This window comes from Ailuropoda melanoleuca, chromosome X, assembly GCF_002007445.2.
Source record: "Ailuropoda melanoleuca isolate Jingjing chromosome X, ASM200744v2, whole genome shotgun sequence".
In the NCBI taxonomy this organism is placed as follows: Eukaryota; Metazoa; Chordata; class Mammalia; order Carnivora; family Ursidae; genus Ailuropoda; species Ailuropoda melanoleuca.
Window position 1 is genome coordinate 40,954,343 of NC_048238.1, and position 72,089 is coordinate 41,026,431.

General features: G+C 44.1%; 2 protein-coding genes and 1 pseudogene across 11 annotated transcripts; 2 read left to right on the plus strand and 1 right to left on the minus strand.

The window, feature by feature from the left end:
- Positions 1-1,159: 1,159 nt before the first annotated feature.
- Positions 1,160-44,776, minus strand: LOC100480744 (zinc finger protein 182). 10 transcript variants are annotated; one of them, XM_034649179.1, is made up of 10 exons: positions 44,302-44,776; positions 43,801-43,857; positions 38,548-38,636; positions 35,055-35,214; positions 29,399-29,514; positions 28,635-28,820; positions 27,672-27,730; positions 8,268-8,394; positions 7,881-7,973; positions 1,160-2,878 (listed from the first exon to the last, which is right to left on the minus strand). In XM_034649179.1, the coding sequence occupies exons 7-10, from the start codon at positions 27,684-27,686 to the stop codon at positions 1,245-1,247; spliced, it is 1,869 nt and encodes a 622-aa protein (XP_034505070.1). In that variant the 5' UTR covers positions 27,687-27,730; positions 28,635-28,820; positions 29,399-29,514; positions 35,055-35,214; positions 38,548-38,636; positions 43,801-43,857; positions 44,302-44,776; the 3' UTR covers positions 1,160-1,244. The 10 variants fall into 10 exon arrangements, with proteins under 10 accessions (XP_034505070.1, XP_034505060.1, XP_034505063.1 ...); XM_034649169.1 differs by having other exon boundaries at positions 7,881-7,976; positions 44,302-44,767; XM_034649172.1 differs by lacking the exon at positions 35,055-35,214 and having other exon boundaries at positions 7,881-7,976; positions 44,302-44,767.
- Positions 33,250-36,742, plus strand: LOC100480487 (sperm acrosome-associated protein 5). The gene is made up of 4 exons (XM_002917792.4): positions 33,250-34,353; positions 34,734-34,892; positions 36,375-36,453; positions 36,557-36,742. The coding sequence occupies exons 1-4, from the start codon at positions 34,209-34,211 to the stop codon at positions 36,657-36,659; spliced, it is 486 nt and encodes a 161-aa protein (XP_002917838.1). The 5' UTR covers positions 33,250-34,208; the 3' UTR covers positions 36,660-36,742.
- Positions 44,777-59,099: 14,323 nt separating the features above from the next.
- LOC100474795 lies at positions 59,100-59,509 on the plus strand (annotated as a pseudogene).
- Positions 59,510-72,089: the final 12,580 nt, after the last annotated feature.

A 72,089-nucleotide genomic window follows, 5' to 3' on the forward strand; every position in this document is an offset into this window, starting at 1 on the left:
TTGTCCTGTATCGTCCTGGAGATAGCTGATGCGTATCCGCTCAGTTACGTACCTGCGACTTGTTCTTCTCACATGCAAATGGTAGCGTATCAGCCCCTACCTGCACCTTGCTTTTGGCAGCTCGTCCCACGTCACCACGCACACGTCCGAGCGCTCTCTACAATTATATTCATTCTGTCTACCTAGGAGTTTCGCCGTATGAACAGACCAGGATTTCAGGGTCTGGACAGCTTCCGACCTTTCGTCTTCACAAACAGAGCGCCAGTGAATAGCTGTGTGTTCATCGTTTGTACATGCACGAGTATATACATTCCTAGAAGTGGAACTGCGGGCTCAAAAGCCATTGCCTTTGTGGTTTTCATTACTTTGGAATCACTTTTATTTGAGTAAGAGTTTTTCCTGGACTTGCTGTTTCCGGAGGTTCATGTGCGGTAAGAAACGGGGGCCACATTCTAGGCAGATTAGAGTTTTTCTTACAACTGGGTTTTTTTTTTCCATTTGGTATTTCTTTTCCATTTGACTCCTCCGGAGTCCATAAACCGGGGCAGCTGTAGGATTCTTCACAAGGAGCACTCCTCCCTTCTCTTGCCCCAGCCCCTGTCGAGTGCTCCTCTCATGAGTGCAGACTACTGTCCACAAATATGGCTTGTCTGAGCGATTCCTGGTCAAGGGCTCTGCCGGTCTCTCCTCAGACCCCAGACGGGTCTAGGAGCTACCCTACCTCCCACCTGCCGGTGCCCTCTGTTACCGCGGTGGACGCGGTTGGCCTTGCACACTCGGGGGAGATCCTGAACCGCAACTAGGAGTCCTCGCCAGTGCGGCCCTGCACCTGCAGCCTTGAACGTCCGCTTCGAAATCTGCCATGGCGCTTATCCCCTCCGCCTCCCGCAGCGCTAGGTCGGGCTTCCGCCAGCTCCTCCTTGTGTCAGATACAGAGATTACACTTCCGCGTTTGCTCCTTGTAGTGTTCGGGCGAAGACTGAGATGAAAAGAAAAGAGGCTGACTTTCACTCCCCATATTTAAACCAGAAATCGGGGGCTCCCGGGTGGCACAGCGGTTAAGCGTCTGCCTTCGGCTCAGGGCATGATCCTGGCGTTATGGGATCGAGTCCCACATCAGGCTCCTCTGCTGGAAGCCTGCTTCTTCCTCTCCCACNCAGAAATCGGAAGGTACTTTTAAAATGTTAATTAAACGGACAAAACTTTCCCTCCGTGAACGTTAACAGGCACCCTCGATCTACTCTCTAATGTGCAATGAGCTTTGCCTTCCGGCTGTGGCCCTTCCCGTGGGCCTTCTTTCCCGTGTGTGTTCTCTGATGTACGATCAGGTTTGATTTTTGGGTAAAGGCCTTCCCACATTCTGCACACTTATAGGGTTTCTCTCCGGTATGAGTTCTCTGGTGCACAGTGAATGTGGATTTTTCTCTGAAGGCTTTGCCACACTCTGAGCACGCATAGGGTTTCTCCCCTGTGTGTGTTCGCTGATGTATTATGAGCTGGGACTTTTGGCTGAAAGCTTTCCAACATACGGGACATTCATAGGGTTTCTCTCCTGTGTGAATTCTCTGATGTATAATGAGCTTGGACTTTTCTCTGAAGGCTTTGCCACATTCGTTACATTTATAGGGCTTTTCTTCCGTATGAGTTCTTTGATGTATAATGAGGTATGATTTCTGGGAAAATGCTTTTTCACATTCACTGCATTCATAGGGCTTCTCTCCTGTATGACCCCTCTGGTGGAGCATGAGATAGGATTTCTGAGAGAATGCTTTCTCACATTCGTTACATTCAAAAGGTTTCTCTCCTGAATGAGTTCGCTGATGTACACCAAGGTTTGATTTTTGGGTGAAGGTTTTCCCACACACGTCACATTCGTAGGGTTTCTCTCCTGTATGAGTTCGCTGATGCACGATGAGGGTTGACTTCTCATTGAAAGACTTCCCGCATTCGGTACATTTATGAGGTTTCTCCCCCGTATGAGTCCTTTGATGTATAATGAGAGTTGACTTATCACTGAAAGTTTTCTTACACTCGTTACATTCATGGGGTTTCTTTCCTGTATGAGTACCATGATGTATAATTAGATCAAGCTTCTGTATGAAAGATTCCCCACATTTAGTGCATTCGTAAGTTTTCTCGCCTGTGTGGGTTTTCTGGTGGACAATGAGGTTTGACTTCTGAGTGAAGGCTTTTCCACATTCATTACATTCATAAGGCTTCTCTCCTGTATGAGTCCTGTAATGTATGATGACGGTTGACTTTTCCCTGAAGGCTTTTCCACATTCTGGACACTCAAAGGGTCGCTCTCCTGTATGACTTCTCAAGTGTATAATGAGCTGAGATTTTTGGCTAAAGGCTTTTCCACATTCAGTGCATCCAAAGGGTTTCTCTCCCGTATGAGTTCTCCAATGCACAATGAGGTGTGACTTCTTGCTGAAGGTTTTCCTACAGGCGGTGCATTCGAAGGGTTTCTCTCCATTTTTAATTCTCTCCTGTAGACTAAGCCCTTTCTTTCGCCTGAGGGCCTTCCCACACTCTTTATACCCGTGGGGCTTTCCTCCAGGAGTTGTTTTCTCATACTCCGTATGGAAGAATAATTTTGCACATCCATTATCATGTTTCTTTCCTACAGAACTTCTGGTAAATAAGTCTAAACTATCCACCATATTATTTCCAAATGGCTCATGTTTGTGGGACCTTTGTATCGAAGCAACAAGGTTTGTATTCAGATGAAGTGCATTTCCAAATTCATTATAGTCCTGGACGGTCTTGGTGATAACTGTTTTTTTGTCAGGGAATCCAACTTGCATCAACAGATATCTATCTTGGTCATCCTGGTGCTGTCTCTCTATCTGTTCATCAATTTGACAGGCTGCTTCTAGAAGGAAGTACAACAAACCATTTTTGTAACTTAACATTACATAATGGACCTTCTTTAAAAGGCCCTACCACATGAAAGCTGATACTATTATCTCATTTCATCTGAGTTCCTAGAGAGGATCTTGACTGTCAAATCCTGTTCTTTTACTAAACTCCCACCTGCTAGGCTTTCTGTTACCAAGAACAATCTTACCCTGACATCTCAGTCTGAGAGTCCATCAACTCTGGGGACCTTATCAGCCTTTATATTCATTTATCAATATGAACTCTTAAGTGTACACGACTTATACTATTTCTAACTAAGTAGAAACGCAACAGTGTGGTTAGTGGACTCAAATCTTACAACAGTCCTGAATCCACATTGTTAGTGAATAGGAGAAAGATCTAGAATAATCAACCTTACAAAAACAAAGAAAAACTCAAAGATCTTTCCCCGATCTGGATTCATCCAAGCTTGCATTCACAGTTCAACACCACCTTCTGCTCCTGTCTACACTATTTTCACTAAAAACTATGACTGTATTAATGCCAAACCCTTCCTCATGTTCTGTCACCCACATAGCCTAGTCTCCCATATTTTGCTATATTCAAAATCTAGATAACTTTCAAGAAGCAATTCAGTCTTTTCAAAGCTTATCCTGATAACTTTAATTTTTAATTTCTAAAATAGTTGCCTGTACCATTTAGACAGTTGAAGTTGCAAAGCTTTGCCTTAAATATACCATATTTCATCAACCGCAAGATGCATATCATTTCACACTTTAACACGTTTCTGAATCCAGATGTACCATACAGTCAATGTCATGTCATCAATTAACTGGTGGCAATTTTTCTTAGTGGTATGTATTAAAATCAATTGGATCCTGAAGTCAATAAAATATGATAAATAATTTTTGCATATATACCGAATCTTAATCATTTTTGCAGTTTTTCACCTTTTCCTAAAATTTTGTATGAAAATTAAGTGTACAGGAAGGACAAAAGAGTACAAAAACTACTCACACTACCACTCAGATTTAATTGTGATAACATTTACAATAGTAATACTGAATTTTAAAACTGTGTTCCTATGACATCTTTAATTTCATTAGCAAGAAACTAGTTCTTCGGCATGAATAAGAGAATCACAGAAAAAGTTTTTACAAAATACATCTGATGGGACCCAAGCTCCACCAAGCATCTACTAAATCTGGACGTCATTAGGTGGTTAAGAAGCAGCATAGTCAGGGCCATAAGCTCTCTAGCCCAGGAGCAAATCCTGGCCCAACCATTCACTTGCTCTATGACCTCAGCAACTTACCTAATCTATTTGTATTTTATTTCCCACCTGGAAACAGGAATTATAACAGTGCCCACCTACATATGTTAACAGGGATTAAACTACTTACAACGGGGCATGCACAGCACACAGGAAGTACTCTCAACTGTTTTCTAGAACAACTGATGGTACCACTCTGCTAACAACTATTCTGATTAAGAGCCACTACACTACTATAAAAAGAAATGACTCAATATATTTAACACGCTCTTGACCGTTAAGTGAAAAAAGGTCAATGAGGGGCGCCTGGGTGGCACAGCGGTTAAGCGTCTGCCTTCGGCTCAGGGCGTGATCCCGGTGTTATGGGATCGAGCCCCACGTCAGGCTCCTCTGCTATGAGCCTGCTTCTTCCTCTCCCACTCCCCCTGCTTGTGTTCCCCTCTCTCGCTGGCTGTCTCTATCTCTGTTGAATAAATAATAAAATCTTTAAAAAAAAAAAAAAGAAAAAAGGTCAATGAAACTACATAGTAGGCTACCATTTTTCTAAGGAAAGAAATATTAAATACATATTTATATAGGCTCATGTAAACAAGACAAGAATATACTTTTAAATTTTAATAAAGGGTTACCTACAGACGCAAGGACGAAAATGAAATGAAAGGAAAGAAGCTGAACTTCTTTAAATATACCTTGTTTTCTAGATTCGACTTTGGAACCAAGTAAGTATTTTATATATTCATAAAGCAAACTGGATTTAAAAGGATTCCATAACAATATACCCTCATCTGTATCTCCAAACCAGTGCCGAACAGTTTTGATTCTCAATGGCACCAGCATGATCACCTCAATTGATTCAAACCACTATCGACAGCAGCCTCAGAACAATACTAACAATATCACCATCAGGTGTAAGATTAACAAATTAAAAACCTCTAAGCTAAGCCCAGAATTTGATTTGGAAATACTGATTTTTTTAAATGAAGGGGAAATATCAATTTGAATGCATGATATATTTTCTCTTAAAAATCTTTTTTATGGGGTGCCTAGGTGAGTCAGTTGAGCGTCTGCCTTCGGCTCGGGTTGTGGCTCAAGCCTCTCGCATTGGGCTTCCCCGATCAGCAGGGAGCCTATGTGTCCCTCTGCCCCTCCTCTCTGCTCGTGCGCGCTCTCTCTCACTCTCTCAAATAAAATCTTTTAAAAAATCGTTTTTACATGGTTCCTAGCTCTGTCAGTTTTTAAAAGGCCCTGAAACAATTCCCTAACAGCCAAATTGTGGTCTCAAAACACTATTTACCACAACAAAGGAGGGTTCCTTGGAGAAATGGCTGATTCCAGGCCAGAGATGGGAACTATGCAAAATGAGCCTGGAACATCTTGTAACACCAGAAAGCAAGGAAGCTACCAAAGACTCAGGAGCCACGTTGAAGGGGTTTCTGCCGGCCAGAGATAGGGCAGTTTGATTCATAAGGAGGATAAGGCAATGGCTTAGAACACAAAATATTGATACTTATATAAAAGACATATTAGTCACACCTTTTGAATGATGCTACAAAACCAACTGATTTTTTTAAACCGGTAAACAAATGGGAAAACATACGTAACTTGAAATGGAATTCCTGGAACTAACAAGCAAATAACAGACGAAAGGCAATGCTCTTTAGAGAAGCAGTCCAGCTAATCAACAAAGAAGGAACGATAGAATATCACCATTTTGCAAACAATAATGAACAGATATAAGCAATAATCACTGAGAACTCATAACTACAACAGACAACCATGCATTGCATGCCTCCTGATGCAAGGATGTCACACCAGCTAGGAACTAAACTTGCTAAAAGAAAAAAATAAAACCCTGAATCTGATCAAACTTCAAAATCTAACCACCAATTTACAAGAAAAAATAAATAAGGGACAGAGGAATATGTTAAATACCATAGGATACTTTGCAAAGTCCACAATGTGGGAAGCTAAAAGACAAATGAACCAGTTACTTTTAAACAAGCTGGCTGGGAATCATTTGTAGGTTATGAGAAACAAGAATCCGAGTAGCTATGGGCACACTCAGCACCCAGATCCTGATTGCTCACTACCATTCCCCACTAAAAGGAAGCGAAGATCCTTGGAGAAGCTGCTCATTCTAAGTCTGAAACAGGGGAAGTACAGTGTGAACTTGGAACGTATTTCTGCGCTAGAAAGTGCTCGAAGAATGATGGGGTCATGTTAAGAGACAGAAGAGCCAGCCCGAAGGGACTCCTACTGGACAAACTGTGGACAATTTGAACATCAACATGACTAATGACAGAAGACATTAATGCATTAGAACATACTGAAAAATAAAAATCCGAGTCCATACTGATACTAAGATTCATTTACTAATGGGACGGGGTAAGAGATGAGTGCCAACTTATAAATAGAAAAGGAAGGATAGAAAATTCCCCCTTCCTCCAACCATCTTATACATTGATCCAGGCAAGAATCTTCTGGGTAAAAATTTTTGAAAATGGGGCATTCATCATTTGGCAGTTCCACAAAATGTTAAACATGTGGTCCAACAATCCCACTTCTATGTACATGCTTCAAAAGAAATTAAAACCTTCATCACCATAAAAATTCCACGTGAATGTTCACAGCAGCTTCAATAATACCCCCGACGTGGGAATGACCTAAATGCCCATCAGCAGATAAATGCACGAACAGAAGTGGGGCATCCGGACGGCAGAACATTGTGCCGCCACAAAAAGAAATGAAGTCCTGATACGGGCTACACCATGAACGAACCTGGAAACCATGCCAAGTGAAAGAAACCAGACATGAAAGGCCACGTTTTGTAGGGTTCCATTCACATGAAATCACCAGAATAGGACACACCATAGAGGCAGAAAGTGTTTGCCAGGGGATGGGGGAAGGAGGAAATAGAGACTGACTGATAAGGGGTAAGGGTTTCTTTTTGGGGTGATGATAATGTTCTAGCATTAGATAATGGTGATGGTTTCATAACTTGGTGAATATACTAAAAATCATTGAATTTGTATACTTCAAAAAGAGTATGGTCTGTGAATTCTATGTCAATAGAGCTTTTTTTTTTTAAAGATTTTATTTATATGACAGAGAGAAAGAGACAGCAAGAGAGGGAACACAAGCAGGGGGAGTAAGAGAGGAAGAAGCAGGCTTCCCGCTGAGCAGGGAGCCCGATGTGGGGCTCGATCCCAGGACTCTGGGATCGAGCCCTGGGTGGAAGGCAGCTGCTTAATGACTGAGCCACCCAGGCGTCCTCAATAGAGCTATTTTTAAACAAAGATAATCAAGATGCTTTAGGAGAGCAAATCTGACAGGAATATCCAAACAGAATGGAAACAGGTAATGCAATACAGAACTACAACGGTAGTGTCCAGGCCTGTGACTCAGGTGGGCCTGGCTTCAGATAAGGCAGTGAGAAATGAGAATGGGAGAAGTGGCAGGGCATGGGGGCGGGGACCGGCGCTTACAAGACACTTATCCACCAGGGAAAAGGAGCTGTGCAGAAACTTCTGGGTGAGCACCAACCTAAGGAAAGTGGTCTGGTGGGTGTGGGACAGGGGCGAGGGGCATCAGTCTTATGTCAGAGGTATTCATGTCCCTGTCCAACAACATCAAAGGGTCACAACCTTTCATGAGACATTCCTGAAAGCCCTTACAGAGGTCCTCACCGCTGGCTGACAAGCTGGCACCTCCTGTCCCCGTCACCTGAGGCAATGCCACTTACCTGGAAAGCTCCAACAGGAGATTTTGGTTTCTGCCGGGCGTGGCTCTTCTACCTCCAATTTGAGGACGAGGTCCGGTTTGGTAGCCTGTGGCCCTGCTAATGAGAAATGACAGTGATACCTCGTGGGTCTTCAGAGCCTCTGAGAAAGAGAGAGGTGGGGTCTGGGGCACCATGAGAGACCTATCACTTGATACAGTGGTCCAATGGTCAAGTCAAACCATTTCACCTGGGTTTTGAGTTCACAAACACCCTGGATCCCCGGAACTCAATGTCCAACTTTCCAAGCAGTTCAGAGACCTTACAAGTTTTGCAAGCTGAGAAAGCAAAGGCCCTCTCTCAGATACAATAATCAGAAGCAATGAAATTACCTGAGGAAGCCATTCTTACCCACAGAGACCACGTTGCTGTAGGTCTCCAGCATGACTTCTCTGTAGAGAGTCTTCTGTGGAGGGTTCAGGTACTGCCACTCCTCCGGGGTGAAATCCACAGCCACGTCCTCGAATGTCACGAGTCCCTGTAATCGCACATTCCTGTTACTCTAAAATACTGACCACTGGGTGATGAGGAGGAAATGCAGGGAACCGCTGACTGGGTTCCCAGTTCGTGATGATGACTTAATACAGGATGCCTACTTTGTTGGAAGATCACGAAGCAGGACAGAAAAACTACTCCATCAGGTATATGGAATATTCCATAAGTATATAGAATATACGTAAGATGGCGAGGTATCTGCACAAGGATAGACAGTCCAGTAAGACTAAAAAGAGAATCCAATGCCATATGGATACCTGAGTTATGACAAAGGTGACACTGCAAGGCAGTGGGGAGAGGATGATCTTTTCAAATAAATATGGATGGATTATTGAGTATCTATGGGGGGATCACATTTTGCCACTAACTCACCATACGCAAAAATCAGCTACAGAGAAATTGTAAAGCTAATGTGAAAGATAACTCAGTAAGGTGCCTAGAAAACAGTACAGGAAAATGTTTTCATAGTCTCGGTGTAGGGAAAGAATTCTAAAGCAAGAAGTGAAAAGCACTACTCATGAAGGTAAAGATTTATAAATGTTACAAGATTAAAAGTACAACAGTCAGGGGAGCCTGGGTGGCACAGCGGTTAAGTGTCTGCCTTTGGCTCAGGGCATGATCCCGGCGTTGTGGGATCGAGCCCCACGTCGGGCCCCTCCGCTATGAGCCTGCTTCTCCCACTCCCCCTGCTTGTGTTCCCTCTCTCACTGGCTGTGTCTATCTCTGTCAAATAAATAAATAAAATCTTTAAAAAAAAAAAAAGTACAACAGTCAGGGAACTACAAATCAAAACCACAATGAGATACCACCTCACACCTGTCAGAATGGCTAAAATTAACCACGCAAGAAACAACAGGTGTTGGCAAGGATGTGGAGAAAGGGCGGTGGGAATGCAGGCTGGGACAGCTACTCTGGAAAACAGTATGCAGGTTCCTCAAAAAGTTAAAAATAGAGCTGCCCTATGACCCAGCAATTGCACTACTAGGTATTTACAGCAGCAGTATCAACAATAGCCAAATATGGAAAGAGCCCAAACGTTCATCAACTGATGAATGGATAAAGAAGATGTGGTGTATATCCACAATGGAATCATATTCAGCCATAAAAAAGAACGAAATCCTGCCATTTGCAACGTGGATGGAGCTTGAGAGTATTATGCTAAGTGGAATAAATTTGTCGAAGCAAAATAAATACCATATGATTTCATTCATATGTGGAATTTAAGAAACAAAATGAATGAGTTAATGGGAAAACAAAAGAGAGAGAGAGAGACGCAAGCCAAGAAACAGACTCTTGGCTACAGAGACCCAACTGCTGGTTACCAGAGGGGATGCGTGGAACAGGTGATGGGGATGAAGGCGGGCACTTGTGATGAGCACCGACGGGGGCGGGGGGGGGGTGGGGGGCGCTAAGGAAGTGCTGAGTCACTGTGCTGCACTACTGAAACTAATAATACACTGTAGCTTAACTAACTGGAATTTAAATAAAAACAAAAAATAAAAGTAGAACAGTAAAAAGGCAAGCTTTAAATGGGGAGATAATCTGCAACATTCAGAAGTGATAAAGGGATCTTATCTGGAACATATAAAACCCCTACAAATCAATAAGAAACACACACAACACCAAAAAACAGAGAAGAGAGGTGAATATGTACTTCACTAAAAACAAACCCCAAATGGCCTACGAACACAAGAAAATGTACTCAACCCCGTTAGCACTCAGGTAAGCGAAAATTCAAGCCATGCTGAGACACTCCCATGCCCCCACTAGAAAGGTTCCAATTAAGCAGACTAAAATGTCATCAGATTGTGTTGAAATGAGAAGTCCCACACGTAGCAGGAATGTATACTGGCACAGTTGCTTGGGGAAGCTGTTTAACAGTATTTACTAAAGTTCATGATTTGCATGCATTATGACCCAGCAATTCTACTTCTAGGTACACAGCTTAAAGAAAATCACGCACACATGCTCTAGAAAACAAGTACAGGGATGTTCGCAGAAGCACCTCTTCTAAAACTAAATTGTGGAAGAAACTCAAGTGTCCCTCAACATCACAATGGGTACACTGTGGCACATTCAACGGGATCCCGTGTGGTAATGAAAATGAATGACCTACAGACCGCAGATGGAACACAGATGAATCTCACAGATGTACTGATGAGCAAAGGAATCCAGACACAAGAGCACGGACTGCAGGATTCTGTTTATATATGGTAAGGGCACAGGCAGGGCCAATCCGTGATGTTAAAAGTCAGGAGAGTGATGACCTTTGTGGGTGGTACTGATTGGGAGAGGGCAGGAGGGGGGATTCGGAGGTCCTCATCCTGTTCTAACCGTGACCTGGGGGGTGACTGCATGGTGTGTTCACTTTGTGATAATGCCTCAAGCTGTACACTTACAAACTGCATTTCATATATAATTAAATTTACTTTGTATCTTTATACTTAAAATTTATTTTTTTTTAAAGATTTTATTTATTTATTCGACAGAGATAGAGACAGCCAGCGAGAGAGAGAACGCAAGCAGGGGGAGTGGGAGAGGAAGAAGCAGGCTCATAGCGGAAGAGCCTGATGTGGGGCTCGATCCCATAACGCCGGGATCACGCCCTGAGCTGAAGGCAGATGCTTAACCGCTGTGCCACCCAGGTGCCCCTAAAAATTATTTTTGACAAAAGTGCAAAGACAATTCAATAGAAAATGGGAGTTTCCATTGCGACAAAGGGTGCCAGAACAATTGGATATACACATGCAAAAACGACTCCAGTAAATACCTCCACGTATATAAACCTCAAAACTCAAAACAGATCACAGACCTAAATGTAAAATCTAAGCCTGTAAAATTTCTAGAAGAAAATATAGTAGAGGTGCCTGAGTGGTTCAGTCAGTTAAGCATCCAACTCTTGATCTCAGCTCAGGTCTTGATCTCGGGGTCATGAGTTCAAGCCCTGTGTTGAGCTCCACAGAGCCTACTTAAAAAAAAATACACAAAGAAACACACACACACACACACACACACACACACACACAGGAGAAAATCTTTTTAACCTTAGGTTAGTCAAATATTTCTTAGGTGGGACAGCAAAATTCAAAAGACACTGTTAAGAGAAGAAAAAGCCACAGAATGAAAGAAAATATTTACAAAGCACATTCTGGCAAAAAAAAAAAAAATTGTATCGAGACTATATTAAGAACTCTCAAAACTAAAAAAAGGCAAAAGAAAGATATTAAACCAGAGAAGATAAACAAATGACAAATAGACACACAGAGAGATATTTAACATCATTAGTCATGGAAAAAACCCCTGCAAATTAAAACCACAATGGGAGTTCAAGATGGCCCTATGGGAAGACCATGAAATCACCTCCTTCCACGGGCACAACAAACTCACAGCTCTATATAGAATAACTTTCCTCTAAAAAGGACCTGAGAACCAGATGAACAGCAGCACCTCCACAGCGAAAGACAGAGAGACACAATGAGAAGGGCAGGAGAGGCAATGACAGAACCTCACGTGGGACCCCACAGCAAAAGTAGTGACCCCCACAATCAAAAGACATCACAAAAATATGGAACTCAAAGAGTAAGGGACTGTGTCCCACATCAGCAACCCCCAACCTGGGGGTTGTACCAGAAAGCCCCCAAAATGTTTGGTTTTGAAAATCAATGGGGATTAAGACCAGGAGAATCACAGAATGCAGGGAACACAGAGATCCCATTCTTAAAGGCTCACGTGCAAAACCCACTCACCCTGATATCCAGTGCAAAGGCAACAGATTGAAAAGTGCCTAGACCATATGGCAAAGAGACACACCTACTAATTTTAAAGCAGCTGCCACAGAGATAGGAACTTACAAGGACTTTTATCTGGGGATGGGAGTGCTGGCCAACGGCATTTTTGCAATCTCATCCTAATTTGCTGGTGATGAAGCCAACAGGCACCATTTTTGGTGCCTACTAGCACCAGAGGGCATGCTGGCCCATCCCATGCCATAACGGGGCTGGGCAGACACCCCACGCACCCTGCACAGCGTCCAAGCCAAAATAGGGCTGGGTGAGCACCCAAGCAGCATGCAACCCTCGCAGAGACCAAGCCACGGGGAGGACAGGTGAGCATCCCAAGCCCCATTCTCCTTGCTCAGGGGCCAAGATGCCAGCAGGCCCAGTCAGTGACCCAATCCGTACCTTCCCACATGGTGGCTAAGCTGCAAATGGATAGGGCGAGTGCCCTGAGCCCTGCCCTCCCCGTGCAGAGACCAAGCCACAGTGGAAGGGCAAGCAGCTTGAATTCCACTCTCCCCGTGCAGCAGCCCAGACACAGCAGAGTTGGGCAAGTGCCCTGAGCCCTGACCTCCCCACCCAGCAGCTACAGCTCCATCACAGCTAGCATGCACATGCAGCCCACACAAGGGACACCCACGCAGTGCCTGACTCTGGTGGCCAAGGGAGATTTTTGGGCCACATGGAACATTTCCTACACAAGACTGCTCCTTTAAGACTGAGAGAGGTAGCTGTTCTACCTAATACATATAGACAAACACAGAGAGACAAGCAAAATGTGGAGACAGAAGAATATTTTCCAAACCAAAGAAGAAGGCAAACCCTCAAAAAAGAACCTTAATGAAATAGAGATTAGCAACCTACCCGATAAAGACTTCAAAGTAATGGTCATAAAGATGCTCACTGATCTCAGGAGAAGAAAGGACAAACACAGTAAGAACATCAACAAAAAGAGGGGTACCTGGGTGGCTCAGTCAGTTAAGCGTCTGCCTTCTGCTCAGGTCACCATCTCAGGGTCCCCGGATCGAGCGGTCGGGCTCCCTGCTCAGGGGGGGGAGTCTGATTCTCCCTCTGCCTCGGCCCCTCCCCCTCACTCATGCACACACACTCTCTCTCTGAAATAAATAAAAGTCTTTTTAAAAAAAGAAAAAAACATGTTAAGTACAAAATAGAAGTTATAACTAAACTGAAAAACACACTAGAGGGGTTCGAAAGCAGAACAGATGAAATTAAAGCACAAGTCAGAGAAGGAATGGAAAACACCCAGAAAGAGCAGCAAAGGAAGAAAAAGAACTAAAAAAGTAGAATATGTCACAAGACAACTGGCACTGCATTAAGCAGAATAATGTTTGCATATAGGAGTTCCAGGAGGTAGGAGAGAGAAAGGATCAGAAAAATTATTTGAAGAAATAATGGCTGAAAACTTCCCTAACCCGGGGAAGGATACAGACATCCAGGTTCAAGAAGCCCAAAGAGTTCAAAATAAGATGAACCCAAAGGAAAACACACTGAGACACATTATAATTACAACAGTTAAAGTTGAGGATACAGGGAAAATCTTAAAAGCAGTAAGAGAAAAGCAAAGTATTATGTACAAAGGAAACCCCAGAAGACTATCAGATTCTTCGGCAGAAACACTGCAGACCATAAGGGAGTGGGATGACATACCAAAAGTTCAGAAAGGGAAAAACTGCCAACCAGGAATTCTCTACCCAGCAAGGTTATCATTCAGAATTGAAGGAGAGATTAAGAGTTTTCCAGATAAGCAAAATCTAACAGTTCATCAACACTAAACTGGCCTTACAAGAAATGTTAAAGGGACTTCTCTAAGCTAAGAAGAAAAGGTACTAATTAATACGAAAAAAAAAAAAAAAAAAAACCCCAAACTAACAGGGGCACCTGGGTGGCTCAGCTGGTTAGGCATCCAACTCTTGATTTCGGCTCAGGTCGTGATCTTGGGGTCCTGGGATCAAGCCCCGTGTCTGGCTCCACTCTCAGCAGGGAGTCTTTGTGACGATTCTCTCTCTGCCCCTCCTCTCTCCCTCTCTTCCCCCCCCAAATAAATAAATCCTTAAAAATAATAAAAAAATGAACATACAAAAGTAAAAATCCCACTACAAAAGGGAAATAAAAATTAAAGATAGTGGATCAACCACTTACAAAGCAAGTATGAAGGGTAAAAGACAGAAATGGTAAAATTAATTGACAATAAAATAATTAGGGGAACCTGGCTGTCTCAGTCAGTAGAGTATATGATTCTTCATCTTGGGGTTGTGAATTCAAGCCCCACGATGTGTGTAGAGATTACTTAAAAATAAAAAATTAGTTAAGGGATACATAAAATAAAAAGATATAAAATGTATCATCAAAAATCTAAAATTTGAGGGGGAAGAGTAAAAATACAAAGCTCTGCTTTGAAATGTGTTCGAAATTAATTTACTGTCAACTTCAAAATGACTGTTACATACATGTAATATGTGAACCTAACAGTAATCCACAAAGAAAAAAATTTCAGTAAATACATAAAAAGAGAAAGGAATCTAAACATAACACTAAAGAAAACAAATCACAAGGGAAGAAAGAGAAGAAGAAACAAAGAGGAACCACAAAAATAGCCAGAAAACAATTAACAAAACAGCAATAAATACATACCTATCAATAATTAAATGTAAATGGACTAAATGCTCCAATCAAACGACATAGGGTGGGTGAATGGGGAACAAAAACCTCTTATATGCTGCCAACAAAAGACTCACTTCAAACCTAAAGACACACACAGACTGAAAGTAAAGGGATGAGAAAGGATATTTCATGTAAACAGAAATGAAAAGAGGGCTGGGGTAGCAGTACTTATATCAGACAAATTAGACTTTAAAACAAAGACTATAACAAACGACAAGGGTACTACACAATGATAAAGGGGTCAATCCAACAAGAGAGTATGACATCTGTAAATATCTACGCACTGAATATAGGAGTGCCTAAATACAGGTAGCAAATATTAACAGAAATTAAGAGAGAAATAGACAGCAATACAGTCACAGTAGGGGACTGTAACACCTCACTTAAATCAATGGATAGATCATCCAGACAAAAAATCAGTAAGAAAACACTGGCCTTACACAACACATGAGACTAGATGGATCTAGTAGATATACACAGAACACCCCATCCAAAAACAGGAGAATACACATTCTCAAGTGCACAGGGAACATTCTCCAGGATGGACCACATGTTAGATCATAGAACAAGTCTTAATAAATTTAGCAAGACTGAAATTTATCAAGTATCTTTTCCACCACAATGGTATGAAACTAAAAACCAATTACAAGACCCAACTGGAAAAACAAACATGTAGGGACTAAACAACATGCTATTAAACAACCAGTCAAGAACGCAAAAAGAAATCAAAAGATAACATGAGGGGCGCCTGGGTGGTTCCGTCGGTTAAGCATCCAACCCTTGGTTTCAGCTCAGGTCGTGATCTCAGGGTCTTGAGACTGGGCCCAAGTCAGGCTCTGTGTTCAGTGTGGAATCTGCTTGGGATTCTCTCTCTCCTTCTCCCTGCCCCTCCTCGCACTCACACGTGTGCATGCGTGCTCTCTAAAATAAATAAAAATCTTTTAAAAAAATAACATGACACAAATGAAAATGGAAACACAATGTTCCAAAATCTTTGGGACATAGCAAAAGCAATTCTAAGAAAGAAGTTCATAGCAACATGCGCCTACCTCAGGAAATAAGAAAAACAACAAATGAACAATCTGTCTTAACATTCAAGGAAATAAAGAAAGAAGAACAAAGCCCAAAGTTAGTAGAAAAAGGGAAAGAATGAAGATCAGAATGTAAATAAATGAAATAGAGACTAAAAGCACAAGAGAAAACATCAATAAAAGTAAGAGCTGGTTCTTTGAAAAGATAAACAAAATCAACAAACTTTTAGCCAGACTCAAGAAAAAAGAGAGAGCCCAAATAAATAAAATTGGAAACGAGGAGAAATTACAACTGATACCACAGAAATACAAAGGATTGTAAGAGAATACTATCAACAATTATATACCAACAAATTAGACAACCTAGAAAACATGGATAAACTCCTAGAAACATATTCTTCCAAGACCGAATCATCAAGAGTTAGAAAATCTGAAAACCGATTACCAATAAGGACACTGAATCCGGGCACCTGGGTGGCTCAGACAGTTAAGTGTCTGCCTTTGGCTCAGGTCATGATTCCAGGGTCCTGGGATCGAGCCCCACATCTGGCTCCCTGCTGATCAGGGAGCCTGCTTCTCCCTCTGCCTGCCACTCCCCCTGCTTGTGTGCGCTCTCTCTGTCAAATAAATAAAATCTTTTAAAATTTTTTTTTAAAAATTAAAAAAAATTAAAAGAAACTGAATCAGTCATCAAAAAACTCCCAACAAACAAAAGTCCAGGTCAAGCTGGCGTCCTCAAATTATTCCAACTCTTGAAGAGGAAGGAACACTTCGAAACTCATTATACAAAGCCAGCATTACCCTGATACCAAAACCAAAGACACTACAAAGAAAGTGGCAGGCCAATATCCCTGATGAACCTAGATGCAAAAGTCCTCAACTAATTAGCAAAGTGAATTCAATAAAACATTAAAAGGATCATACCCCATGACCACGTGGGATTAATTCCATGCATACAAGAATGGTTTAACATCCACAAATCAATCAATGTGATACACCAAAAAAAGCATTTGACAAAATTCAACATTCATTTGATAAAAACTCTCAACAAAGCAGGTATACAGAGAAGGTATCTCAACACAATAAAGGCCATATAGGACAAGCCCACACCTAATATCACACTCAACAGTGAAAAGGTGAAAAGAAAGCCTTTCCTCTAAGATCAGGAAAAACATAAGGATGTCCACTCACCACGTTTATTCAACATAGTACTGGAAGTCCTAGCCAAAATAATTATGCAGAAAAAATGAAATAAAAGGCATCTAAAAAGGAAGAAGTAAAACTGTCACTATTGGCAGATGACATAATATTACATAAAAAACCTTAAAGACTCCATCAAAAAACTATTAGAATAAATTCAGTAAAGTTGCAGGACACAAAATTAATACACAGAAATCTGTTGTGTTTCTATACACTAATACCAAACGATCAGAAAGAGATATTAAGAAAACAATCAGATTTACAAGTGCATCAAAAAAACCTAAAATACCTAGGATTAAATTTAACCAAGGACATGAAAGACATGTATTCTGAAAACCCTGAGCCACTGATGAAAGAAATTGAAGATGACACAAATGGAAAGATACCACGCTCACAGATTCAAAGAAATAATATTGTTAAAATGCTGTGGCAAAAGCAATCTGCAGATTTTACGCAACCCTATCAAAGTACCAAGGGCATTTTTCACAGAACTAGAACAAATAATCCTAAAATTTATATGGAACCACAGAACATCTCCAATAGACAAAGCAATCTTGAGAAAGAACAAAGCTAGATATCATGCTCCCTGATTTTAAACTACACTATAAACGTATTGTAATCAAACCAGTATGGTACTAGGAAAAAACAGACACATAGATCAATGGAACAAAATAGAGAACCCAGAAATAAACCCATACCTTATGGTCAATTAATCTAGAAAATGGAGGCAAGAATACAACAATGGAGAAAAGGCAGTCTCTTAAATAAATGGGTGCTACATGCAAAATGGGCAGCTACACGCGAAAGAATGAAACTTTCATACACCATCCACCATATACAAAAATAAGCTCGGTGCCTGGGGAACACAGCAGGGAGATTATCCACTCTTCTTGGAGTGCATGCCTGAGAGGTAGCACTCATGGAGACACCTCCCCGGGAGCAAAGAAGCTGGCCAGCGCCATTTCAATTCCTGCCCCTCAGCACACACAGAGTCGGCTGTGGCACAGCATACACTGACGCTGGCTACCCAACTTGCTTACACCAAGCCCAACGCCCCTGCACTCAGGTGGAACCTCCCTTCTCAATCAGGTTTGCCTCAGTCTTGGCATGGCAGGCCCCTCCCCCGAGACCAGCACAAACCCCGGACCACACCACATCTTCCCGACCAGAGAGTTTATGCAGGGCCTGGGTTCCAGTGGAGGTGCTGATAGGTCTCATTTCACAAGAAGACCACAGTACACCTAGTTCAAACTCACCACATTCAGGCCAGGGACCAAACACTGCCCACAGCAGGCAAGGAGAGCCTCTGCAGATGACTGGCCTGAAGGATAGAGCTGCCAAAACACAATAGCAGAGCACACGCAGCACACATTGGAGACACTCTGTGAAGCACGAGGCCCTGGGCACTACATGGCCTCTTCATAAGGCCATTACTTTCAGAAGCAGGAGACATAAATGACTTCTCTACCGCAAAGAAAAAGGCAGAGACTCAGATAAAATGTGAAGACAAAGGAAATTATCCCAAATGAAAGAACAAGGCCACAGCCAGAGATCTAACCGAAACAGATATAAGTAACATGCTTGATGGAGAATTTAAAGCAACAATCGTAAGAATACACACCTGGCTTGATAAAAGAATAGAAGACATCAGTAAGACGCTTGCCAAAGAGAGGAAAAAGTTAAAAAAGAATCAATCAGCGGTGCCTGGGTGGCTCAGAAGGTTAAGTGTCTGCCTTTGGTTTGACTCTCAGCTCAGGTCTTCATCTGAGGGTCATGAATTCAACCCCCACACTGGGGGGTCTACTTTAAAAAAAACTGACCAGGGATGAAGAGTGCAATAAACAAGATTAGAAACACACCTGATGTAATGAACAGCAGGTTAGAAGGAGCAGAGGAATGAATTAGTGACCTAGAACACAAAGTATTGGAAAGTAAGTAATGAAGATGAAGAAAAGAGAGAGAAGAATTATGCAACATGAGAATAGACTTAGGAAACTGAGTGACTCCATCAAACATAACAACATTCGTATTGTAGGAGTCCCAGAAGAAGCAGAGAAAGGGGGGCAGAAAATTTATTTGACAAATAATAGCTGAAAACTTCCCTAATCTGGGGATGGAAACAGACATCTAGATCCAAAAAGCACAGAGAACTCCCACTGAAATCAACAAAAGTAGGCCAAGACAAAGACATATTGTAATCAAATTTGCAAAATATACTGATAAAGAAAAAATCTAAAAAGCAGTAAAACAAAAGAAGTCCTTATTGGCACCCAGCTGGCTCAGTCAGTAGAGCATGTGACTCTTTATCTCGGGATTGTGGGTTTGAGCCCCACACTGGGTGCAGAGGTGACTTAAAAAATAAAATCTTAAAAAATATCAGTCCTTGGGGCGCCTGGGTGGCATGGCAGTTAAGCGTCTGCCTTCAGCTCAGGGCGTGATCCCGGCGTTATGGGATCGAGCCCCACATCGTTTCTCCGCTAGGAGCCCTGCTTCTTCCTCTCCCACTCCCCCTGCTTGTGTTCCCTCTCTCGCTGGCTGTCTCTATCTCTGTTGCATAAATAAATAAAATTTAAAAAAAAAATCAGTCCTTAATGTAAAAGGTAAGACCCATAAGGCTAGCTGCAGATTTATTAACAGAAACTTGGCAAGCCAGCAGGGAGTAGCACGATATATTCAAAGTGCTGACTGGAAAAATCTGCAGCCAAGAATACTCTATCCAGCAAAGCTATCATTCAGAATAGAAGGAGAGATAACAGGTTTCCCAGACAAACAAAAAATAAAGGAGTACATAACCACTAAACCAGCCCTGCAAGAAATAGTAAAGGGGAGTCTTTAAGTGGAAAGGAAAGACCAAAAGTGACAAAGGAACACAGAAAATCTCCAGAAACAATGACAAAACAAGAAATAAAATGGCAATAAATACATACCTATCAATAATTGCTCTGAACGTAAATGGACTAAATGCTCCAATAAAAAGACAGAGGGTGTCAGGGGCGCCTGGGTGGCACAGCGGTTAAGCGTCTGCCTTTGGCTCAGGGCGTGATCCCAGCGTTATGGGATCGAGCCCCACATCAGGCTCTTCCGCTATGAGCCTGCTTCTTCCTCTCCCACTCCCCCTGCTTGTGTTCTCTCTCTCGCTGGCTGTCTCTATCTCTGTTGAATGAATAAATAAATAAAGTCTTTAAAAAAAAAAGACGGTGTCAGATGGATAAAAAAAAGATCCATCTATACGCTGCCTACAAGAGATTCATTTTATTTTACTTCTTATATTCTTAAGTAATCTCTACACCCAATGTAGGGCTCGAACTCACAACCCTGAGATCAAGAGTCACATGACTACTGTCTGAGCTAACCAGGCACCCCCTACAAGAGAATCATTTTAGACCTAAAGACATACACAGATTGAAAGTGAAGGGATAGAGAAAAAATAATCATGCAAATGGATGTCAAAAGAAAGCCAGAGTAACTCCTTATGTTGGACAAACTAGACTTTAAAACAAAGACTGTAACAAGAGACGAAGAAGTGCACTGTATCATAATAAAGGGGACAGTTCAACAAGAAGATATAACAATTTAAAGTATTTATGCACCCAACCTGGGAGCACCCACATATATAAAACAACTAATAACAAACATAAAAAAACTAATTGATAATAATACAATAATAATAGAGGATATTAATACCCCACTTACATCAAGGGACAGAAAATAAACAAGGAAACAACAGCTTTGAATGACACATTGGACCAGATGGACTTATAGATATATTCAGAACATTCCGTCCTAAAACAGCAGAATACACATTCTTTTCAAGTACACATGGGATATTCTCCAGAACAGATCACAGATTAAGTCACAAAACGGGTCTCAACAAATACAAAAAGACTGAAGTCATACCAGGCACCTTCTCTGACCACAACGTTATGAACTTGAAGTCAACCACAAGAAAAAATCTGGAAAGACCACAAATACACGGAGGTTAAACAACATGCTACCAAACAGTGAATGGGTCAGCCAGAAATCAAAGAAGAAATAAAAAAAAATACACGGAAACAAATGAAAATTAAAACACAATGGTCCAAAACACCTCTGGAATGCAGCAAAAGCAGACCTAAGAGGTAAGTATATACCAATACAGGCCTGCCTCAAGGAGAAAAAAATCTCAAATAGACAACCTAAACTTACACCTAAGGGAACCAGGTAAAAAACAACAAATGAAGCCCAAAGCCAGCAGAAGGAAGGAAATAATAAAGATTAGAGGAGAAATAAATGATACAGAAATTTATTAATTTATTTATTTTTAAAGTAAATAGCACTTTATTTTTTTTTTAAGATTTTATTTATTTATTCGACAGAGATAGAGACAGCCAGCGAGAGAGGGAACACAAGCAGGGGGAGTGGGAGAGGAAGAAGCAGGCTCATAGCAGAGGAGCCTGATGTGGGGCTCGATCCCATAACGCCGGGATCACGCCCTGAGCCAAAGGCAGACGCTTAACCGCTGTGCCACCCAGGCGCCCCGATACAGAAATTAAAAAAAAAAAACAGTAGAACAAATCAATGAAATCAGGAGCTGGTTCTTTGAAAAAATTAATAAAATTGAGGGGCGCCTGGATGGCTCAGTCAGTTAAGCATCTGCTTTCGGCTCAGGTCATGATCTCAGGGTCCTGGGATCAAGTCCCACATTGGGCTCTCTGCTCAGCAGGGAGTCTGCTTCTCCTTCTCACTCTTCCTCTGTGCTCTTCCTCTCTCTCTCAAATAAATAAATAAAATCTTTTAAAAAATTAATAAAATTAATAAACTTCTAGCCAGACTTAACAAAAAGAAAAAAGACCCAAATAAACAAAATCACAAATGAGAGAGAAATAACAGCTAACACTACAGACATACAAACAATTTTAAGAGAATATTATGAAAAACTATATGCCAACAAATTGGACATCCTAGAAGAAATGGGTAAATTCCTACAAACCTATAACCTACCAAACCTGAAAAAGGAATAGAAAACTTGAACAGACCCATAACCAGCAAGGAAAGTGAATCAGTAATCAAAAAACTCCCAACAAACAGAAGTCCAGAGTCAGCAGCACATACACTAAGAAAACTCCAGGGCCAGCTGGCTTCACAGGCAAATTCTACCAAACATTTAAAGAAGAGTTAACAACTATTCTTCTCAAACTATTCAAAAAATAGAAAAGGAAGGAAAACTTCCACATTCATTCTATGAAGGAAGATGACATGATACTGCACATAGAAAACCCGAAAGAGGGGCTCCTGGGTGGCTCTGTCGTTAAGCGTCTGCCTTCGGCTCAGGGCGTGATCCCAGGATCCTGGGATCGAGCCCCACATCGGGCTCCCTGCTTCGCTGGGAAGCCTGCTTCTTCCTCTCCCACTCCCCCTGCATGTGTTCCCTCTCTCGCTGGCTGTCTCTCTCTCTGTCAAATAAATAAATAAAATCTTAAAAAAAAAAGAAAAGAAAACCCAAATGATTCTACCAAAAACTTCTAGAACTGATACGCAAATTCAGTAAAGTCACAGGATACAAAATCAATGTACACAAATCTGCTGCATTTCTATACACCAATAATGAAGCAGCAGAAAGGAAAATTAAGTAATCAATCCCAGGGGCACCTGGGTGGCTCAGTTAGTTAAGCGTCTGCCTTCAGCTCAGGTCATGATCCCAGGGTCCTGGGATCGAGCCTGGCATCAGGCTCCCTGCTCAATGGGCAGCCTGCTTCTCCCTCTCCACCGCTTGTGCTCTCCCACATTCTCTCTCTCTCAAATAAATAAATAATATCTTAAAAAAAAGAAATCAATCCCATTTACAATTGCACCAAAACCAGTAAGATACCTGGGAATAAAGCAAGCCAAGGAGATGAAAGACCTGAACTCTGAAAATTAAAACACTGATAAAAGAAATTGAAGATGACACAAAGAAATGGAAAGACAGGGGTGGCTCAGTCGGCTAAGCATCAGACTCTCGATTTCAGCTCAGGTCATGATCTTGAGGTCCTGAGATCAAGCCCTGCATTAGGCTTCAGGCTCAGCATGGAGTCTGCTTGAGATTCTCTCTCTTCCTCTCCCTCTGCCCCTCCCCTTGCTCATTCTCTTTCTCTCTCCCCCTCCCTCCTTCAAAATAAATTAAATAAAATCTTTAAAAAAAATGGAAAGACATTCAGTGCTCATGGATTGGAAGAGCAATTATTGTTAAAATGTCTCTACTACCCAAAGCTCAATCTACACATTTAATGCAATCCCTGTCAAAATACCACCAGCATTTTTCACAGAGCTAGAACAAACAATCCCAAAATTTGTATGGAACCACAAAAGACCCTAAATAGCCAAAGCAACCCTGAAAAAGAAAAGCAAAGCTGGAAGCATCACAATTCCAGACTTCGAGTTACATTATAAAGCTGTGGTAATCAAAACAGTGTGGTACTGGCACAAAAACAGACACTAAGAAATGAATGAAATGAATCCATAACCATATGGTCAATTAATCTTGGACAAAGCAGGAAAGAATATCCAGTGGGAAAAAGAATCTCTCTTCAACAAATGGTGTTGGGAAAAGTGGACAGCAACATGCAAAAAAATGAAACTGGACCATTTTCTTACACCACAGACAAAAATAAATTCAAAATGGATGAAAGACCTAAATGTGAGGCATGAAACCATAAAAATCGTAGAACAGAACACCAACAGTAACTTCTTTGACATGGGCAGAAGCATCTTCTTTCTAGATATGTCTCCTGAAGCAAGGGAAATAAAAGCAAAAATAAACTATGGGACTTCATCAAAATAAAAGGCTGCTGCACAGGAAGGAAACAATCAACCAAACTAAAAAAGCAGCCGACTGAATGGGAGCAGATATTTGCAAATGACATAACGTTTGGGTTAGTATGCAAAACATCTAGTGAACTTATAAAACTCAACACCCCAAAAACAAATAATCCAATTAAAAAATGGACAGAAGGGGTGCCTGGGTGGCACAGTTTGTTAACAGTCTGACTCTTGGTTTCGGTTCAGGTTGTGATCTCAGGGTCCTGAGATCGAGCCCCATGTCGGGCTCTGTGCTCAGCATGGAGTCCAAGTGGGATTTTCTCCCTCTCCCTCTCAAATAAATCTTTTTTTTAAAAAATGGGCAGAAGACATGAATAGACATTTTTCCAAAGAAGACATCCAGATGGCCAACAGACACATGGAAAGATGCTCGACATCACTCATCATCAGGGAAATGCAAATCAAAACTACAACGAGGTATCACCTCACACCTGTCAGAATGGCTAAGATCAACAACATAAGAAACAACAGATGTTGGCGAGGATGTGGAGAAAGGGGAGCCCTCTTGCACTGTTGGTGGGAACGCAAACTGGTGCAGCCACTCTGGAAAACAGTATGGAGTTTCCTTAAAAAGTTAAAAACAGAGCTACCCTATGATCCAGCAATCACACTACTAGGTATTTACCCAAAGAATACGAAAATACTAATTCAAAGGGATACATGCACCCCAATATTGACAGCAGCATTATCTATAATAGCCAAATTATGAAAACAGCTATATGTTAACTATCTGGAATTTAAATAAAAGCATAAAAAAAGACAGCGTGGGACTGGCAGAGGGTTAGATATATAGATCAACAGAACAGAGCAGAGTCCACAAATAGGGCCGACTGATTTATGACGAACCTGCAAAAGCAATTCAAAAGAGAAAAAACAATCCCTTCAACAAATGGGGTTGGAACAAATGGAATTCCATATGCAAAATAATAATCCTCAACCTAATCCTCACCCCTTACATAAAAATTAATGCAAAAGATGGGGCGCCTGGGTGGCACAGCGGTTAAGCGTCTGCCTTCGGCTCAGGGCGTGATCCCAGCGTTATGGGATCGAGCCCCACATCAGGCTCCTCCGCTATGAGCCTGCTTCTTCCTCTCCCACTCCCCCTGCTTGTGTTCCCTCTCTGGCTGGCTGTCTCTCCCTGTCAAATAAATAAATAAAATCTTTTAAAAAATTAATGCAAAAGAGATCACAGATCTAAATTTAAAACCTAAAACTATGAAACTTAGAGAATAAAAAAAATCTTCATGACATAAGGATCCAGCAAAGAGTTCTTAAACATGACACTGAAATCACCGTCCATAAAGGAAATAATTCGTAAATTGGACATTTTCAAAATTAAAAATTTTTGCTCTGTGAACAACACTGTTAAGAGAATAAAAAGACGAACCACACAAACTATGTATCTGACAAAGGACTTGCACACAGAATATATAAATAACTTTCAAAGTTCAATAGTGAGAAAACAATCCAATTTTAAATGGGCAGAAGAGTTGATTGAACACTTTATCCAAGAGGATATACGAAAATCAACAAGCACATATAAAGATCTTAAACATCATTAGCTATTAGTGAAAACCAAATTAAAGCTCTGATGAGACACCAACTGTACTGCTAGAATGACTAAAATTAAAAATATTGACAATATCAAGTGCTGACAAAAATGTGAAGCAATTGAATTCTTTTACATTGCTGGTGGAAATGAAAAACGATTCAACCATTCTGGAAAACAATCTGGCAGATTCTTAAAAAGTTAAACATACGCTTACCATATGACCCAGCAATCCAATATTTATTCTAGAGAAATGAAAACCTATGTTCACACAAAAACCTGTGTAAGAGGGTTTAAAGTAGGGGCGCCTGGGTGGCACAGCAGTTAAGCGTCTGCCTTCAGCTCAGGGCGTGATCCCGGCGTTATGGGATGGAGCCCCACATCAGGCTCCTCTGCTGGGAGCCTGTTTCTTCCTCTCCCACTCCCCCTGCTTGTGTTCCCTCTCTCGCTGGCTGTCTCTATCTCTGTCGAATAAATAAATAAAATCTTTTTTAAAAAAAGAGAGAGTTTAAAATATTTTTACTCATAATTGCCAAAAACCGGAAATAATTCCAATGTCTTTCAACAGGAGAATGGAGGGATAAGCTGTGGTACATCAGTACCATGGAAATACCACCCAGCAATAAAAAGAACTGACACACACAGCTTGTCTGAATCTCCAGGGAATTATACTGAGTAAAAATATCCTCAGTTTCGAAAGGTCACATACTATATGATTTCATTTTTATCACATTCTGGAAATGACAAAATTCTAGAAATGGAGAATGGTAATTCCTAGGAGTCTAAGAATGGGAGGATTGGAGAAAAGGGATGTATTTGGCCATAAAAGGGCAACATAAGAGATCCCTGCAGTCCTGGAACTGTGTCTTGACCGTAGCAAAGTCAACATCCTGGTCACGACATTATACTATAGCTTTGTAAGATGTACTATTGGGGGAAACAGGTAAAGGATAGACAGGATCTCTCTGTATTATTTTTATAATTGCACGTCAATCGATTATCTCAAAAGAACATCTAATTTTTTTTTTAAAAAAGGTTACATACCATATGATTCCTTTTATATGACATTCTTGAAACAATAAAACTGCAGTGACACAGAACAGATCTGTGGTTGCCTGAGGTTACAGGTGGGGAAGGACGGAACCATAAAGGGGTAGCATAAGGCTTTTTATTTTGGCCTGATGAAACTATTCTCTACCCTATAGATTAGTTACACCCATCCGTATTCGTGAAATACCTTCATCTCAGCACTGACTTTAACAATGCCAAATGTGATCACATTTATTGTACTGGACAACAACAACAAAATCAATATTACTGCACACTAATTTAAAAAAAATTCTTAGGAAAGAAAAAAGATGGTTGGCTGTGAGCATCTGCAGGACTCCGTCTCTTGGCCAAATGAGAATCCAAAGTCTGACTGATAAAATTACTTCGGGAAAATGATTTCAAGAAAAGCAAGTTCCCTAAGACATTTCATTCTTTTTTTTTTTTAAAGATTTTATTTATTTATTCGACAGAGATAGAGACAGCCAGCGAGAGAGGGAACACAAGCGAGAGAGGGAACACAAGGGGAGTGGGAGAGGAAGAAGCAGGCCCCCAGCAGAGGAGCCCGATGTGGGGCTCGATCCCAGAACGCCGGGATCACGCCCTGAGCCGAAGGCAGACGCTTAACCGCTTTGCCACCCAGGCGCCCCTAAGACATTTCATTCTTAAATTACACCTTGACATTATGTCTCCAGCTCGCTGAGGAATGCTATAAGAAATATCAGCAGGAAACCAGGGACTGCATTTATCACCGGGCTGTGGTTGAAGACAATTCCACCATCCACATCAAGACTCAGAAAAGAAATGCCACGGAAGGCAATTACAGGAAACCTTTACTTCCCTGAGGACTTGGTGTGCTCTCTCCCGATGAGTAAGGTGAGCCAGATTCCTAATTAAGTTTCCCTCTAGCAGCCAGAGGCTTGGAGACAAATCTGTAAGTCAATGTTAGTATCTGTCACACCCTAAGTCCTCTCCACATGCCTACATTCTAATTTGGCCTTGCTCCTGTCTCTCATTTTTCCTGATCCTAATGCTTATTTACAAGTAAGTTCCTATTTTATGTCAGAAATTCCTACATAGCTCATCACATCCATGGTAAAAAAAAAAAAAAAGAGGAAGGAACAGACCACATACTTACCTGGGGTTTGGCCATTTCCTGCTCTTCTTGGGAAAAGGCAGAGATATGAGAAGGCTGAGCTGGAAGAATGGAGAAGTGTACAGCATATGAGAGAACCCATCAGGCTTATCTGCCCAGAATTATCTGCCTAGGAACCCCCTCACATAAGCTGGGCATGAGGCCACTCTGTAGAAGTTTGGGCAACCGAGTAGTCTTAACAACCACCTGTGTATTCTTGACTCTTTTCCTCACCTGAGCATCTAACGCAAAAGGTTTTTTTTTTTCTATATATACTTGCGTACTGACCCAGAAATTGTATTTCCAGGCATTTACCTAAATGAAATAATGTACTCCAATGCATCACAATTCCCCTATAAGTACCTTCATCTCAGCACTGATTTTATAAATGCCAAAGTTAATCCTATATGACTCAAAATAAGAGATTAATAAGGAAATACAAGGGGTGAAATGCTACATAGCTATTAGAAACACTGCTGTATGGAACTGTGTGCTTTAGTTATCTGTGTACTTTTCTGCACATATATCTAAATTAATAGTTTTTAAAAATGTCACAGGATAAACTAAGCTGAATCACAGTAAACTTCTAAATGAAAAAAAGGTAGGTTATAAAACTGCAGGAACCCATCTCAAACTATATGTGAAAGGTTTAAAAACGCACACCCCTCATACACACTAAAAACTGTCTAAGAAGGGACGTTTAAATGGGGGGGGGCGATAAAATGAATTCCTTCTGATTTTCTTTTCCTCTTTTTAATTAATCTGTAATTCAAATGTGCTAGTATTGTTAAACGCCAAGAAAACTGAACTTTTAAAAACTTATCATCCTCCCGACGTTTTAAGCCCGACGATCCCCCCCAGATCCCCCCCAGACCCCGCAGCACCAGGCCTCGCCCACCCCACCCCCAAGCCCCAAGCCCCAAGCTCTGAGGTGAGTCCTCTCAGGTGCTTCTTCCTTCTCCTCACCTCACTGGGGCCGGCTTGCCCAGGAGCCAGAAGGAAGCCTTCGGGTGCAGATCACTTCGGCTGGAACATTCACACCAGGCCCCTACCTTGGGGCGTGGGCAAGGGGAGAGAGGCACAGGGAGAGGTGGGGCGCGCCTAAGAAGGGGCCTGAGGAGTGCGTATGAACCCTTAGCGCAGGTCACTGTGCTGGAAAATGTGTAAAAGTCAACGTTTAACAAGCCCCATTCAACCCTGACTAGCCCCATAACTTTGTCCACCATCGTGCCCAGAGACCTTCATTCGGTCTCCCATCACTCACCCCACAACTCCCCACATCAATGACCCCCCCAATGCCCCTTCGTTCGTTCCCCCCAGAAGTCTCCATCACTCAGCCCATCACCTCTAGCACTCGCTCTCTCAACCCCTCTCTCTCTCTCTGTCTCTCACCCTCTCGACAATAGATTTTCTGCTCACTGCAGAGGAGACCAGTGCAAGAACTGGCCCTAAGAAGCACTTCCGCTTCGGGACCAACTCGGGCTCCGCAGCCTACAGGGCTGCAGCAGCCGGGTGTGCGCACGCTCAGTGGGGGCTTTGAGCCCGCGTCCGCCAATAGTCAACACCAGGCCCCCTCCCGCCCCCCCCCCCGCCGGCCCCACGCGAACGCAGCGGGGCCGCGGCGCTTGCGCGGAGGGAAGATGGCCGCGCCCGCGCGGTCCCAGCTTTATGATGGCCGCGCCCACCGGGGCTCTACACCTCGAGGGCTGCCGTGGAGAGCAGGTGTTTACTTTGTTCTGCGGAGGCCGTCATTCCCGAGACTTCGAAAACCATTTTCCTTATGGCGGGGAGGGGAACTGCCCAACTGAGGAAAATTCTGGCAGGCCGGAATTTGGTGTCTTGAAACCTAAGGGCAGCATCGGGTTTACAGGTGTAATTGAATAGGAAGACGGGATGCGTGGCAGAATTGCCCGGCGCGCACAAAGGCTGGGAGGTAGGTTACACTGGCTCCATCCAGTGGCTAGAGCTGGGAGTTTTGAAGGATGGCATACAGACACCCTGAAGGATAAATAAACAGCGACCTAGGACGCGCACACCCCGGGGTGAAGGGAATGTGTTAAGCAGTGGCTGACGGGTTGCTTTCTCTGGATGGGCGGGAACGAAATCCTTTCGTCGGAGGTAACAATTTTGCTGACCAAAAGGAGCCGGCCATACGAATAGCAAAGCAAAGAGCTTTCTGGTGGAGGGCACGGCTGTTGCAAAGGCCCGGAAGCGGGACCTAATTCGGTGTGTTGGAGGAATGCAAACTGGCAGTGTGTTGGGAGCGTAGGAGGTGTGAGGCAGGGAGAGGTAGGTGGGGGGCCAGATGCCGTAGGGCCTCCTCTGCCAGGAACAGAGCTCATGCTTCATTCTAGACAGAACGGGAAGCCATAAGAGGGATAAGATTTTTTTTTTAAGACCCATCAGAAGCAGTCTCGCATTCTTGTTTACTGCGAGTCTTGCACCATTAGAACATGAGCTTCACGGGGATTTGCTTAAGCACCTCCTATATGACAGACAGTATTCTAGACATTGGGAATATGGCAAGGAAGAAGACAGAACCAAACAAACATAATGGGGACAGCCTGGTTTCAAACCCCCACCTACCAGCTTTGTAATCAAGAGCAGAACTCTTCTCTATGCTGTTTCCTCATCTATAAAGCCGGGACGATGACAAATGAACCAATAATTGTAAAGATTTAGAACAACGCTTGGCACATACCAAGTGCTACATATTTTAGTATTTTTTTTAAAGATTTTTATTTATTTATTCGACAGAGATAGAGACAGCCAGCGAGAGAGGGAACACAAGTAGGGGGAGTGGGAGAGGAAGAAGCAGGCTCATAGCGGAAGAGCCTGATGTGGGGCTCGATACCAGAACGCCGGGATCACGCCCTGAGTCGAAGGCAGACGCTTAACCGCTGTGCCACCCAGGTGCCCCTATTATTTAAATAAAATTAGGCATGTATAGGTACTAAGCTTTTTTTAATAAAAAGGAAAAAATTCAAAGATAACCTGCAGGCTGCTTTGGAGAACAGACTACAGAGGGCAAGGGGGAACGCAGGAAAAACAGTGTGGCTTCTGCCAACAGGCCCAGTAAGTGATAATGGGAGCTCAGACCTAGCTCAGTATCTTCTGTGTGCCACACACCATGTGAAGTACATGATATGACCTGCCTCACGCAGTCCCCACTATCTGTGAACAGTCCCATGGCCTGCACTTGTCAGAGGAGGAAACTGAATCCCAGAGAGACTAAGTAACTTGCCCAAGGTCACACAGTTTCCCAAGGTTGGATCCTTAACTTCTACCCAATAATATTCTTCTTTTGTTTATTCACTATCCCACAGAACTTCCAGAAAGTATCTGTGCAGGTCCTCATCCCAGAACCATTAAAACTAGCCAAAGAATGTTTTTACCAGAAATCTAGATGGAGCTTCTTGGCAGACAAAGCAAAGAGAGAAAACAGAGGAATAGCTCCTATCTCTTGCTCCCTGAGGGATCAGCACTTCTTGGGTACAAAACATGTCAGTTATCTCTGAATGCATTAAAAGGTGGGAAATAGGAAGGGCCAGGCCCATCCCAGCCTGGCCTCTTCCATCCTACAAACATCATTCCCACCAACTTGTACACACACCCCTGTGTGCAGAGAGAATCCTTTAGGGTTGGTGGGTATTGGGGTACAGTGATGGCCAGCTCCAGAAATGTCCCTGAGCCAGGGATACACCCCTCCCCTCAAAAGCTGTCCTAGGATTCACCATGCACATCCACAAGCTACGTGAGGCCAGCCTTTCTGTGCTGAAGAGCTAGGACTCCCACTCTGTCCTGGGCATCCTCTGCCATTAGTCCCTGCGGGTGCAGCCTCATACAATGGTCTAAGCAGCAGGGAGCTAGGTGAAGGGGTATGGGAAGCAGACAGCAGCTGGCCCCACCACAGAGTCTGTATGATGTGACACTCCAACCCAAAGGTCCCCTACCTCACCAGTGAGTCATCATCACAATTGCTCTCAAGATACATTTCATCAAGGGGTGTCTGGCTGGCCCTGTCAGTAGAGCATGTGACTCTGGATCTTAGGGTCATGAGTTCAAGCCCCACATTGAGTGTAGAGCTCACTTTAAAATAAAAGATACATTTCATCAAAACCATGGAAGTGTGGCCAATTGTGAGCAGTGATTTGGGACCATAAGGTAGCAGGTAAGTTTGTCAGAGCAATAGTACACGAGCCACTTCTCTGGTGACCTTGAAGCTGGCGTGCTGGCCTTGAACTACCTGTTTCCAAGGGAGGAATCCCCTTCCATTCTTTTGAAGCCACTGGTATTTGTAGATATACTATCACTGGTATATGAATCCTGAACAATGTCAGACTTTTCTGTCTTGGCCAATGTGTCATTAAATGGGAGACGTATGGGACTGGCTGAGGCAGGGATGAATAATGGCGAATGAAGGACAGATTGGGAGTGAATGGGAGCAAGGAGGGACAGAGGGTGATGGGAGGGAGGTGAATGAGTAGAGTGGAGTGAGAGTGGGTGGTGTGGAGCCGCACGAGGGAATCACCATGCAATTTTGAATTAGTTGGAGATTATGGGTGAGACTGAGTAAGTGATGGGAAAATGAGACATGGGCTAAAGTGACCAAAAGTGAAAGTGGGAGCAGACTGAGTGAATGGTACAATTCAAGACGGTGAACACGAATGGAGTTGATAAAGCAGGAGAGTGCAAGTTGTTTTGAGCACTAAGGACCAGAGTGCAAATAAACGATGGTTTATGGGGCATGTTAAGAGAGAGGTGAATTTAGGGGGAGCATGGAATCAAATGGGGGTAATGTGGGGCATAGAGGGAAGAATGGGGAGCACAAGGGACAGAGAAGAGGGACTGAAGATGTATACATGGTAGAATGTGAATACGTGAATCAGGTTGAGTTTGGCGACACTCTGAGGGAGAAGGGGAGTGGCTAGAGGTGAATGAGGGGCAGACTGGGATTAGATAGGGGTGATGCGGGACTCCAGGAGTGTCCAGGGATCCCAGTAGCAATCAGCCCAGGTGAAGGAGCTGCTGCGTGTGCACAAATGGAGCTAATGTTGGGCACAGTGAGAGGGAATAGAAGCAAAGAGAAGGTGGTGAGTCACTGTGGGTATTGTGAGCCAAAGGGAAAGACGAAGTTCACATGGCCCCAAGTGAATAAAGCAGGGGAACATGGGGCCCAGTGTTAGCAAAAAGTGGTGAATTCAAGGCAGAGTGTGACTCAATGAAGGTACTATGGGGCAGAATGGAAACAACTAGACATGAGATCAGGTGCAGAACAGGAGTGGTAAGCGGGAACAGGGGTTACATTGGAAATGAATTTCAATGAATGAGATCAGTTCAATGAATGAGAGGCAGAGTGAAAGTAAATGGAGTCAATGAAGAGAAAGTGAGGCATGGGGCCGAGCAAGCAGAGAAGGAGACTCTGCAGGTAACTTGAACTAGTGTTTGGGAGGAATACAGGGAATGGGGGTAAATGTGGGAGCAGTGTTGGAGAGAATAAAGATGAAGAAGGGGCAGAAAGAGAGTGAATGAGGGAGAGAATGAGGCCCACAGTCCATGAACCAAGCTGAAGGGTGGGCCACGTGAGAGTGAATGGGAGTCACTTCGTGCGGTGTCAAGAAGCAGAGGGGAAAGTAGAAAATGAGAGTCTGAGAGTGAACGGAGGTGAAGGAATACGATGTGAGAGAACTGGGGCCGTGTAAGGAGAAGTTAAGGAATTGTGGCAATATGAGGCCCAGCGTGAATGAAGGGTAGTAGATGAGAGGCAGCGTAAGTGAATGGGGGGGGCTGAAAGCTGGAATAAGAATGGAGGGGGAACAGTAGTGAGGGCGCTTCTCTGTGTCACGTGTCATGTATAATATGTAATGGAGGGCAGAGTGTGACTGAATGGGGCAAACGGGGGCCCAATTCCAGGAAACTGGGGTGGAACAGTGTGTAGTAAGTGAAGTGAAGGAGGTGCCAAGAATGGGTCAATGGAGGTAACGAGGGGCAGAAGGTGAGGGCGTGGTGGCCATATTGTGCAGAGTGTGAGAAATCGTGGTGGTAGTAGGCACAGTGCAGTGAACAGAGCTGACCGCTGAGCAGAGTGGGGGGAATGGAGGTGACAAGGGGGCAGAGTGAGTGGACATGGAGGGAACCAAGTGGTAGAGCATGATTAAAACCAGTGGAGTGGCACCGTGTCAAGGGAAGTGGGGGAATGTGGGCTGATCGTGAGGCCCAGGGCCTGAGTCCTGTCTGTCTCTGTGTCTCCAGCCCCTCTCTTCCTGCATCTCTTTCTGACATTTCAGGGTTTCTCCCTGGTTTTGCCTCCTGCCATCTTTGTGTATAGGTCAGTATCTTTCTTCTTCCTTGTGTGTCCATCTCTAACAGAGGTGGCGCTGGGAAAGATAGTGAGGTGTCCAGCCCTCTGGCTTCCGTGTTCCAGAATCTATTACATGGTATTTGCTCATAGAGCCCAGACTTCCAGAATGCCCCTAGTTCTGAAGAGGGTGGCGTGAGTCTGGAGCAAAGAGTTGGCTAGGAGGGCCTACGGGTGTTATAATGCAGACCTGGGTCACTGTGGCGGTGACCCTGGCCACACTGATGGTCGCCATCATGGATGCAAAGATCTACGAACGCTGTGAACTGGCAATGAAGCTGGAAAGAGCGGGCCTCAATGGCTTCAAGGGCTACAGCATTGGAGACTGTGAGACTCCAGCTACCCCAAGTCCCACCCACACCCCGAGCTGTCCACCACAATCAGACCCAGCCCCCCTCCTCCTCATTTATCACCTCCCCAGGCCAGGGCATGATTCTCTCGGCCATCCCCGACTGACTTACTCTAAAGTCCTTACCATCAGTGCCTTCACAACCATCACCCTCACTACCATCAAAGTCATCACGAGTACTCTCACCCATGCCATCACTCACAGCTCACCAGAATCACCAACATCAACACCACCACCAAACCAAGATCATCACCCCCACTACTGAGATGACAAACATCCCCGTCCCCTCCCCCTCATCCTACCATCCCCTAGTCCCAGGACTCATAGCTACCTCCTATCTACCTTCTCCCTGCCCTAGGGCTCTGCATGGCACACTATGAGAGTGGCTTTGACACCTCCCTCGTGGACCACAATCCCGACGGCAGCAGTGAATACGGCATTTTCCAGCTGAGCTCCGCCTGGTGGTGTAACAATGGTGTTACACCCACCCAAAACCTCTGTCACATGGAGTGTCGAGGTGAGGCAGCACTGGGGACGCCCTAAAGCCCTGCCTGGCCCCACAGCCTAACACACAGAGTGCAAGGTTGCCTAAGCCATAACCTCCAGTGACAAGCAGAAAAATGATAGGGAAAGGAGCACAGCTGCCTGGGCTGTTAGAGACACCATCCCGTATCCTTACCGACTATGCTGAGATGTGGTCCAGGTCAGAAGGGCTCAGAAGTTCTATAACTCCCTGAGAATGGAGGCTGCAGGTTTTTTTCCCCAGAAAACAGGAAACTTAGCTCCATGTGGAATACAGGGGGAGATTGTCCTGATTTGGGGTTGAGGTTGTTCAGGCCCTGAGGGAAGAAACACATATCTGCCTATAGGAACAGAAATAAGGTATATCTGTGCAGACAGGAGAGAGCTTTCCAGACAAGAGTGTGGTAGTATTGAGGACAAAATTTAATAGCGGTAGTTGTTCAGGGTTGGCCAAAATGGTGCTTGAGGTTGTCCAAGACAGACCAAAATGGGGACTGAGGTTATTAGGGGCCAGGCCAAATGGAGGTTGAGGTTGTCCAAGTCCTGCTATAGTAACAGAAGAGGTTACCCAGGATTGGCCAGCTTGAAGGGTGAGGTTGTCCACGACTAGCCACCACAGAGGTTGAAGCTATCTAGGACAGAGTAACATTGAGTAGTAAGGTTTCTTAAGACTAGCTAAAATAAAGGTTAAGAATGTTCACTTTGAGTCAACATGGAAGTTGAGGTGGTCCAGGATAAACTGTAATGGAAGTTGAGGTCCTGGAATGGTCAACATGGAGGTTGGAATTATTTATAACTAGTCAAAATGGCAATTGAGGTTGTCCAGGATGGTCAACATGGTGGTTGAGATCATTAAGCAGTCAGAAGGGCAGTGAAGGTCACCCTGTTGAGCAGGGTAGGATCATCTAGAACCAAGCACCATGATGACGGAGGTTGAATGGAATTCGTCAGCATGGAGATTGAGGTCATTTGTAACCAAAGCGGCAGTTGAGGTTATCCAAGACCTGACAACATAGTCTTTGAAGTCATGAAGACTGATCAACCTTGCAGCTCAGTAGCTTCCCAACCAGCCAACATGGTGGTTAAGGTGATGTCAGACCAGCTGCCATTGCAGTTGAGATCATCCGTAACCACACAAAATTACAGTTGACGTCATCCAGAACTGGCCAGCATAGAGTTTGAGGTTGTTAGGACCAGGCAGTATGATGGTTGAGGATATTCATAACCAGACAATATGACGGTCAAGATCATCCAGGATCCATCAATGTGAGTTAAGGTTCTACAGAACCAGCCAACATGGCACTTGAGGTTAATTCATAACCAGCTAACAAGTGAATCAAGGTCACCTAGAATCAGTCAATGTAGTGGTTGAAGTTATTCAGGCTACAAGGAAACCATAACCCCTGGGCCCACCATACATTGTCACCCTGTCCCCAATGCACCAGATCACTATGTCCCTCTCTTCCCTCCCCCCCAGACCTGCTCAACCACCATATTCTGGATGATATCTTGTGTGCCAGGCAGGTGGTGTCCTCAGAGAATGGTATGACTGCTTGGTAAGTTCATAGGGGTGGCTTGGACCCTGGGTAGCTGGGATAATGGCACTGCCACCCCATCAACCTACCCACCTCACCCTTCTTCCCTCCTTTCATTTCCCAGGGATTCATGGACCCGGCACTGTTCTGGCCACGATTTATCTGAATGGCTCAAGGGATGTAATATGCATGCCAAACCTGATGCCAAGAAAATTAATAATTCATGACTCAGTTTCCCAGAAGTAGAGATTTTTCTCTTCCTTTCTCTCTTTCTTCTGTGGATTTAATAAAGGATGGTATCTATAAACAATGCAAGAGTCCTCTAATGCCTAACTCTCTTCATTTTTCCAATGACTGGATGTACCCCCATTTAATCACTTCCCGCATACATTCAAAGCTCTAATCAGGGACACCATATCGCTTGGGGTGAAGGTGAGAGCATAGCTTCTCCTGGGTTCAAATACCATCCCTACCACTTAGGGGCTGTGTTGCATTGGGCAAGGCATTTAAATTCTCTGTGCCTCAGTTTCCTCATTGGCAAAATGAGGATGATAACGGTAGCAACTACTTCATGGGATCATTGGGAGAGTTGAATGAATGTTTGGAAAGCACATAAAGTGCTTGGTCCACAAGGCAGCTATTGGTCTGGAGAGAGAAGGGTGGAATGAGGGGCTATGAAAATTGGCTTTCCTTAGAAAGCATCACTCTCCATAGAAGTCACTACTTCAATTAAGGTAGATACAGTCTCTCCAGGGAAAATAAGATTGGTTTCAGCTTACACAGGAAACTCAGTGGGAATTAAAGTGTTCACATTCTCCCACATCGTCCGACATCTCCCTATTCTAACATTCGGCCCCCCTACTCCCTTTTTCACAAGTAATCCTAAATTTCAAATGACAAGTGGGAATTTTGGCCAGGAATTCAATGGATGCACAGGGTAGTAATTTCTTTTTACAGAATGCCTGGATTTGGGTCTGTGTCTTGGGCAGAGAATTTAGGAATTGAAACTTGCCATTCTTTCTCTTTCTACTGGACCCATCAGAAGCAGCCATCCCTGTGAGGAAGCAGTCCCTCATGTCTTTCGTACTTTTTGGTTGGGTCACCTACCCAAAGCCTTGTTTTCAATGTTTACTTCATCCAAGGTAAGCACAGATGATCATTAAGGCAGACATCCACCAATGTGAGAATGACCAAGCCCCCTTCCTTAATGCCAATTCGATTTCTCCTGCCTTCAGCCCCAACCAGTCTAGATGGCCAAATTTCACATTTCCCTGGGGATCTATAAAGGGTACCATCACTCTGGGTACTGATTTCTGGGTAGCTGGGAAAAACAGCAAAATAAAACAAAAGCAGCAAAAATAAACTCTGCTGAATCCAAGTAAAAAGTAGACCTCCTAAAATCTTATCAGGTAGCTCATAGCATTTCTGGGAAGACTGCATGATCAAGCCCAGAGAGGGGCAAGGTCCACACATAGAAACAAAGCCAAAATCCTGACTATACTCAGTTGGTTGGGCGTCTGCCTTTAGCTCGGGTCATGATCTCCGGGTGCTGGGATCAAGCCCCGCACTGGGCTCCTTGCTCACCAGGAAGCCTGCTTCTCCCTCTCCCTCTGCCTGCTACTTCCCCTGCTTGTGTGCTCTCTCTGTCAAATAGAAGAGCCTTTCAGGAAGGCTGAAAATGGGGTGCCTGGGTGGCTCAGTCGGTTAGGCATACGACTCTTGGTTTCAGCTCAGGTCATGATCTCACCCCACGTCGGGTTCCACACTGAGCATGGAGCCTACTTGGGATTATCTCCCTCTCCCTCTGCCCGGCCCCAACCGGCTCATGCATGCATGCTTTCTCTCTCTCTAAAACAAAAAGGAAGGCTGAAAACAACTGAGGCGACCAAGAGAATAAGCAGAAGGACGAGGCAGATTGTAATCGAGCTCCTCACCACTTCATTCCAAGATTATCACGAGACAGCAACTCACAAAACTAGCAATTCGGAGTTAGCAAAAAAAAAAAAAAAAAGTCCCATCCTTGAGGAAGATATTTCTCAGCTTCTAAAGGGGTCCAGCCCTCATTCACCCACTGGGGTCTTACTCATCATGTCCATCTGTCTGTTTCTTATTTACCTGTATAACTCAAACTTGGAATTTCTCTATGATCCGAAGTCCTCTCTTCTCCAAACAGGTGATCACATCTGGTTTGGTCACAGGATACCCTGTAATGGAAACGACAGATGACTTAGGCGCATCCGTGTGGGTTTCATGGCCTCAACATAATTAGGAAGGTACATTTTAATAAGTATAAATTTCACATGAGAGATGAAAATACAAACACCGTATCCAGCCTAGGAGGGATTAGGGATCTTGAATCCCTGGAATTTGAGGTCAAAGTATTGAAACACTTCAGAGATGGAAAGCTATCCTATTTGGTGCACTGTGAATTACTCAGGCAAGCCATGCTCACCCAGAGACCAGATGGCTATAGCTTCCTAGCATCACAGCTCTGTAAAGTGTCCTCTGAGAAGAGTCTAGACGATTCCACTTCTCCCGGGGAAAGTCCACAACCACATCCTCAAATGACACCAATCCCTGTCACAGCATCCTTCTACTCAATCAGCTTGACAGAAATACAAATGAGAATATACTTTAAGCTAAAGGGAATATTCTTCAGAGAGAGGCTACTGTTTAATAATTTCAAAAAGGTTTCTCTGAGATATTTTTCAATAGCGATCTCTAGCGAAGGACTTTTATCCTATAGAAACCATAAAGAACTCCTACAAATCAAGATGATAAATATAGGCAACACCATAGAAAACCTAGAAAAATATTTGAATGGATATGTCACAAAAGATGATATCCGATTCGCCAGTAAACCTACGAGAGGGTGCTCGACATCTTTAGTCACCAGGGAAATACAAATTTAAACCACAGTGAGGCTGGCGATGGGACAGGCTGGTGATGGGTAGTAAGGAGGGCACGTATTGCATGGTGCACTGGGTGTTATACGCAACTAATGAATCATCGAACTTTACATCAAAAACCAGGGATGTACTGTATGGTGACTAACATAATATAATAAAAAAATATTATTATAATAAAAATAAATAAATAAATAAACCACAGTGAGATATCACTATATACCAACAGAACGGCTAAAATAAAGACCAAAACCCCAAATGTTGGCGAGGATGTGGAGCAACTGGAACTCTCATATGTTGCTGGTGAGAGTAAACTATAAAATAGTACGGCCACCTTGGAAAACATTTTAGCTGAACCTATTAATGCTGAGTGTATACCTAACCTAGGACCCAGCAATCCCACTCCTACGTATATATCAAATGGAAATGCACGTATATATCCAACAGAAATCAAGCCATGTACAAGAATATCCACGGAAGTATTATTTGAAATAGCCAAAATGGAGACAGCCACCAGCCATAGAATGGATAAACAACCAATGATACACAAAACGACAAGGATAAATCTCAAACACATCATGATAACTGAAATAAGCCAGACACAAAAGAATAAGGTATGATTCGGGGCGCCTGGGTGACGCAGTCGTTAAGCGTCTGCCTTCGGCTCAGGGCGTGATCCCGGCGTTCTGGGATCGAGCCCCACATCAGGCTCCTCTGCTATGAGCCTGCTTCTTCCTCTCCCACTCCCCCTGCTTGTGTTCCCTCTCTCGCTGGCTGTTTCTATCTCTGTTGAATAAATAAATAAAATCTTTAAAAAAAAAACCCTCCAAATTCTTATCTAAGTAATATTCCCATAATATTTCCATAAAAAATAGTAAGACAAAGATATAAGAACAACAAGAAAAAAAAATATTTAAGAACCTACAGGAAAGGGGCACCTGGCTGACTCAAGTTAGCAGAGCATGACAGCTGATCTCAGCGTTGTGAGTTCGAGCCCCACCTTCGGTATAGAGATTACGTAAAAAAAAATCTTTTTAAAAAAGAACCCACATGAAAAAGAGCCATGTACGGAAAAGAACAATTCACCAAAAAAGGAAAGAATATGAAAAGATAACTCAACCTCATTGCTAACTGAATAAACACAAACAAATGAAATGAGATATTTTAACTATGAAATGGTAAGGATTAAAACCATGACAAAAGGATTAAAAAGGGTATTTTCACTCATAGATAGATAGAGCTAGAGTGTTAATGCTAAATGAAATAAAGCAGTCAGAGAAAGACAAATACTATGTGATCTCATTCATAGGTGGAATTTAAGAACCAAAACAAACGAACAAAGGAAAAAAAAAAAGTCAAACCAGGAATAGAATAGAGAACAAACTGATGGTCACCAGAGGGGAGAGGAGTGGGAGAACGGGGAAAGTAGGGGATGGGGATTAAAGAGTACACTTCTCATGATGAAAAAAATATAACAGGGACGCCTGGGTGGCTCAGCCGGTTAAGCGTCTGCCTTTGGCTCAGGTCAGGTCTCAGGGTCCTGGGATGGAGCCCTGAGTCAGGCTCTCTGCTCAGCTGGGAATCTGCTTCTCCCTCTCCCTCTGCCCCTCCCCACCCCCACTCATTCTCTCTCTCTCTCTCTCAAATAAATAAAATCTTAAAAAAAAAAGAAAAAGTTTTAAAAATAAATAAAAGTACTGAAAACAAAGAAAAGAATAATGAGGAAAATAAAGAGGAATAAATAAAAAATGAAACATCTCTTTCCGCCAAAAATAAATAAATAACAAAATCAAAATATGACAGAAGGATCAGGAAGGATATTTTCATTCATTACTGGGAGTATAAAATTGCACGAACTTTTCAAAAGGCAATTTGGCAAGGTCTGTGAAGGTTCAAAACGTGCCCAGCTTTTGAACCAGAAATTCTAGAAATGCTCAGCACGGTACAACAAGAGAGAGGACAAGAAAGATTACTGCCATGTTACGCATCGTGGCACATGGACACAAGACAAAAATACGCAGCTGTTCAAAATACCTGTCTTGACAGTGAACTATCTTCTATCGACAAGTATTCACAGAGTGGGGACTATCCCAGCTACGCCAGTAACCAGCTCTGCAACCCCACGCCACTTGCTTATCCGTTCTGGGACTCCGTTTCCTCATTAGTAGGATGTGGATGTTACAGGTTAAACCACTTCTCAGGGTGGTTGTGAGGACTGAGGTGGTCATGTGTATCAAGTACTTAGTAGGGGACGCCTGGGTGGCTCAGTCAGTTAAGCGTCATGTCGGCTCAGGTCGTGATCCCAGGGTCCTGGGATCGAGCTCTGCGTGGGGCTCCCTGCTCGGCAGGAAACCTGCTTCTCCCCCTGCTTGCTGTTCCCCCTGCTTGTGTGCGCTCTCTCTCTGTTAAATAAATAAATAAATAAATACATGCGTAAGTACGTAAATAAGTAAGTACGTAAGTAAGTAAGTGCCCAGTGCAGGATCTTTACGTGTTAGCTCCTGTTCTTGCCAATAATATCATCCTCTTCCTCATCGCCTGTATTATCATTATGCCTACTACCTTCATCAATATTACTGTGTAAAGAGAAAATGGGGAGTTGCAAAACAGCTGGTATATTATGAGCAAATTTCAGCAAAGGAAGGTCTCTAGCAATGATGTGCTTTTATTGTAGGTAAATATAAAGAAGAAGGGACAGAGAGAGGTATAGATGGAAGTTAAAGTCACTGTAGAATTGGTTATCGGGAATGAGTGATGATATGAAATCTTGAGACATTTTCTCTTTTTAGATTGTACATTCCTAAAAGAGTTTGAGTTTTTGGGGCCACTTCTTTTGTAGTGAGAGGGAAAAAAATGACAAAACAATATAGACATTTTTAAAAGGGGCAAAAGGGACTGGCGTCCAGGTGGCTCAGTCGTTAAGTGGCTGCCTTCGGCTCAGGTCGTGATGCCAGGGTCCTGGGATCGAGCCCTGCGATAGTCTCCCTGCTCAGTTCTGCAGCCAGTCTGCTTCTCCCTCTCCCTCTGCCCCTCCCCACTGCTTGTGCGCACTCTCGCGCGCTCTCTCTCCAATGAATTAAATACATGCATACATACAAAGAGCAAAAGGGACATAGACAGGGACATCAGGAATTCTCCACCTGAAAAGGAACAAGGCACACCTTTGGGTCACTCCAGGTTTGCTGAAATCGCAGATGAGAAAAAAACGTATTGGAGGGGAGGTGGGTGGGAGGATAAGTGAAACAGATAAAGGGGATTAAGAAGTACAAACGGCCTGTTATAAATAAGTTGAGGAGAGAAAAGTATCATCAATAATACACTAATATCATCAATAATACACTAATAATGTCGTCTGGGGACAGATGGTGACTACACTTACTCTGGTGAGCATTGCATGAGATAGAGGATTGTCCAATCAGTATGTTGTACACCTGAAACTAATATAACACTGTATGTTAAATTATACTTCTATTTAAAAAATACTGGAAAATAATTTGAAGGGTATGGGGTTTACTGGTTATTTCTTGACCATTAAGGTTTTATCCCTGTACTGACCCAGAACATGAGAGCTGCTTGCGCTGACATGGCTTTGGTTTCCTGAAGTGTCACATCCTTTTAGTTCTGTCCCAGCAGGACACCTCTGGCTGGTATGAAGACATATTTTTAGTCACATGCACAGCAATCGTCTCCCTGCGATTATCACAAGATTGCTGATGAGGACATGGCTGACCCGTTAGAGAAGTATCTTGAAACCTCAACATCAGGAAATCTTTGCTTCAGAGCAAGTGGCTTACTTTCTCTCTATAAATAAAACAAGTCAGTGTTTCTCCCCTTTATGTCACAGCTTCCAGGAAATAACTGTAGCTCAACATAATTATGTAGGATCCTATGACCTACATATGTACATTTCAGCCTTGCTGTGGTATTGCTCTATTTCCCTAATCCTAACTTTTTATGTGTTTATACATGTACATTTTATGGTATAAATAACAATGTCAACCCCATATATAAAGCTTATTATGTGTGTGCCAGGCATCGTTCTAAACACTTAATATTTTAAAAAAGATTTTATTTATTTGAGAGAGAGAGAGAGCACAGAGGGAGAGGGAGAGGCAGAAGCAGACTCCCCGCTGAGTAGGGAGCCCATCACAGGGCTCGATCCCAGGACCCGGAGATAAGGACCTGAGCTGAAGGCAGACGCTTAACCGACCAAGGTGCCCCCTAAACACGTAATATTAACTCAGCTGATCTTCACAACAACCATAAAAGCTTAGGTATCATCATCATCATTTTACAAATGGGGAAACCAAGCTACAGAGAAGTTAGAGACTGCCTAAGCTCACAAAGCTATTATGAGCATTTAAGCCCCAGAGCCTGTGCTCTTAACCACTACACATTACTGCTTCTTTGCTTCTAAGTATTTTAACATTGGTCAGGGAGAAGGGAGCAAATAAGAACTTACCTGGAAATCAGTCATGTCTGCCTTATGGAGAGAGGGCAGTGGCCTAGAAAAGCAAAGCTGTTGAGAGGGGAGAGAAGAAAAGAGGAGAGTTTGTAATAGCATGGAGAAATGGAAAGTTCACCAAATCCTCAGGCTAGCAATCCAGAAACGCCAGCTGGTTAAATGGCCATGCCGTAGCCACGAAAAGCAGGAAAGAACATTCGTTTGGCCCACAGAGCCCCATCATTCAACAACACCGCTCTGTCACGGACCTCACAGACCTCCCAATACTCACCCTCACCCATCACTGACTCTAGACACCCCGTATTACCCCCAAAACCCTCATTATTCACCCCCACGGACCCCCATGACGCACCCCACAGATCCCCCGTCACTGACTCTAGAGACCTCGCATCACACACCCCACCCCCTAGAGACTCCATCACTCACCTTAGAGGCCCCCCATCACATACCCCCAGGGACTTTCACGACCCATCTCAGAGCCCCCCTCCAAGTACTCACCCGGCGAATTCGCATCTTTACAAAGCCCACACTCGCACGTGCCGCTCCGCCCGCAGACCAGCGCTGCCTCCCCGCCGCTCCGAGTGAACAGTCCTCCCTCCATCCCCTACTCTTCCTGTTTTCACCTGGATTCCGGCGAGGTCCGCCTGGAGTTTCCCCAGTCACAAGTTCCTCCGACAACGACTTTCTTGGTCCTTTACCCCACCGTCCGTAGGGGGTCGGCTTTATTCCTCGCATGCGCAGTTGCCCTCGCTGAAGCCGTCGAGGCCAACAGCCAGTAGCAGCGCCGTGCGTGTGTAGTTCTGCAACAGCCTTGACCTCACGGGGGTGGGGTGGACAGAGAAATGGCCACGCCAGTACACGGGTTTGACAGGGAGCAGACATCTTTCAAAGGTCCCAATCCCGTACAGCGGGGATTGGTGCCTCTGAAAGTTCGGAAGAGATGGGATTTTCGGAGGACTTTGAAAACTTGCCATGAGCGAAGCCCTTGCGCATAGGCTAGTGATGGGCGAGTTATGCGCCTGGTTGTGGGTCTGATGGGAACTGACCTGGACCAACGTAGGGCTGAGGACAAGACCACCCCCTCCGTGGGAAGATACCACGGCGGAGTTGGGAATGGGGAGCCCGGGAATAGTATAGATATCCCCGGGAACTATTAGTGGGAAGAAGGGAGGCAAACCGGGAATGATCCCTTCCTCTACAGATCAGTACCACTGGGGAAAGGGGGGGTTGGAGAACCGGCGGGGAGAGTACGGTCCTTTTGATAGACACTATTGGGCTAGCGGTCCTCAGTGGGAGATGCACTAGCGCAGATGGGGGAAATTCCGTCCTAGGAGAAACCAGACCCGTGAAGAAAGTGACAAGGGTAAACCAAAGTGCAAGGAAAGCCAGAGACAGAAGCCTGGGAGGATTGGGGCGACAGCGAGGTCCTAGTTGGAGACTAAATAAGAATCCGAACCTGACGGTGATCCGCCAGGCCCACATTCCATTCCCCTTCTAGGAATCTGCCCCCAGAAAGTTGTGGGAGGGTCGAGATGCCAGGGTGCCTGTCCTATGGGCCCAGGTCCCAGTCCCCCGGGCCTCAGTAACCTGTGGAGGCACAGCCAGGACACAGTGCTCAGGTTCTGGACCTTAAACGCTCTACCCTGTTAAACCCACTCTACCACTTCGTCCTGTGAAAGGCAAAATGCACGGGATAATTAAGGAGATGATTCCCCCCCCCAGGCTATTGCAATTGGGAAAACTCGTTAATGAGGAACATCTTAAAGGCAAAGAAAGGGACCTGGGGTTTTATAGAGTGCTAAATAATGAAACTTAACCAAGTAAATTTGAAGATCTAATTGGTTTTATTAAACGGTTCAGGAATCAGGCAGCAGCTCCCCCCCTCCAGTCCAGCAAGTAGAGAGGTGCTCTAAGGAGTTGTAAAAAATGGCAGGTTTGTACAGAAGGGTGGGGGGCAAGAAAGTTATTAACAAAAGAAAAGGATTGTTCCAGGCCAGGCCTCACTCCAGGGGGAAAAGCAAGGTGTCTTATCCTGCAGATTACCTCATCTTTTTTGGGAAGGGTATGGAAACAGCCCAGGCGGCAGATTTATTGGTGTGGATTGAAAAATTCCTGGCTGTCTGGTTAAGATTATACTTCTGCGGGAGGTTGAAACTGCAATTAGATTATGTCTTTGCAGGATACAAAAATATAGATTTGAAGGGGTACATGCACCCCGAGGTTTATAGCAGCATTATCAACAATAACCAAACTATGGAAAAGAGCCAAAAGGTCCATCGACTGGTGAATGGATAAAGAAGATGTGAGATATAGAGAGAGATATATAGATAGGAATATTACTCAGCCCTCAAAAAGAATGAAATCTTGCCATTTGCAACAGCGTGGATGGAGCTAGAGTGTATTATGCTAAGTGAAAGAAGTCAGTCAGAGAAAGACAAATACCATATGATCTCACTCATATGGGGAATTTAAGAAAGAAAGCAGATGAACATAGGGGAAGGGGGAAAAGAAAATAAAGAGAGAGGGAAACAAGCTGTAAGTGACTCCTAATGATAGAAAACAAACTGAGGGTTGACGGAGGGAGGTGGGTGGGAGCTGGGCTAGATGGCTGATGGGTATTAAAGAGGGCATTTGTTGTGACGAGCCCTGGGTGTTGTGTGTAAGTGATGAGTCACTGAATTGTACTCCAGAAACCAATATTGTACTCTATGTTAACTAACAAAATTTAATTAATAAAAAAAAAGCTATGTCTTTGGGAATATATTTGGGAACTCAGTCTAAGTGACACCATTTTGAGCCTATGGGGCTTTTTTAACAAGAGGCAGATAAAAGGGGCACCTGGGTGGCTCAGTCGTTAAGCATCTGCCTTCGGCTCAGGTCATGATCCCAGCGTTCTGGAATCGAGCCCCGCATCGGGCTCCCTGCTTAGCGGGAAGCCTGCTTCTCCCTCTCTCACTCCCCCTGCTTGTGTTCCCTCTCTCGCTGCCTCTCTCTGTCAAATAAATAAATAAAATCTTAAAAAAAAAAAAAGAGGCAGATAAAAAAAAAAGTCATCCTGGAGTCAGGAAGGACAGAGACAGATCTTATCTTGGAATATGCAAAGGCATTGGGAATTGCTATGGACTGAATTGTGTACCCCTCAAAATTCATATGTTGAAGCCCTGGCCCCCAAAATGATGATATTTGGAGATGGGACCTTTGGGAGATTAATTAAGGTTACATGAGATTATACAGTGGGGCCCACATTGGATTAGATTAGCATCCTTCGAAGAGATACTTCTGCCACACAAAGAAGAGTCATATGAGGACACATTGAGAAGGTGGCTCTCTGCATGCCTGGACGTGAGTTCTCCCCAGGAACCAAATCAGCTGGTGCCTAGATCTGGGACTTCCCAGCTTCCAGAACCGTGAGAAATTAATTTCTGTTATTTAAGCCCCCCAGTGTGTGGTATTTTGTGATGGCAGCCCGAACTGACTAATAGTGGAAACTTTGCAGTTCTCCATTTCCTGGAACTTGAAGGAGTGGGGGTATTTCTTCTCCATCAGTGCTTTCCAGAAGAACAGGACTCATTCAGATATAAAGTCTGACTCTGCCAGGCCCCTCCATTCCAGCTCACCTTTGCCCCTCACGGCTCCCATTCCTTCCTACTCCACCAATCATTCAAATCTATTCCCTCCCACTGTGCCCCAGATTCCCCATTCGGTCCCACTGTTTATTCACTTCCATTCACTCTGCTTCATGGCCACCATTCATGCATACTGTACCCCACATTAACACCTTTTTAAAAAAGAAGTCCCACATATTACTGAAACAACCTGCTAGTGCAGAAGCACAGAAACAAACGGAAAAATCATTTTCCCAATTAAACCTGTCCCGCTGCCCAGGTAGTGGTGATGTTTTCAGCTTGCTGTGGTAAGATGCTAGTGACCTTGATACAGAGTAACTACGTGTACGATCTCATGCGCAATTCCTTACACACCTAGCTTGGTTCTTCCCCAATGTCTCCTCTTGGATTTGTACCTGATTTTATCACCAGTTTTCATTCAAACCCTTTGAGGAATAAGATATTTCTGCTTACATTGCTTGGCCAGGAATTGCTTGATCCTGAAAGTCTTGTGAGAAGACATGACGACGAATAAAATCAATCACACACGCCACAATAGCAGAGAAAGGGAGAGAGAATCAACACCTTTTTTATTGTGGTAAAATACACATAACATGGAATTTATTATTTTTACCATTTTAAAGTGCACAATCCAGTGTCATTTAGTACATTCCCAATGGTGTGCAACCATTACCTCTATCTAGCTGCAGACTATCTTCATCACCCCGAAACGAAACTCTGTGCCCATAAAGCAATCATTCCCCATTCCCCCCGACGCCCTCAGCCCCTGCTTCACACAAATCTGTTTTCTGTCTCTATGGATTTGCCTATCTGGGATATTTCATATAAACAGAATCATACACTATGTGGCTTTTTGTGTCTGGCTTCCTTCACTGAGCATAATGTCTTCAAGATACATCCATGTGGTGTCATGTATCAGTATTTCACTCCCTTTTATGTCTAAATACTCTATTGTAGGGATATACCACATTTGGTTTATCCACTCATCAGTTGGTAGACATTTGGGTTGTGTCTACCTTCTGGCTATTACGAATACTGTTGCTATGAACATTTGTGTATAAGTTTTTGCTTGAACACCTGTTTTCAATTTTACTGTGTATATACCTAGGAGTGGGATTGCTGGACCATATGGTATTTCTATGTTTAACTACTTAAGGAACTACCAAACTGTTTTTCGCTATGACTACACTATTTTACATTCCCACCAGCAGCGTAGGAGGGTTCCAATTTCTCCACATCCTGCCCAACACTTGTCATTTTCTACTTGTGTTTATTACAGCCGTCCCAGTAGGTATAAAATGGTATCTCATGGTGGTTTTGATTTGCATTTCCCTGATGACTAATGATGGTGAGAATCTTTTCATGTGTTTATGAGCTATGTGGATATCATCTTTGGAGAAATGTCCCTTCAAATCCTTTGTCCATTTTTTAAATCCTTTTTTTTTTAAAGTAGACTCCCTGCCCAACATGGGGCTTGAACTCACCACCCTGAGATCAAGAGTCGTCTGCTCCACAGATTGAACCAGCCAGGCACTTTTGCCTGTTTTTTAAATGGATTTTTGTCTTTTTATTGTTAAGTTGTAAGAGTTCTTTACATATTTTGGATAACAAACCCTTATCAGGTATCCGATTAGTAATACTTTCTCCCATTCTCTAAGTTGTCTTTTTACTCTCCTGATAATGTGCTTTGATGTACAGAAGTTTTCAATTTTGATTAAGTCCAATTTACCTATTGTTTCTTTGTTGCTGATGCTTTTGGTGTCATATCTCAGAAGCCACTGCCAAATTCAAGGTCATGAAGATTTACCCTTATGTTTTTGTTGAAGAATTTTGTACTTTTAGTTCTTATATTTAGGTCTTTGATACATTTTGAGTTAATTTTTATATGTGATGTGAGGTCAGGAACCAACTGTCTTCTTTTGTATGTGGATATCCAGTTGTCCTAGCACACTGTTGAAGAGACTATTCTTTCCCCCATCTAATTGTCTTGACACACTTGTTGAAATCAACTGACCATACATGGATGGGTTTGTTTCTATATATATATGTGTGTGTGTGTGTGTGTGTGTGTGTGTGTGTGTGTGTGTGTGTGTCTATCCTTGTGCCAGTACCACACTGTTTCAATTACTGTAGCTTTGTAATAAGATTTGAAATCAGGAAGTGGGAGTTCTCCAATTTTGTTCTTTTTCAAGAATGTCTTGGCTAGTTGGAGTTCCTTGCAATTCCATATAAATTTTAGGATCTGCTTCTCCATTTCTGCAAAAAAGCCCATTGGAATTTTGATAAGGATTACATTAAATGTGTACATTGCTTTGGGGAGTATTGCTATCTTCACAGTGTTAAGTCTTCCAATCCATGAACAATGTTTAGTACAAGTTTAGTAGAAGTACAAAAATGGGCCTCCTTGTCTTGTTCCTGATCTTAGGGAAATGTTTTTGTTCTTTCTCTATTGAGTATGATGTTAGCTATGGGTTTCCCATAAATGCCTTTTATCAGGTTGAGGAACTTCCCTTCTATTCTTAATTTGTGGAGTGTTTTTCATGAAAGGACGTTGGATTTTTGTCAAATTTTTTTCTGCATCAATGAGATGACATATTTTCATTAACATGTGGTCCCAGACATTTTCTAATTTCTACTGTGATTTCTTCCTGATCCATGAGTTGTTTACAATTGTGTGAGTTATTTTCAAACATTTGAGGATTTTTCTAGTTATCTGTTAGAGATATATAATTTAATTCCATTGTGGTCAGAGAACATACACTGTTAAACTTCATCCTTTGAAATTTGTTGAGACTTTCTTTATAGACCAGCATGGGATCTATTTGGGTAAATGCTCTTTGTGCACCTGAAAAGAACGTGAATTCTTCAGTTGCTGGGCATGGTGTTGTCTATGTACCAATCATCTGAAATTCGTTAATTGTGTTGTTCAAATCTTTTATATCATTTCTGACTTTTTTCTGCTTGTTCCATCACTGAGAGAGGTGTGTTAAAGTCCATAACCATGTTGGGGATTTGTCTATTTCTCCTTTTAATTCTATCAACTTTCACTTTATATATTTTGAACCTATGTGATCAGGTGATATAATAGGGAGAATCATGGACACCCAAAGATACCCTGCCCTAATTTCCAGAAACTGAGTATGATGAGTTGCCATATACATGAATATGTTTTGTCACATGACAAAAGGGATTTTACAGATATAATTAAGATTATTAATCAGTTTATCTTAATGTAGAGACATTATTCTGGATTACCCATATGGGCCTAGTGTAATTACATGAGACCTTAAAAGCAGATGTTGGGAGGTGGAGGCAGGAAGATGGCAGCAGAGTAGGGGGATGCTAGGCTTGCCTCATCCCACAAACAAAACTAGATGACTATCAAATCATCCTAAATACCCCAGAAATCAACCTGAAGATTGACAAATCAAACTCCACAACTAAAGGGAGAGAAGAGGTGAGCTTGAAGAAAGTTTGGAAGTGCAGAGACTTAGTTTAGGGGACAAAGGGATCGTGGGTGCTGCAGAGGGGAGGGAACCATGGTCACAGAGAAAGCCAAGATAGAGAGGAACACACAAGGAGGTTTCCCCAAAGCCACTGGCTTGGAAAACAAGAGGGGCTGAATTTCATCAGTTCTTGCAACCAGTTACCAAAACTGAAACAGGAAGAAATAGAAATTTTGAACAGAGAAATAACCAGCAAAGAAATGGAATCAGTAATCAAAAAACTCCCAACAAACAAAAGTCCAGGACCAGATGGATTCACAGGCAAATTCTTCCAAATATTTTTAAAAGGATTAATACCTATCCTTCTCAAACTATTCCAAAAAATAGAAAAGGAAGGAAAACTTCCACACTCATTCTATGAAGCCAGCATTACCCTGATACCAAAACCAGATAAAGACACCACTAAACAAGAGAACAGGCCAATATCCCTAATAAACATGGATGCAAAAATTCTCAATAAAATACTAGCAAATTGAATTCAACAATACATTACAAAAAATCCACCCAAATCAAGTGGTGGGATTTATTCCTGGGTTGCAAGTGTAGTTCAAAATTCACAAATCAATGTGTACATCGCATTAATAAAAGAAAGGATAAGAACCATATGATCATTTCGATAGATGCAGAAAAAGCATTTGACTAAGTACAGCATCCATTCGTGATAAAAACCCTCAACAAAGTAGGTTTAGAGGGAACATATCTCAACATAATAAAGGCCATATATGAAAAACCCACAGCTAACATTATACTCATTGGGGAAAAACTGAGAGCTTCTCCTCTACAGTCAGGAACAAGACAGAGATATCCACTCTCACCACTGTTATTTACTTGAGTACTGAAGTCTTAGCCATTGCAATCAGACAACAAAAAGAAAAGTCATACAAATTGGCAAGGAAGAAGTAAAATTTTCACGTTTGCAGGTGACTTGATACTATATATAGAAAACCCAAAAGACTCCACCAAAAACTGCTAGAACAGATACACAAACTCAGTAAAGTCATAGGATACAAAATCAACATACAGAAATCTGTTGCATTTCTATACACCAATAATGAAGCAACAGAAAGAGAAATTAAGGAATCAATCACACTTACAATTGAACCAAATACAGGAAGATACCTAGGAATAAACCTAGCCAAAGAGGTAAAAGACCTGTACTCTGAAAACCATAAAACACTGATAAAAGAAATTGAAGATGAGGCGCCTGGGTGGCTGAGTCAGTTGAGCATCCGACTCTTGGTTTCAGCTCAAGTCATGATCTCAGGGTCATGAGATCAAGCCCTGTGTCAGGCTCTGCCCTCAGCAGGGAGTCTGTTTGAGATTCTCTCCCTCTACCTCTCCCTCTGTCCCGTCCCCCACTCACTCACTCCTTCTCCCTCTCTCTCAAATAAATAAATAAATCTTTTTTAAAAAAGAAATTGGAGATGACACAAAGAAATGGAAGACAGGGGCGCCTGGGTGGCTCAGTCGTTACATGTTTGCCTTCGGCTCAGGGCGTGATCCCAGGGTCCTGGGATCGAGCCCCGCATCAGGCTCCCTGTTCAGCGGGAAGCCTGCTTCTTCCTCTCCCACTCCCCCTGCTTGTGTTCCCTCTCTCGCTGGCTGTCTCTCTCTCTCTGTCAAATAAATAAATAAAATCTTAAAAAAAAGAAATGGAAAGACATTCGTACTCATGGATTGGAAGAGCAAATATTGTTAAAATGTCTATACTACCCAAAGCTCAATCTACACATTTAATGCAATCCCTATCAAAATACCAATAGCATTTTTCACAGAGCTAGAACAAACAATCCCAAAATTTGTATGGAACCACAAAAGACCCTAAATAGCCAAAGCAACCTTGAAAAAGAAAAGCAAAGCTGGAGGCATCACAATTCCAGACTTGAAGTTATATTACAAAGCTGTGGTGATCAATACAGTATGGTACTGGCACAAATATAGATGCATAGATCAATGGAAGAGAATAGAAAACCCAGAAATGAACCCATAATTATATGGTCAATTAATCTTTGACAAAGCAGGAAAGAATATCCAACGGGAAAAAAATGTCTCTTCAACAAATGGTGTTGGGACAACTGGATGGCAACCAGCAGAAGAATGAAACCGGACCATTTTCTTATACCATACACAAAAATAAATTCAAAATGGATGAAAGACCTAAATGTGAGACCTGAAACCATAAAAATCCTAGAAGAGAACACAGGCAGTAACTTCTTTGACACCAGCCATAGCAACTTCTTTCTAGATATGTCTCCTGAGGCAAGGGAAACAAAAACAAACTACTGGGACTATATCAATATAAAAATCTTCTGCACAGCAAAGGAAACCATCAACAAAACTAAAGACAACCTACAGAATGGGAGAAGATATTTGCAAATAACGTATCTGATAAACGGTTAGTATCCAAAATGTATAAAGGACATATAAAACTCAACACTTAAAAATGAATAATCCAATTAAAAAATGGGCAGAAGACATGAATAGACATTTTTCAAAAGAAGACATCCAGATGGCCAACAGACACATGAAAAGATGCTCAACATCACTCAGCATCAGGGAAATGCAAATCAAAACTACAATGAGCTATCACCTCACACCTGTCAGAATGGCTAAGATCAACAACACAAGAAACAACAGATGTTGGCGAGGATGTGGAGAAAAGGGAGCCCTCTTGCACTGTTGGTGGGAATGCACACTGGTACAGCCACTGTGGAACACAGTATGGAGGTTCCTCCAAAAGTTAAAAATAGAGCTACCCTATGATCCAGCAATCACACAACTAGGTGTTTACCCAAAGATTACAAGAACACTAATTCGAAGGAATACATGCACCCCAATGTTTATAGCAGCATTGTCTACAATACCCAAATTATGGAAGCAGCCCGAGTTCCATCGACTGATGAATGGATAAAGAAGAAATGATACACACACACACACACACATACACAATATGGAATATTACTCAACCAAGAAAAGGAAGAAACCTTGCCATTTGCAACAACATGGATGGGGCTAGAGAGTATAATGCTAAGTGAAAGAAGTCAGTCAGAGAAAGACAAATAATGATGATTTTACTCATATGTGGAATTTAAGAAACAAAACAAATGAGCAAAGGGGGAAAAAAAGAGAGAGAGAGAGAGACAAACCAAGAAACAAACTCTTAACTATAAAGAACAAACTGATGGTTGCCAGAGGGCAGGTGGGGGGTGGGTGAAATAGGTGATGGGGATTAAGAGGTGCACTTGTTGGGACGAGCACCGGGTGTTGTATGGAAGTGTGAATCACTATATCATACACTTGAAACTAGTATAACGCTGTATGTTAACTAACCGGAATTTAAATGAAAACTTTATTTTTTAAAAAAAGCAGATGCTGGGCGGTGGGAAAGGCAGAGGGGAAAGAGAGATTTAGAGCACATAAAGTTGACAAGCTATTGTCAGCTTAAGGATGGAGAGGATCATGTGAAAAAGAACTGAATTGTGCCAACGAACTGAATGACTTTGATGGTGGATTCTTCCCCAGGGCCTCCAGAAAGGAACACAGCCTTGCCAGTACCATAATTTCAACCTTATGAGACCCTAAGAAGAGAACCCAGCTGAGCTGCATGTTGCTTGGAATTCTGCCCTATGGAAACTGTGAAGTAATAAATGGGTATTGTTTTAAGCTGCCAAGTTCATGGTAAGTTGTTACAACAGCAACAACAACAAAAATGAATAATACAGGTAGATTAAAAATTTAGAATTGTTATATTGTCCCTTGAATTGACCTTTTTATTATTATGAAACTTCTCCCTTTACCTCTAGCAATACTTCTCCTTCACAGCCTACTTTGCTATTAGTGTAGCTGCCACAGCTGTCTACTAGTGTTTTCATGGCATATCTTTTTCCATTCTTTTATGTTCAACCTTTCTATACCTCCTCATTCCTTTCCATAATTCTTTCTTCCATTTGGGATCAGAGTAAATAACTCCCTTTAGTATTTCTAGCAGTACAAGTCTACCGGTGATCAGTTCTCTTAGCTTTGTATGTAGAAGGCTTTACTTCACCTGATTTTTTAACTACTGGTATAGATTGGGTATAGAATTTTCAGTTGGCAGATTTATTTGCCTTCAGCAGGATAACAAGCCATCCATATGAAGAGACAACATTTTTGTATCTTCCAATATAAAAATACGGGACACCCTGGTCTCTGAACACTCTGCTCTTCTCCTTAGGTCCTTTCTAAACAGGAGTAGAAAATTATACAGTCCCTATTGAGATGTATGTTTATCCTGTGCAGTAGAGACTGAAGTCACAAGGCCTGGGCTTCCCAAACCTGACACCTTCCGAACGTCTTCAGGACTGGCACTTAAGCAGCTCCTGGGAGATAACCTCTAAGTCTTTGGCATATCTTGCCTGATAAGAGAGTCTTTGTTTATCTAAGACCTTGGGCCACACCAGATAGTCTATGCTAACAATCTGATTTATGGAGAATGTACGTTTTTATGTGTCTGGGTCTTTAGACCACACTTTATTGGTTTAGCCTCTAGAGGGCTCGGAGACTAAAGAGCTGAGTCACGCAGGTGCCCCGTGCCTGAGACTGACCCCCAATAAAAACCTTGGACTCAAGGCTCCAGTGAGCTTCCCTGGTTGGCAATACTTTACACATGTCACACATGATTGCTGGGAAAATTAAGTGCTGTCCATGTAACTCCATTGGGAGAAAAAGCTGGAAGCTAGCACCTGGTTTCTCCTGGCCTCTGCCCTGTGCACCTTTTTCATTTGCTGATTTTAATCTGTGTTCTTTTGCTGTAATAAACCACAGTCATGCATACAATCACTTTTCTGAGTTCTGTGAGTCTTTCCGGTGAATCATTAAACCTAAGAGTGATCCTGGAGACCATCTATTTGGCATCAGGAGTAACATTCACTAGAATGACCCTGGGTCACTGAAACATGGCAAAGGTATTGTTGGAGAAAAGGAAAGATGAGGCAGTGGGGGTTAATGAACCTTTGATGTCTGGATAGCTACCAAGTTACCCATGGTATAAAATAGCAGCTAGGCTGTGATCAGTTACTAGAAGTAAAAGTTACCAGTGGAATTCAGAAATGACAGACCTAACTCCTGAGCAGTTGGGTTACTGGATGTTTTAGTCAGGGTCCTCCAGAAAAACAGAACCAATTATATATTTTTAAATTTTTATTTATTATTGGTTCTGTTCTATATTATTGTATATATTTCCAAACGGGGGTAGACCCTGAATAGGTAGAACCTACATATATATAATGAGATTTCGTTTTTTAAGATTTTATTTATTTATTTATTTGACAGAGAGAGAGAGAGAGACAGCCAGTGAGGGAGGGAACACAAGCAGGGGGAGTGGGAAAGGAAGAAGCAGGCTCCCAGTGGAGCAGGAAGCCCGATGCGGGGCTCAATCCCAGGACCCTGGGATCACGCCCTGAGCTGAAGGCAGACATCTAACGACTGAGCCACCCAGGCACCCCTATAATGAGATTTCTTATAGAGAACTGGTTCGTGTGATTATAGAGGCTGAGAAGTCCCATGATATATTGTCTATAAGCTAGAGATCCGGGAAAGGTGGTGGTATAAAACCCAATCCAAGCCTAAGGGCCTGAAAATCAGAAGCATCAATGGTGTAAGTCCCAGTCCAAGGCCAGGAGAGAACCAATGTCTCAGCTCAAAAAGTCAGGCAAAGCCCCTCCTCTGCCTTTTTGTTTGTTCTCAATGGAATGGATGATGCCCACCCACACTGGGAAGGGCAATCTCCTTTGCTCAATCTATTTAAATTCTAATCTCATCTGGAAACACCCTCACAGATGCAACCAGAAATAATGTTCAGCCAAGTATCTGGGCACCCAACGGTCCAGTGAAGTTGACACATCAATTAGCCACCACACTGGATACACAAGGAAAGGCAAAGTAATAAGAAACAAGCTCAATATACAATCTCTTGGTTATTGTTATCTGTAGTAACTAAAATGAAAATAAAGGAGAGTGTTGAGGTGGTTCTTGACAGTGGGCCAACCTCAGATTTGGGCTGGTCTGAACTACAGCTGCTAGCCTCGGAGCCACAACCAAATGGGAAACAAATATGCTGGAAGACCAGAGAGCACCTCTATAACCTCTGGCCACGAAGAGGTAGCCCAGGTGGCAGGGGGACAAAAACAAGAAACTACGGAAACCAGAGGGGTTATAGGGCAAAGGAGAGTCAAGAGTTTAGCTAAGCTATTCCATGGTTTTGCTGCACTGGCATCTATTCTATGTGCACAAGCAGCCTACGGGAGCCTTAAACTGACCCTCGGCGACCTCTTGCAACAACATGTGCTGGACAACAGCGCACAGAATCACGAGTAAACCTAAGTTCCTGATCAGACTTCCTCAATGGCCTTTGTGATAAACAGGTCTTCCCCCACCCCAGAACCTTCCCCTTGCATGCCCCTTATATAAGACTCTGTGGAGCCTACCAAACCCTCACTCTTTATGGTTTGAATTGACCAATCTGGCCTTAGCCCAGAAACCCCAAAGCAGTGTACCCATGGACTCTGATAAAGGCATGGGCCCCAGGCCCTGCCTCTCTCTCTGCCTCCCTGTGTGGCCCAGGACCTGTGAATAATAAGCCTCCCTATTTTTAATTTCTTCCTTGAACCTGGCTCACCATCTGGCTCCCCAGGGCTCCATTTAATAAACGTTAATTTAACAAAATCATAAGAAGGAATTATCTCGGGTTTTTTTTTTTGCATCAATATCATCAACTTCTGGATCTTACAGATGCTCTACTGACACCAACTCTTTGAGTTTCCAGACCTAATTCCAGTGTTGGGGAATGCAGCTCCCCCCCCAACACACATACACATACCAAGCAATTCTAGGACACCAACACGGTGTCTGAGAATTTGACCCAATCCTGATACTATCTACCCAGAGGTAGCATCAGATTCCACAGGTTAAAGGCTCAGTCCTACCCACCCCCCAACTTCAGACACCAGTGACAAGCCCCAGGTGGTTACCTATGCTTCTGTCGGACCAGCTACAGACTGGAAGGTCTAACAACCTCCTCCTTGGACTTGAAATGCCAGTCACAATTCCAGATTACTTGTACTTCTGACCAACTGGCTAGAAATTGGAGGTTCCCAGAACCTTCTCATGAGATTCTTTGAATTTGCTAGAGCAGCTCACAGAACTCAGGGAAACACATTTACCAGTTTACTGAAGAATACAAATCAACAGCCAGATGAAGAGATACATAGGGCAAGGTATGGGGAAAGAGCACCACTGTCCTCATATCTCCCTGTGTCCACCAACCCAGAATCTCTCCAAATCCAGTCCTTTCGGGTTTTTATGGAGGCTTCATTATGTAGTCATGATTGACTAAGTCATTGGCAATTGGCTGATTCAACCTCCAGCCCCACTCCTCTCCCCAGAGGTCAAGGGGTGGGGCTGAAAGTTCCAACCTTCTAATCATATGGTTGGCCCTCCTGGCCACAAGCTCACCAAGGATGGGATCCAGAAGTCCCCCTCATTAGTAACAAGACACCCATGTCACCTTTATATTTCTGAAGGCCTTCTTAGGAGCTGTGGATGAAAATCAAATATATCTGAGAAATATATTGTGGTCATCTGAATGACCAAATATATATTTCTTATCAATTATAATATCACAGATGCTAAGAAAATTAGAGTGATGCACAAAAGAATGGGGAAATACAAAAGGGAGAGTCAAGGGACTTGCCCGAGCAGGGTGGAAATTTTTAAACAGTTACCGAGAAATGGGATTAATAAATCAGATATTGATGGAGCCAAATCCAGAGCACTAATGCAGCTCTATTGGAGGTTGGTTGGACTGATGGGCCCTCTGCTGGTCCACCAACACTGGCGTGCCCTAAACAAATCCACTCTATTTTCCCTAGTCTGGAAGAATTTTAAAAGCCAGAAGGTGGGACGCCTGGGTGGCTCAGTTGGTTAAGCATTTGCCTTTGGCTCAGGTCATGATCCCAGTGTCCTGGGATCGAGTCCTGCATCGGGCTCCCTGCTCAGCGGGGACCCTTCTTCTCCGTCTGCCTGCCACTCTCTCTCAAATAAATAGGATCTTGGCTCCCTGGGGTGAAAGGTTAGCGGAACTGTCCTTTCTTCCTTTCTGCCGTAGGCTCAAGTGGCTGGTGTCGAGATGGGCAAGTTCATGAAACCCGGGAAGGTGTTGCTGGTCCTGGCCAGATGCCACTCTGCATACAAAGCGGTCATCGTGAAGAATATTGATGATGGCACTTGAGACCGTCCCTACAGCCATGCTCCGGTGGCTGGAATTGACCGCTATCCCCGCAAAGTGACAGCTGCCATGGGCAAGAAGAAAATCACCAAGAGGTCAAAGATCAAGTCTCTTGTGAAAGTTTATAACTACAATCACCTATGCCCACAAGGTACTCTGTGGATATCCCCTTGGACAAAACTGTCGTCAACAAGGATGTCTTCAGAGTCCCTGCACTTAAACACAAGGCCCGACGAGAGGCCAAGGTCAAATTTGAGGAGAGGTACAAGACCCGCAGGAACAAGTGGTTCTTCCAGAAGCTGCAGTTTTAGATCTGTTTTGTTTCAGTCATTAAAAATACAAAAAAAAAAACTAATAATAACAATCAATAAACTCTTAAAAAAAAAAAAAGCCAGAAGGCAAAGATAATGATGAGAAAACTGACCTTGAGTTACTAGGGCTCATGGTTTGGCAAATTAACCAGGATAAGGATTGATGAAGGAGCCACAAGTCTCTTGGCCAGATCCCCTGGCCTGGGGACCCAAGGTTATATGAACATGAGTGAGTAAAATGGCAGGGCAGGGAAAAACTTCCTGGGACTCCTTGACATGAGACCCAATGCACAGTCTTCCCAAATCTGTTGGTGAAGTCCTAACAGAGACTACAGTTCAATTGGGAGAATATTGGGGTGCAATAGTTGATGAGATTAAAAATGAATTTTGGGGGGCGCCTGGGTGGCTCAGTCGTTAAGCGTCTGCCTTCGGCTCAGGGCGTGATCCCAGCATTATGGGATCGAGCCCCACATCAGGCTCCTCCGCTGGGAGCCTGCTTCTTCCTCTCCCACTCCCCCTGCTTGTGTTCCCTCTCTCGCTGGCTGTCTCTATCTCTGTCAAATAAATAAATAAAATCTTTAAAAAAAATGAATTTTGGATGCAAATCGAAATGTGTGAACGGACTTCATGTGAAGTGTGTGAAGTGGTTGCATCTACCTTACCCGAATGTTATTATTGGGACGAGTCTGACTATGGAACACTTCTCCTACCTAGTATGGTAGAACAGAAGGCATGTGAGTTTACCTTCGGCCAGTATTCACTGAACATGCTAAATGGGAGCCTACAGAATTGCCAGAACCCACACAGGTTCTTAATTTGAACCAGTGTAGAATACCTGGTGGACAAAAGGGAACAGGCTGGAACATGGCGAAAGTCCGCGAGTGCCACCCAGTGGCGATCACTAAGAGTCTGGACCAGGAAATTTCCAGACACAGCAAGTATAATAGACGCTGGTTGAGAAACAATTACTAGCTTGCTATTGGGCATTCAGTGAAACCGTCCCCCATGACTGAAGGTCATACGATGATCTTGAAACATGAGATAGCCGTCATGTCTTGGGTAATGTCAGAGAGACACTCCAAGAAGAAAGGCAGTGCCCAGAAGAGTTCCATAATAAAATGGACGTGGTTTACCAGCAACATGCTGCCAGAGGAATGCACGAAATCATATTCACAAGCGGGTTGACTTCGGAATCACCCGAGGAGCTGCCAAATCCTGTTGCTGCATGGGTGGCATCCTAGGAACAGCTCTACACTGGACAACAAAAAGCTGCTTAGTCTGCAGATGGCAGCTCCAAGGTGGACAGATGACATCCTGTTTGGAAGGCCACCACACAGCAACCAACTGATGTAAAAACTCCGGTCAAAGACGGTGAAAACAAATCAAGTCAGTGGGGTGGATTGCGCGCTGTTTTCCTTGCAGTGATGGAAAAACAGAGCAAGGATAAGAACCACTGTGTTAGAGTTTTTACTGACTAATGGGTAGTAGTCACTGGCCTGGCCATATGGTGAGGCAGATGGGTAATAGAAAACTGGACTATTAAAGGGGTCCCCATATGGGTCACCTGTCGTGTGAAAATCACTGGGGAATTTAAGTGGTGCAGTAAAGTAGAGCATGTCAGTGCCCATCAGAAGAACCCGTTTCCAGGATCCAAAGGAATTGGCAAGTGGATATCCTGGTGTGCTGGCTTGAGGCAGCCATCCGGGTCTATGAAATGAGTGGACGTGGGAGAGACGAAGCAAGGCAGGCATGACTTTGTCATTGACATTTTCCTCTAGCACCCACTGAGACACAAAATGTCAGCCAGAAGTGTCCTGTCAATGGACGCCTGAGTGGCTCAGTTGGTGAAGCATCTGCCTTTGGCTCAGGTCATGATCCCAGGGTCCTGGGATGAGCACGGCATTGGGCTCCCTGTTCAGGGGGAGCCTGCTTCTCCCTCTGCCTGCTGCTCCCCCTGCTTGCGATCTCTCGTTCTCTCTCTCTCTCTGACAAATAAATAAATAAAATCTTAAAAAAAAAACCTATCCTGTTAAATGACAAGAAAGACAGAGACCTCAGATGACTATGGAGCCGATTCCTTTGGAGAAGACCCCACATGTAAACTGGCAAATCAATTACGTCAGACTGCTGCCGGTAGTTCCGGAAGGCTGTAAACAAGTCTTTGTTTTTAAGATTTTATTTATTTATTTGAGAGGAGAGAGAGCATGAGCTGGATGAGTGGCAGAGGGAGAAGAAGAGTCCCCGCTGAGCAGGGAGCCCAAGGTAGGGCTTGATCCTACGACCCTGGGATCACGCCCTGAGCCGAAGGCAGACACTTCACTGACTGAGCCACCCTGGCGCCCTCCTTCCTCCCCTTCTTAGTGACCCTTGAAGTTAGCCTCTGTACAGACTCTTGGGGGGTTTTTTTGAAGATTTCATTTATTCATTTGAGACAGAGAGATACAGAGAGAGCATGAGCAGGGGGAGAGGCAGAGGCAGAGGGAGAAGCAGACGCCCCACTGAGCAGGGAGCCCGACGTGGGGCTCGATCCCAGGACCCAAAGGCAGCCACTTAACCAGTTATCTGAGCCCCCCAGGCGCCTCTGTACAGACTCCTGTGAAGCACTCACCCTTCCGGCAAACCCTGTCAGAGTCACCCGATAAAGCTTGTGTGTCCCACTGCCACCTTGTGGTCACATATTTTTCCTTGCTCAGCCCCCACATACGGCAAACCCCTGCACACAGTGGCAATGAGCAAGAGAGGATTTCTGGAGATAATTAGGAAATAGACGGGGGGCCACCCAGTCAGTAGGATGACCAATTGGCAAAAACCCCGGACAGCCACAAATGGCTGGGATTCAGAATTTGGAAAGCCACTGCCTCGCTTTGGCATGGCATTGCTCTGTGCTCTATTACACATTTGTCATGGTCTCCCCATGCCTCATTACCTCAGCCAGGCAGTTATACCAGTCTTCGAATGAATCTAAGCCACTGGAACTGACTTTTGAGGTCAGAGGCACTGCGCTGCCTGAGGAAGGAGGTCAGCTCGCCTGCCTAGACGCCCCACTGAACAGGCGACGAAGAATGTAAGACCCTGTAAGGCCTGAACAGAGAAGGGGGAGGAGGCCGCGCCCCGCACTGAGGGTGAGCTACCCCTGCCCCCCCACCCCCCCACCCCTGTCACAGGCTATGGTGGGAGGAACTCCCTGTCGAGGGCCAGTCACTCAGGGGTACTCGGAGAGGAGAGGTCATCCTCGCCTCTGGGGACCACTATGGCAGCTAAACCAGCTTATAAGGCAGAGACAGCAGTCCAAGGCCTGTTTCCTGAGTGCGGCTGGGGGAGGCACCTTTGCACACAGCTGGCATGACTTGGAGGCTGTTGCACGCAGATCTGCTGTTGCAGATGCCATTCTAGTCCCTCCCTGGAAGGGTGTCCAGACTCCCCTCCCCCAGGTTGAGGTGGCTCAAGCATTAAAGTGACTAAAGACAAGGAAGTTTATATTCCTGCTCTTTCCAGGACTCCTAAACTGGGGGCTGTCCTGCTGAACAGGGGCTCCATACCAGGAAAGGCACACTAGGCCTTCCCCTTGGCAGCTTCTCACACCAGGATGGGGAGACAAGATGGAGGGGAGACAAGATGGAGGGGAGACAAGACGGAGGGGAGAACTTGGTGGGGGCGGGAAGAGGACTGGTACTCTCTAGAGGAACAGGCAGCAAGATACCACCATGGTAGTGGAGAAGAGAACCTACCCTCTCCCCAAGACCACCTGCAAGGTAACATAGACCAAACAGACAAGAGGGGAGGGTCAAGAAGGAGGGGCTGGTTTTCATTTGAAGGAGGAGACTCCCCTTCCTCCTTCTCCTCTGCCTCCTCCTCCTCTACCTTCTTCTTCTCTCTCTCCCTACCCGCACCCCAACCCCCCAACCCATGTGCTCATTCAGAGTTCCACCTAATAGGGGCTGAAATAAAAACAACTGGCTGCCACAGTACAGGATGGAAAAATGGCGTCCCTACTAAAGGATCCTGCGCAATTAGGGAAGGTGGGAAGGACACCCCCCCAGGAGGAGGCTTCAGACCCCTGTCCACATACACCGTGTTGATGTGGAATTTTATGGCTTAGAGGACCACCCACCGTACATTAGGCTTTATATCCACCTGAGCAGACTGTCAACAGAAAATGCTAGCTGAGGCCAAAGATCTCTTCCATCAGCTGGGAATGTTGGAGTGGGCTTATCAGGTAACAGATGGCGTGCTGCATGACTTGGCAAGTTAGAGGAGGCGGAATTGAATCCTGAGTCCACACAGTTGTTTCTCGGAGTGGGGAGTGGGGGCTCCTGACAAATAGAAGTCATCTTTCCTGACAGTGATGGCTAATGCTAAAACAACACAAGAAGCCATAGCTGCCCTGAATTTAATAGAAATTCATGAAAAACAAACTCAGAGCCAAGTGCTTAGGCCACCTGACCTAAATCAAAATGACGATCAACAGTGAACCTGTCGGTGCCGCCCCCCCCCCCCCCCCCCCCGNCGTCACAGGCTATGGTGGGAGGAACTCCCTATCAAGGGCCAGTCCTGCCCGCACCCGCCCCCAGCCAAACAAAACCGCCTACAGCCGGGCCTCTGCTTAAGCGGAAACCTTAGGAAAACAAGACAGGTTATACATTAGTCAGGATTCTCCAGAGAAACAGAACTAATGGGATGTACACATATAGAAAGAGGTTTATTATGAGGAATTGAACTCATGTGGTTGGAGACTGACAAGCCTTGAAATCTACAGTCCTCAAGCTGGAGCCCCAGGAGAGCCAACGGCATGGTTCCAGTCCAAAGACTCGCTGGCTCAAGGCCGAGGGAGAGCCAATGGTTCAGTCTGAGTCCAAAAGCAGAAAACAAAACAAAACAAAGTCTATGCTCAAGGCAGTCAGGTAGGAAGACCAAATACCATGGCACTCCATGGCCCAGTCAAGTTCACACACAAACGTAACCATCACAGATGATGTGGAACGCGGAGAGACAAGAGGGTCCCAGACTGGATGTTCTCTAATAAATAAGCGGAGTAATTACAACGTTAGGGTTAGATGACAAGCTAGAGCAGGCTCCCCCTTCAGAGGCAGCCTCACCTTCAGTACCTACGTCTGATCTCCATCAGTGCCCAGGACAGCCCACATAGGGATCCAGCAGCCACAGAAGCGAGGAGGACCCTTCTAGAAGAAAATCGCCCTTGTACCACATTAACTGTGATTGGGGCTCCAAAAAATAAATACTCTGGCTGGCTTTGTTGGACATGGGTGCTCAAACCTCCCTAATCCCAGGGAGCACTCATGCTTCAAAGGGACCCTCCAAAGGAGGGGACCAGATTGGGAGGAGAATTAATTAAAGGGAAAATTACCAAATTAAACTATTAAAATTGGCCCCTGGAGGGTGGTGAAAGAAATAAAAAATAAAAGTGGCCCAGATTTGCTAAAAGATGTTTCTTTCCTGGTTGTTCCCTTGGAGAATCTAGCTGTTCCCATTATTGGAATGGACCACGTCAGTCTGCAGGTAACCTCGCGGAACGAATCTAAGGCTTTTACACCATTGATGGGTGCCACCCAGTGAGAATGAGTTTCCCCATCGGTGTGGGCCTAGTAATGGTTACAGCAAAGCACTAAAGGATCACATCCCGTCATGGCTAATGTAGTTAAAGAAGGGGTATCTCACCTTTCAGTTCCCCATTATGGACTGTGCTTACAGACTCTACTAGCGAGTGGAGGCTAATTATAGATTACAGAGGACTAAACAAGGTTTTCCCTTCACTAGAGCTCCTCTACCAGATATCACCTCTTCAATGAACATTCAAAATAACATGGGTATGGCTAGTTGTGGTAACTGGGTGATGGGCATTAAGGAGGGCACGTGATGTGATGAGCACTGGGTGTGAGACGCAACTGATGAGTCACTGACCACTACATCTGAAACTAATGACGTGCTGTATGTTGGCTAATTGAATTTAAATTTAAAAAAATAACACGGGTAAATGGTGCAGAGTTACAGGCTTGGCTAACATGTTCTGTTCAGTGAAAACCTCACAGGAGAGTTGACCACAGTCTGCCTTCACCTTTGAGGGTCAACAATAGACCTTTTCCTGGTTGCCTGTGGGGGACTTCGACAGTCTCGCCATTGTACATGGGTTTTGCTGACAGGACCTACATGGCTGCCCCTCACTCCTGCCAAACATGCCTTTGGCATTACATGGATGCCGTCCTCTTCACTGGACCTAGCCACGACTCTGTCTCATGAGCTGTCACAGCGCTGAATGAACACCTCGCTGAGAGGGGATGGGCATAAGATACAAGGGTCCTCCTAGTCTGTTAAATTTGGAGGTTACATTTGGAACTGAGAAGGACGACTATTCCCAGTCTGGTAAAGGAAAAGCTCTAGTGTTCCAAACTCCCACATCAGTAAGGAGACTCAACATTTGCTAGAAAAATTTGGATTTTGGTGTCAACACATCCCTCACCTTAACTGTTCGCTAGGCCCTATCTACTGGGTAGTCCATAACTCTTCCATACTCAGTGGGGACGTGAGTAACAACAGGCACCAGATAAACTAAAGGGGCTTTCACTTCAGCTCTCTCAACAGTGCCCCAAGGACAGGACATACAATTAGAAGTTTCTGCCACTGAGGTCTGTGGGTGGCTCAGTCAGTTGGACATCCAACTCTTGGTTTCAGCTCAGGTCTTGATCTCAGGGTCATGAGTTCAAGCCCTTTGCTGGGCTCTGCACTGGGTGTGGAGCCTACTTAAAAAAAAAAGTTTCTGCCACCACAAAATTTGCTTCCTGGGGCTTCTGGACCAAACAGACAGGCAAACTCCTGCCCATGGGCTTTTGCTGTAAGCGGCTCCCAGTCTCAGCCCAAATGTATTTGCTACTGGAGAGGCAACTCCTGGCAGCATACAAGGCATTTATGGAAACTGAGGCCCTTTCTGGGGCAAAGCCAGTTACCCACAGACAGAGATTTCTAGTATGTGCTGCATAAAGGAAAAAGCTCCCTGTAAAAATCAGATCAGCAACAGAGGCCTCCTTATTAAAACGGAAATGGTATCTAAGGGTGGAGCTAAACCCAGCTCTACTGGAGTATTATAAAGTCCTTGAAGAAATAGCTACATACCCTGCCACTGAGGCTAACTCGCCCAAATCCCAGCAGTGTCTCTGCTCAATGGGGGCAACAGGGAGGACGGTCAGCACTCTCGAAATAAGAAAAGCAGTGGTCTTCCTTTACCAATGGCATAAGCATGGGTTATAAGGGACCAGCAACGGATAGCTATAGCCTGTCACTCCCATTCAAACACTCCAGAGTCCATATGGGGGACATACCAAAGTGCCCAGTGGGCCGAACTACGTGTAATATCCTAGCAAAAGAGTATGACTTTGACAAACGTGCTCCAAAGGTTTACATTTTGACTGACTCGTGCTCAGTGGCTAATGACCTAACTACTCGGTGGGGACTTTGGCAAAATCAGGGCAAAAAAAATACAAGCTGAGACATTTGGGATACAGAGATGTGAGGAAATCACCACATTGGCTCCCACCATCCCATCTGGGTATACCGTATCTCTGTTCATACCAAACAAGTGACAGAGGAGGCATGCTTCAATGCCAAATCTGATGAATTAACCAAACCACCAAAGGAGGTAGGGCTCTAGAAAGAGGGGGAGTCTCCAGACCTTTGGGAGGAAACACCCTAGCCCTTTTATCAGTGGGCACAGGAGAGGTGAGAGCCTTTGGGCAGCATGTGGTTGTAAAAATGAATTGCTATATTTTTTAAAATGGATTGTGAATAGAGGAGTCTATGCAACAGAAGAGATATTTAAACAAAGCCATTAGGGACTGCACCAGATGCCAGAAATCTACACACGGGGCCTACTTCGCAAGAGAAAGATTTACAAAGGAGGGCTACATCTGAAATAGCAAATCAGTTTCATTAGGCCTCTCCCTGCAGTGACAGGAACTGTTACATATGACTTAACAATGGTGAATATTGACATGGACCTTTTATCTGCTTACCTACCCAGGGCACCAACCCGTGCTAATGTTATTGAGGGTTACAGCCTTTGAGAGTGCCACGCATTGTATGATCAGATCAAGGCTCCTGCTTCACTGCAGAGGAAATGCAACAACAAGCATTAGAAAGTAATATTGCTTGGGTTTTTCACCTATCCTATTGTCCTAGAGCAGCAGGTATCATAGGAAGACATAATGATATTTTAAAACAAGGGCTCCTAAGAGAACATGGAGGATAGTGGTCCCTCAGGTTCAAAAGTACTGCCCATGGTCCTGATCACATCAAATTCGCACCCCTGTGGCATAACTGCACCATATTAAGATTCATAACAAATGAAGAGAATGGAGATGCTATGACCTCTGCTAGCGTGCACATCCACACTGGACACAACTCAATTACCAATTTTTTTAAAGATTTTATTTATTTATTTGAGAGAGAGAGAGCATGCACACACAAGCAGGGGGAGAGAGAAAGGGAGAAGCAGACTCTCCACTGAGCATGGAGCCCAATGCGGGGCTCGAACTCACAACCCTGAGATCAAGACCTGAACCGATATCAAGAGTCAGACACTTAATCAACTGAGCCATCCAGGCGCCCCTCGATTACCAGTTTTCACGGACATGGGAGCCCTGACATTGCCGCCCACTGCAAAGCCATGTCCACTTGGTACTTTCACCTTTTTTTTCTCCCTTATAGAAAATCCAGAGCCTCGCCACTTTCCCCTCCACCCTGACAGGGACCAGCCGTGCACTACTGATCCCGGGCCTGTCCTCTCGGCCTGCTTCTGCTCCTCATCCTGGGCGAGCTGAGCGAAGCGCTCACGCTGTCTGGAGAGAGAGGCGTCCCCATCTGCTGCCCACATGCTCCACCGAAAACACCAAGGAACAAACCTGGACCTGCTCTCGACACCTGGGACGTGGAATCAGTCACTCCCAGACCAGGAAGACCATGTGGCTGATTCCCAAGGGACCATCAAATACCTCTCTCCGGGCCACCCCCTCCCCTGCCACTGCTGCCCACAGATGACCTCCACTCTTCACGTCGGCTCCGTGGCTATGCCTCCTCCTTACATGAGAACATTCTACCTTCGCCAGTGTCAGCTCCACACCCGCTGATGGATCGCCCTGCCCTGGAACTCTACGCCCTACTGCTGACAAGGGCCATCTGAAGCTGGGGACTCACAGGTGTCTTCTAACCCTATGGGCCAACTTCTACTTCAAATACGTGGCCAGTCATAGTCTGAGCCCATAACCAATTGCTTTGACCCGGGTGCAGAATATGAGGTGGCTAACACACAGGTTTATTTGGCTACACTCTAACATTCTAAGCCTCTGTTGATGCCCTCTGGAATTGCATTAAGCCACACAACTTGCCTTCACGGAAACACAGAATACAGGCAACACAGGGAGACTGGTGGGCCTGGAAGGGAATCCCTTGTATAGGGCTTCCCCTATTACAAGCTTCCCCTTGTCCAACACTGGACACTGGATTAGAGTCACAATTCCAGCTGAGTTTTCCTCAGCAGCAACCCCCCCCCAATGACCTGCCCTCAGCAACCACCCGAGCCACAACTCTCCAACACTATAAACAAGCTTTCCAAATACTCCCCCAGTAGGGCATCTGGGTGGCACTGTTGGTTAAGCATCCGACTCTTGGTTTCAGCTCAGGTCATGATCTCAGAGTCCTGAGATCAAGCCCCATGAAAGGCTCCACGCTCAGTGTGGAGTCAGCTTGAGATTCTCTCTCCCTCTGCCCCGCCTTCTCGTTCTCTCTCTCCCCCCGCCTCAAATAAATAAATCTTTAAAGAAAATATTCCCCTGATACTAACTTCTTGAGGACCACTAACTGGAGTAGGGAGAAGCAATAAAAACAGCATTAGGGACAAGACACCACACAGCAATGGAAAGAAACTCAGAGAGCTGTGTCCTAGGAGTTATCCACACAAATTAAATAAATTGCCAAGAACTGAAACTCTTGGCCAATCTCACCATATTTTAGCAGACACGGTGTTAGACAACAGCATAGCCCTAGGTTACCTATTGGCTGCTGAAAGAGAAGTCTGGGCATCTACTAATACATCTTCCTTCGTGTTGGTTGTCAAAAAAAAAAAAAAACAAATCAGGACTTAGTAAGGAGAAACTTTTTTTTTTTCAAAAGGATTATTGCAAGGGAGGGAGAAGGACCATTTCAATGGCAGAGGGGGGTGGTTGCAATGGGGAGAGTGCTGTGGCCAAAAGTTTGCAAGGGTCTCAAAATGAAGCAGGAAAAAAAGGCTTTTATTTCATAGGGTAAGGAGGAGGCAACCAAAGATAAGCTGAATCTTTGGAGGAGAAGTGGGAGAAGCAAGGGGAAATGACAGTGGGGTCTGATAGGAAAGTACCTGGCTGTTGTCAGTTGGTTCCCAGGAGAAGCCGAGAAGGGAGGCACATTCCACTTTTTGTGTGTTTGCTCAGGCTTGGAGACAAGCAGAGTTCAGGAACCTGTAGGAAAAGAGAAGCCTGGCTAAAGTTAGGTCAAGACAAAGCAGAGGGTAAGCAATAGGAAGTTTTGAATGCTTAGTCCCCCCTGTTGCTTAAGAAACAGACAAAGTCTGGGGGCGCCTGGGTTGCTCAGTCGTTAAGCGTCTGCCTTCGGCTCAGGGCGTGATCCCAGAGTCCTGGGATGGAGCCCCACATCAGGATCCTCCCCTGGGAGGCTGCTTCTCCCTCTCCCACTCCCCCTGCTTGTGTTCCCTTGCTCTGCCTGTCTCTCTCTCTGTCAAATAAATAAATAAAAATCTTTAAAAAAAAAAAGACTCATTGGGAAGTTGAGTTTGGTCCAAAGAGTTTCATGAGGGGCTGACCTTCATGTTCTTGTTGTTCCTGTCATATCTGTTGATTGTGCTGTCCGGCTGCCACCTGTTGGAATGTCTTAGAGATTAGGCATTTCACAAGAGATATACCTAGGAATAAAATTAAATCATAGTTATTAAAGGCCAAATAAAGGAATAAAAGCAAGAGTTAAGGTTTAGAGCGACCCAGTCAAGAAGATTCCTAGACATTGGGCCTGGAGCACAGTGGAGTGAGGAGGACAGTGGCGACCTAAAGAATTTCCAGAAATGTTTGAATATTTTTGCTGATGGCATAAACATCAGGGAGGTCTCAGGGTGTACCTGCACAGCATTACCTTCCAACCATTGAACAAGTGCCCCCTTGAGAAGCCAAGATCACGGCCAATGCTAGACAATTATGAAGGACCACTTGCTGGAATTCCTGTAGTTCACTGGCAATCATCTTGGCAGTTTTGGTAAAATTGTCCACAGTCATGGTTACTTCCCGTAGCAGAGCATGGAAGATGCAGGAGTTCTGGTGAATTCCAGAGTGGCCCACGCAGCAGCAGCAGCAGCTCTAAGCATGCAGGTTGCCCATACATGATTTGCTGCAACAAAATTTTTAGATTTCCTCCCAGTCTAACCTCTTGTTCTAAGGTTTCTCGAGAACATGATGGGAAAAGAAGGCCACAGCCTCCTTCTGGGACTTGAAGTATGCCTAAGCTTATAGATGTAACATGCTTTTGTAGAGTCTGGAAAACTTACATCAGAAGTAATAGAGTACTTAAGATGAAAAAAGAAAGCAAGCTGGTTAAGCATAGATTGCCCTTTTTGAAAAATATTGAGGTTGAAGGAGATTCTTTATATCTAGGAAGCAAAGCCCGGTCTGGGGCTCTGCCCTCAGCAGGGAGTCTACTTCTCTCCTTCTCCCTCACCCTCTGCCTCTCCCCCAACTCATGCTACTCTTTTGGTCCCTCAAACAAATAAATAAATCTTTTTTTTAAAGGTCCCTGGTTATGGTGGACAAAATACAGAAGCAGCATGCCGTGCACAAGTATATATTGCTCTTGTTTCCATGGGTGCAAAACGACGAAACAGAATAGGGGGGAAAGTGGGTTTCAGATGGGGAATAAAGCAGTAGGCATCACAGGGTGGGTCCAAACTCCCTGTAGGACAGCCCCTCTCTGAGATGAAGGAGGCTTTTGGAGGCCTGATGGCATACTCAGGCCAAATTACATCTAGATACACCTACCACTCATCTAACCCTAGTGGAGGTCCCAAAATTTTGGAGTACAAAACATGTCTCCTAACTACACTCAGGCCATTAGTACACAGTGGCAGCAACATGCATGGCAGATTAAAACAACATCAATGGGAAGCCTTGGGTGGCTCAGTCAGTCAAGCGCCTGCCTTCGGCTCAGGTCATGATCCCCGGGTCCTGGGATCAAGTCCCACATCGGGCTCCTTGCTCAGCAGGGAGCCTGCTTCTCCCTCTGCCTGCTGCTCCCCCTGCTTGTGATATCTCTTTCTCTCTATCTCTGACAAATAAATAAATAAAATATCTTAAAAATAAAATAATTAAACAATATAAGTTCACGAAACAAAAAAAGGCTTTAGGGGAGATAGGTGTTAGTTTAGATATCATGGGACAAGTTGAATTCACTTTTAATGAAGAACAACGTTCAGAGGAAAAAGATGTACTGACTAGAATGCGCAGACTGGAGGGATTCTCTTCCAGGAGGAAGGCAGAGG

What these genes read in the sequence shown, in the direction of transcription:
- LOC100480744 (XM_034649173.1), bottom strand. An exon ending in CAGCAACGTGGTCTCTGTGG is followed by an intron (nt 7,977 to 8,267) that starts GTAAGAATGGCT and finishes ATTTCTCATTAG; the next exon opens with CAGGGCCACAGGCTACCAAA. An exon ending in CTCCTGTTGGAGCTTTCCAG is followed by an intron (nt 2,879 to 7,880) that starts GTAAGTGGCATT and finishes ACTTCCTTCTAG; the next exon opens with AAGCAGCCTGTCAAATTGAT.
- LOC100480487 (XM_002917792.4), top strand. Translation starts at nt 34,209, where the DNA reads ATGCAGACCTGGGTCACTGTGGCGGTGACCCTGGCCACACTGATGGTC. An exon ending in GGGCTACAGCATTGGAGACT is followed by an intron (nt 34,354 to 34,733) that starts GTGAGACTCCAG and finishes TCCCTGCCCTAG; the next exon opens with GGCTCTGCATGGCACACTAT. An exon ending in GAGAATGGTATGACTGCTTG is followed by an intron (nt 36,454 to 36,556) that starts GTAAGTTCATAG and finishes TTCATTTCCCAG; the next exon opens with GGATTCATGGACCCGGCACT.